At 45.8% G+C, this 72,089-nt stretch overlaps 1 long non-coding RNA gene across 17 annotated transcripts; it reads left to right on the forward strand.

The window, feature by feature from the left end:
- The first annotated feature begins 32,772 nt into the window (after nucleotides 1-32,772).
- Nucleotides 32,773-41,365, forward strand: LOC147984903 (uncharacterized). 17 transcript variants are annotated; one of them, XR_015616309.1, is made up of 9 exons: nucleotides 32,773-33,279; nucleotides 33,457-34,567; nucleotides 35,831-35,916; nucleotides 38,038-38,334; nucleotides 38,434-38,739; nucleotides 39,201-39,404; nucleotides 39,670-39,736; nucleotides 39,822-40,292; nucleotides 41,144-41,365. It is a non-coding gene; the product is annotated as an uncharacterized LOC147984903 (long non-coding RNA). The 17 variants fall into 17 exon arrangements; XR_015616315.1 differs by adding an exon at nucleotides 39,025-39,098 and having other exon boundaries at nucleotides 32,774-34,567; XR_015616308.1 differs by having other exon boundaries at nucleotides 32,775-34,567; nucleotides 39,822-40,118; nucleotides 40,200-40,292.
- The last annotated feature ends 30,724 nt before the right edge of the window (nucleotides 41,366-72,089 follow it).

Here is a 72,089-nt window from a genome sequence, read left to right on the forward strand (position 1 = left end):
GATGAGTGCACGTATGGGAGCTTACTTTAGTGTTATATAGGGTTGGTCAATCTTAAAAGAACACCGTATTGGTAGACGTAAACATTAGACAGAGGCAGTGCTTATACCATATTAGTTAGGACAACATCGGTACAGAATCCTGTGCAAGTGCGTGCACCGCGGGCGCGCAGTCGCTCGAACGGTGTGTCACGGTGTCGCACTCGAAGGACATCCACTAAACCTTTGTGTGTCTGTGAAAACAATCCACGAATATTACTCTACTTTTTTTCTACAAAATTTCTTCCCGATACAATATTTCCATATATTTGAATTTAGCTTCAGTTCGTGCTTATTTGGATTTTGGCATTTTAGGTGCCCCTAGAAATATTTTTTAATAGAGATTCTGTGTGTAACAGGGAGAGAATACTTTTTATGTGTCTATGTGTGTGTTGTGGCGGAAGGGAAATGTGGAGTCGTAGAGATGTGTGAATGTGCAAATGATCATGTATGAGTGAGCCATAGAGATATGACGAGATGTTGTGCATACATGAGAGAACGGTATTCTCTTTGTGTTTGCGTGTGTGTGAGAGAGACATATAGACAGAGATAGAGAGGAGCATCTGTAACACAACAACCATTTTTGTCGATTCGACCGTCCATCTCACAATTGCATGTAAAACATGCATCAAAGCACACATTTTTTCACCCCCACCCTGCCCCTGCCCGCCTCAAGGCCCCCCTACATCGCTCTCTATCTCGCACACACAATCTTTTCATGAAAACCCTATTTAGCATGTACCTCTCCGTCACCTACACACCATGTACCACGCACACAGATTTATCTCTTGTTATGTCTGTTTGCCTCGCAAACACGCTCCCCATAGTCCTCTCTTTGTATCTCGCACATGATCTCTCTATATTTCTTAGACGTTCACCCACACGATGTATCCGTCTCTCACTATTAGACTCTCTCGCCTACTCACTATGCACACACATTCTCTCCATAGGTTTCATTTCCCTCAATATTTGACACCCCCCCCTCCCGAGAACACAATCCATCCTCATCCAAGGTTATACAACGACCACTCCCGCTTGTGCTTCTCTGCACCCCGACATGCACACCACCTCGATATTCAAGGAGGGCATCAGGGAGAACGAAGACGGGAACCAGACCGCACTATAGAATGTGGGGCCATTTTGAAGCAGGATGACATGACGATGGCTCACTGACTCCTTTCCTCTCTCTCTCTCTCTCCCACCCTCCTGCACAAAATTATCAACCCCTCAGCACACAAGATCCTTCCCCTCTCATCCATTTTTAGCTCTCTCATCAAACCTTTTGTCTCTTCTCCTTCCACGTGTACAAAATCTCGATGCATGATAACCCACAAGTATGGGGTATCAATTGTAGCTTTTTCGACAAATAAGAGTGTCAAACATAACAAGGAGCCATAGGTAGGATTTATATTCCCTTCAAGTTCTATGGACAACCAATATAACTCTACGCACACTTAACATTCGCTTTACCTAGAACAAGTATGAAACAAGAACTACTTTGCGAGAATAAAACTACGAGTAATTTGCAAGATAATGTAAGTTAATTGTTTAGTAGATAGCTTTTGTGACATGAGAAATTTATTTTTCCCTAGGCAATTTATAACTAGACCGGTAATCATTATTGCAATTTTATATGAGGGACATCCATGAGCTAACATACTTACTATAATTGGATCATATACACTTTTGACTATATCTTTAGCAAGCATCCGCAAATACAAAAGATCATTAAGGGAAAACCCAACCATAGCATTAAGTATCAAGTCCTCTTTACACCCATACACAACACCCCCCCTTAGTCGGGTACAAACTTCTGTCACTCTAGCCACCCACAAAAAGAAAATTATGAACATATTGCAACACCCTACAGTGGAAATACCTCATGCTTGCATGGCATGGAGGGCACCATAGGACAACACTAAAATAAGACACACAACTCAAACCAATCACGACCATCAGTCAACCCATAGGACAAAATGGGTCTACTCAAACATCATAGGATGGCAAACATCATTGGATATAATATATATAGCATTAAGCACCATGTTTAAGTATAGATTACAATGGGGAGAAGAGTTGTAAGACCACAGCATAGAGGGGGAGAGAGTTGGAGATGATGCCAGCGAAGTTGTTGGTGTAGATCGCCGTCACAATGATTGCCCCGGCCGCATTCCGGCGCCACCAGCGAGACGGGAGAGACCCCCCACACCTCTTCTTCCTTGCCTCCCGCCTAGATGGGAGGAGAGCTACCCCTCTGGTCCATGGTCTCCATGGCCGCGAAGGGGCTGGACCCATCCTAGATTGGATCTCTCTCTCTCTCTATTCTCTTCTGTTTCGCATTATGTTTTCTTGCTGAAAATCGTTTCTTAAATTCCTGAAGATCCGTACATCCGATTGGGCTAAAAAATTTACATGATTTTTTCCAGATATTATATTTCTTGTGGCAAAACAAGGTTCGCTACCGCCTTACAAGGTCCTCACAAGCTACAAAGGCGCGACCACCCCTGGGTGCGCCCTGGTGCCTCGTTGCCACCTCGTGCATCGTCTTGCGTTGATTCTTCTTCCTGAAAGTCACATATATTCCAAAATAAATCTTCGTAACTTTTTCTCATGTTTGGAATTCATTTGGTATGGATATTCCATGAAAAAGACATGCAACAAACATGAACTATCAGGGAAATTACCCGCGGCTAGACCCAGCTCATAAGGTTAAGTCATCTCTAGACTTAAGCCATCTCTGAGGATAAGTCATCTCTAGACTTAAGCCATCTCTGAGGATAAGTCATCTCTAGACTTATGTCATCTATGAGGATAAGTCAACTCTGGTCATCTCTGAGGATAAGTCATCTCTTGTCATATTTGAGGATAAGTCATCTTTGGTCATCTCTGAGGAATAAGTCGCCCGGAAGATGAACCCCGAAGATAAGTAGCCAGAGATAAGTGGCCAAAAGATAAGTAACTAGTAATAAGTCACCCGGAAGATGAGTTCCAAAGATGAGTTGCCCGGAAGACGAGTCCTGGAGATGAGTCCCGGAGATAAGAAGCCCGCGATAAGAAGCCCGTAGTAAGTAGCCTGCGATAAGAAGCCCACGATGAGTCGCCCGCGATAAGAAGCCTGCGGTGAGTCGCCTGTAATAAGAAACCTGCAGTGAGTCGCATGCGATAAGAAGCCATAATAGACTAGTCCTAATCCTACTAGGACTCTACGTGTATGCCAGCCCCTTCAACTTATATAAGGAGGGGCAGGGCACCCTAAGAGGGACAGGTCAAGTTAGACAGAGAAATTTAGACAACATCAAAGTAGAAGCTCGCAAGATAGAGGTAGCGAAAGAGCACCCAGCTGGTAATCATGAGCATTATCATCATCAATACAATCAAGTAGGATGTAAGCTTTTACCTCCACCATGAGGGGCCGAACCTGGGTAAAAACTCACATCTCTCGATTCCGACTAACCCCGTTCAAGCAATCACGTAGCAGCGATGGCCTTTGGACTAAGTCCTTTTTTCGAGGACATCTCCCGTGACAAAACCACGACAGTTGGCGCCCACCATGCACGCCGCATGGTGGTATTGTGTTCTTGGAGGGAGATGCACAGGGATTGAGAGACTCCTGATTGACTGGTTGAAGAAGAGCCAGAGCGGAGGAATTCACCTCGTCAACGAGCAGTCGAAATTGAATATACAAGGTTATGTCTAAGAGAATCTAGGGTTTCGTCGTATGCACCACCGCACACGTCTGTGGCGATGCATCCGAGGATGGATCGATGTCTCCTATGGCTGAGACCGGCAGAAATCTGCAGCCACACACACCCAGGTGGAGACATGTTTTTTTTGAAAAGGACAACATCCCTCGGCCTCTGGATCGGAGAGATGCATGCGGCCACTTTATTAAAAAGTACGAAACAAACAAAGTCTGGTTTGCAAAGTACAGCTCGCAAAAAAGGAGCAAACAAAAGAAGAGTACAAAGCTCAAAGCCGCATCCGGCTGGATGGAGAAACACTAAGGACCTATCCTATGCAGCGACCGCCATCCAAACTGGTTGAAAAAAACCCGTGCTGCCATCTCCCATCGGTTGCACCCAATAGCCAGCTGCTCCCTGGAGGCCGTAGGAGTGAGTAGTGACCACGCACGGATCCATGCCGTAGCCCTGAATATAACCTGCAAGAAAGTAACCATGGGTTTCCTTTTAAAAATCATATCATCCCTGCAGTTCCATATAGCCCAAAGAAGTGTGCATATTCCAATCCGAATATTAGACACAATATGAGTATTCACCCCATTTAGCCACGTTCCAAACAACGTTTCAATGCTATTTGGAGGAATAATATTAAAGGCTACATGAACAGACCACCAAAGTAACTTCGCGAGAGGGCAATCAAGAAATAACCTTAATTCGCCAAATGTGAATTTATCGTTGGATTGGGCCAGAATTTATGAGATCTAAGTACATCGACTTAACCGTAAACATTCCGTTACTCATTAGCTTCCAGTTGAAAGAGTCTCCCTGATCTGACAGGTGAACTTCCATTAACCTCCTGAATAAGTGTAGCCAAGAGGTCCAATGGTGCCCTATGAGAGACCTCCTGAACTGGATATTAAAGGGTACCGTCTGCATCACCGTTGCTATGTAATCTTTCTTATGTTGAGCAATATGATACAGGGAAGGATACTAGAGAGCTAGTTGTGTGTCACCTAACCATGTATCCTCTCAAAACCTTGTTGTTGTTCCCTCCCCAACAATAAACTTCACCCTATGGAAGAAGGTTTCTTTCACTCTCATGAGTCCCTTCCAAAATGGTGAGTCATTAGGTCTTATGGTAACCTGGGCTAGTGTTTTGGAATGCAAATACTTATTGCACAGGATTTGAGCCCACATTCCTTCAGAATGCAGCGACAATCTACAAAGCCATTTGCTCAACAAGCATTTATTTTTCACCTTGAGATTTTCGATCCCAAGACCCCCCTGGTCTTTTGGTCCACAAATAATATGCCATCTTGCGAGGCGATATTTTGTATTAACCTCGTCAGACTGCCAAAAGAATCGAGATTGATAGAAGTCTAGTCTCTTGCGTACCCCTTTGGGCACCTCGAAAAAACACAGGAGAAACATCGGCATACTCGTTAGTACCGAATTAATCAATACAAGCCTTCCTCCATAAGACATAATCTTACCCTTCTAGTAGCTTAGTTTCTTCCCGAATCGATCCTCGATACACTTCCATTCTTTATTAGTCAATTTCCTATGGTGAATTGGAATACCAAGATAACTAAAAGGCAAAGATCCCAGTTCACAACCGAACAGGTTCTTGTAACTGTCTTGGTCTTCTTTGGCACTGGCAAAGCAGAACAATTCACTCTTGTTAAAATTGATCTTCAACCCCGACAATTGTCCAAATAGGCATAATACGAGTTTCATATTTCTGGCTCTCGCGAGGTCGTGCTCCATGAATATAATAGTGTCATCTGTATATTGTAGAATGGAGACTCCCCCATCCACCAAATGGGGAACCAGTCCACCTACCAAGCCCTTTTCCTTGGCCCGACCTATGAGAAGTGTCAACATGTCTGCCACAATATTGAACAATATCGGAGACATTGGGTCTCCTTGTCTCAAGCATTTATGCATTTGAAAGTAATGACCAATATCATCATTCACCTTTATCCCTACACTTCCTTTCTGGACAACGGAATCCACTTGATTCCTCCATGTCTCATGAAAACCTTTCATGCACATGGCTTGCTGCAGAAAGGGCAATTTGACCTAATCGTAGGCCTTTTCAAAGTCCACTTTGAATATAACTGCATCGAGTTTCTTCGAGTGGATTTCATGTAAGACAACCACCCCTTCTAGGATGTGTCTTCCAGGCATGAAGGCAGTCTGACTTGGTTGCACCACAGAATGGGCAACCTTTGTCAGCCTGTTGGTGGCCACTTTCGTAAAGATCTTGAAACTCACATTCAATAGACAAATGGGCCTGAATTGCTCTATCCGGATGGCTATTTCCTTTTTAGGAAGAAGAGTAATTGTACCGAAGTTTAAATGAAATAGTTGTAGATGCCCGTTAAATAGATCATGAAACGTAGGCATAAGATCATCTTTCACAATATGCCAACATTTCTTATAGAATTCAGCCGGGAAGCCATCTGGTCCCGGTGCCTTATTCGGTTTCATTTGAGCGATCGCCTCAAACACCTCCTTCTCAGTAAAAGGAGCAGAAAGGATCTCATTATCCCCTAACTACAACTGAGGAATATCCTCCACCGCGTTATCTGCCGATGGTCCAAACAACTGCTTGTAGTAGTTGGTTATGTAAAGCTTCAGATTCTCATGGCCTACAACTATTCCCTCGTCTTGCTCAAGCTGAATAATCTTCTTTCTCCTATGCTTGCCATTAGCAATCATATGGAAAAATTAGGTATTATCATCCCCTTGGATGACCTTAAGAACTTTAGCATGTAAGGCCCATTTCACTTCCTCTCCTCTAAGCAACATACACAATATGGCCTCGGCCTCTGACTTGCAAGTTCGGTCAGACTTGTCCAGCAGATTTGTTTTTGCCCGCAGATCGAGCATCTGAATCAGTTGGAGAAGTCTCTCCTTCTCTTTTTTATAAATCCCACTCTCATTTCTGGCCCAACCCCTCAAGAATTGTCTCGGGTGTCTAATCTTATTCTGCCAGTGTTCTATGCTAGATACGCCCACAACTGGCCTAGCCCACTCTCTTGCTATCATCTCCATAAAATTTTCATTTTCGAACCAACTGAGTTCAGACGAGCAAATGTTTTTATTGCCAATATAAGTTGCATCACCCGAGTCAACTAACAAGGGTGTTTGGTCGGAAACCTCCCTTTGCATCGTGTGCACCGGCACCAGGGGATATTTACGTTCCCATTCCACACTCGCAAGTGCCCTATCAAGCTTCTCATAAGTAGGAGTAGGAAGAGAGTTTGCCCAGGTAAACTGTCTACCCGAGAGTTCTATCTCCCTGAGATTAAGACTCTCAATGATCATATTGAACATAAATGACCATCGTCCATCAAAATGATCATTGTTCTTTTCTTCCTTCCTCCTAATAATGTTAAAATCGCTACCCACCGAAAGTGGCAACCTTTCATCCCCACAGATCCGAACTAGATCCGCCAAGAAATCCGGTTTAAATTCTGATTGGGCAGCACCATATACTACCACTAAGGCCCAACATAACCCATCCAATTTGGTCCTAACCCGAAACTTCACCGTATAGTCTCCTCGTACTACATTTACAACCTCAAGAGTCTCGCACTTTACTCCCAAGAGAATCCCACCAGATCGCCCTCTCAGCGGGAGACAGTGCCAATCAAAATAAACGCCCGCTATAAGCGATCCGAGGAAGTGGGACGTGAAGTTGTCTCTTCCAGTCTCAAGAAGTGCGATGAAGTGTAGTTTTTCTTCTACGTCCATTTCAATGAGGAATCTTTTCTTAGCCAAGTCTGCCAGACCTCTGCTATTCCAAAAGATCCCTTTCATATTTCATCATGGAATTTTTTCTTCAGTTTCACTCTCGCACTCCTACGGACAGCTGATGCTAGATAAATCTTCCTCTTCCAGGAACGTTTAGGTTTATCCAACACCAACACGTCCTCTCCATGCGTTATATTCTGCTATACCCCCTCAACTAAAGACGGGGGATCACTTGATTGTTCATTCTCTACCCCTTCTGCCTCTTCTTCGGCATGTGAAGATGGCATCATTTCATCACAAAAAGCCCCGAGTTATTAATGTCAGCATCTGACATAGGCTTAACCGCCGCTAACGCTCGAATCAAATCTGAAGCCCTCTTAGCCTCTAAGTCTAGAATATCATTAACTGATTTAACAATTTCTTCTCCATTAGACCCAAGAGATACTCCTACGTCGTGGACTCTACTGATAATCTCATCTTCAGAAAAATGCAGAATAGAGCATTGCTTATTAATCGACATACCTGTGTGAGACTCGACGTCCCGAAGCATGGCGGCCCGCATAGCACGACCAAGCTGAAAGACGTCGGCGTCTGGCTGGTCCTGAACCCGGCTACTAACATGCCTGCCCGAGAGCACCGGGTCCGGCTGGCCGCCAAACACAATCACCTCCTCCCTAGTCCATGCATGTGGTGAGAACATCTCCTCCTGGAGTCCGTCAGTCTTGACAAGACCCGACAAAGAGGAAGAAGGCAACCTGGCGCCTCCTGGGCCTCCTCCCGTATCTCCCACCACCTGTTGTGGTGGTCCATGAGTTGTCCGTGAAGATTGTGTCGGGGAAGACTTTGCAAATGAGTCGAGGCCCCCCTGCTCGTGACTCACCCGCGCCGATGATCCTCCAGCGGCACCATCGGGGCCCTAAGCCTGTCACAACCCTAGAGTTTGCTTGTAACTAGTGGCTTTACATCCATGCATCATGTTTAAACTTCATGAAACTTGAAATGGGGATTGTTGAAACCCTAGCACCAAATGAATTCAACTAGGTTCAATAAAAAAATATTTTCAATGATCCCAATTGCCCTTTAGAAAAGTTCATGATTTTTGTTAAAGGTGAAAACCTCTGCCAAAAGTCATGCACATATTTCTAGGCCATTCTGGATTTTTGAATTAAATCTTATTGTATTTGAATTTGGGCACTTAAATACTATAAAATATTTAAAATGCCCAAATAATCCCAAACCAAAATGTTCCATGTTTGATATATTATAAACATTGGGCATGCACAGTTTGGTGATTTTTGAAATTGCCTAGATATTTTTAGTAATGCCACAAACTTACAGAACAAAAGAAAAATAGAAATAAAAGAAAGAGAGAGAGAGAGAGAAGGACCTACATGGGCCACTTGCCTGGCCGGCCCAGCTCGCTGGCCCAGCCCACTAGCCTCCTCCCCGTCGTCTTCCTCCCCTGCCAGGAGGACGAAGGCGCGTGCTCGCCGCGCGCGTCCACGCGCGAGCCACCTCCTGCTTCCCCGAAGCGCCCTGAGCCTTCCGTAGCGCCACGCCACCCCCCAGACCCGTTCGGATCGAACTCTCCCCTCCTCTGCCCTCTCCCTCGTTCCTCTCCCGCTAGGCCGACGCGCTCATAAGCCGCCGCCGCCGTAGTCGACGCCACCGCCTCTCCCTCGCCCCCTAGAGCTACCCACGAGCTCCACCTAGTCCCTCTCCTCCTCCTCACCGAGCCGCCCGACGCTGGATGCCCAACATCACCCTCTGCCCCGCCATCTTCTCCGCCTCTGCTCCGAGATCGCCGGCGGCCGCCCGACCTCACCAGCCCCTCCCCGAGCTCGCCGCTCGCTCCCCTGCACTCGCAGTGAGCCACTAACCTCCCCCATCCTCTTCTTTTCTTTCCCCGTGCGTCGTAGCGACTGCACCGTGCTCACCCGCACGCGCCGCCGCCCGCGCTCGTCACCGGTGGTGCTCCGGTGACCATATGGTCCCGGGCTTGAGCCCATTGCACTCCCCACATCGCGTAGGAGCCGTAGGTGCTAGCGCCGCCCCGCCTAGGCCACTGCAGCAACGAGCCCGAGCTCAACCGAGCTTCGGCCGCCATCGAGCTCATCGCCGGCGCTTCTCCGGCCACTCCCCGGCCGTGCCACCACCACGGTTGGATGCGAACGAGCGTCCGCATCCCGTAGTTGTGCTCCGCGCGCCAAACGGCGCCCTGTAGGCGAATCTCGCACCGCTCCGCCGCATTTGGACTCGCCGGCGGCTAGACGCCGGCAAGTTTGACCACTGACCGTTGACCCGGTGGGCCCAGGTTGACCCCCTGGGTCACTGACGTGTGGGCCCCAGGGCACTAACTAAACCAAGATTAATATTAGTTAACGCTAACTAAATTTAGTTAGTTAACTAACCACTGACCAGTGGGTCCCACTGGTCAGGGTTGACCCGGACCGCGCCCGTTGACCGCTGACATCACAGTGACGTCATGCTGACGCAGTAACTCATTTTCTGGATTTATTCTTATATAGGAAATTCCAGAAAATGTTGCAAACTTCAAAAATTCATAGTAATTCAACCGTAACTCCAAATGAAATAAATTATATATGAAAAATTATCAGAAAAATTCAAGGAATCTGTTTATGGCATTTGCATGCATGTTTGAACAACCTAGGGTTGCTGTACAGGGCAATTTGCATAATTGACATTTAAATAAGCACATATGGAGTTCGAATTTGAACCCTTGGTTCAAACCAACTTCATTTAATATGGTTGCTAGTTGCATTAGCTCAATCAACAGCATATTGCCATGTAATTATCATGCATCATAATTGTTGCATTGCATTGATTGTGTTCCTCTTTGTTTGCCGGTATTTGTTCCCTCTCGATAGACGTGGTTCCAACGATGAGTTCGATGACACCGATGAAGAACTATATTATCTTCAGAAGTGCCAGCCAAGCAAAACCCCCTTGCTCATTCCGATACAAACCACTCTCTTGCTCCTGCTCTCTTTTACTGCATTAGGACAACAATGATTCAACTGTTACATACTGCAGTAGTTGAACCCCTTTCCTTTGCATGACCTGTCATTGCCACAGTAAATAGATGAAACCCACTAGCATGAGTAGGAGTTGTTTGAGCCCTGATGTGCCTACTCATTCATGTTTGCTTGTCATGCCTGCTATTGCTTAGAGTTGTGTCAGGTCTGATTCATCGGGGATGAATTAGAAAGTTGTGAACATGTCCTACTGTGTGTGAGCTAAGTGTGTGAACACGATTTGGTAAAGGTAGCGGTGAGAGGCCATGTAGGAGTACATGGTGGGTTGTCTCATTGAAACCGTTCTCAGGAACCGAGTTCTGTGTTTGTGATCCATGAAACAGCTACTACCACACATTGGGCCCTGAAATATGACCCTGCTCGACTTATTGACCCCTCTCGTCCTCTGTCCAGGAGTTGCAACTAGTTTCTGGTGTTTATAGGATATGTGTTGGCGGCCGTGCGTAGCGCTGACCCTAGGGGTGGGCTATGATGCGGTAGATACATCATGGCACGGTGTACCGGGCGCCCGTTTGGTGTCTCGGGAACCCTGCACACATCGTTTGGGGCTGTGAGCGAAACTCCGGCCGGATCTCCTCGCGGATGGAACCCGAATAGGCGATAAACCTGGACTAGAGACTTGTGCGGTTAGTCAGGTCGTGGTCTACACCCACGTCAGCTTTCGCTTGAAGTCTGCCGAGCACATGTCGTGTGCAGACGCTAAGTGGTGGAAACATGTGTGACGAAGTACACCCCTGCAGGGTATATAACTATTCAAATAGCCGCGTCCGCGGTAAAGGACTTCTGGGTTGCCTATAACAGTTCATAGACAAGTGAAAGTGGATACTCTAAAATGCGCAAGATAAGCGTGAGTGCTATGGATGGCGTTCTCGTAGGGAGACGGGAGCGGATCCATAGTGGTGTATTGAATGGTGAATATATGGACTCGTGTGCGCCACCTCAAAAAGTTACTTGCAGTCGTAGTTTAAGATAGCCATCGAGTCAAAGCTGGCTTGCCGCAGTTAAACTCCACCACCCCTCTTTGTTGATACCGATGCATATGTAGCTACTTCTGATGTAAGTCTTGCTGAGTACTTTTGTACTCACGTTTGCTTAATTTATGTTTTGCAGAGAGACTTCAGTCTCGCTAGTAGTTTCACGTGGACTTCGACGTTTAGCTTGATACCTCAGCTACGATCTTGTGCCCTCGGCAGGATATGGTAGTTAGTCATGCTTCTTAGCCTTTTTCATTTGTACATGTCTGTACTCAGACATTTTAAGCTTCCGCATGTGCTTTGATTTGTATGCTATGATTGTTGGGTCATGAGACTCGTGTTTGCATTTTCTCGCTCCTCGGAGCCTAATGAATAAATACTTGAGTTGTAGAGTTATGTTGTGATGCCATGTTGTATTTGCACATATCGAGCATATTGTGTGTATGATTGAAATGCTTGGTATGTGTGGGATCCGACAATCCAGTTGTTTATCCTTGGCAGCCTCTCTTATGGAGAAATGTAGTCTAGTGCTTCCATGAGCCATAGTAGTCTGCTACAACCCGGTTCACCGGAGTCCTGCTAGCCCAGCACTACTGCTCAGGACACTTGACTGGCCGGCATGTGTTTCACTTTGTTCCTGTGTCTGTCCCTTCGGGGAAATGTCACGCGGTGACATCCGAAGTCCTGCCTAGCCTGCTATAGCCCGGGTTCCCCGGAGTCCTGTTAGCCCAGTGCTACAGTCCGGATTCACACGCTGCTGACCGACATGCTCGATGTGATTCATGTATGCCTGTCCCCATAGGTTGGTGCCGCTTTGGGTTCACGACTAGCCATGTCGGCCCGGGTTCTCTGTCATATGGATGCTGGCGACATTATCATATACGTGAGCCAAAAGGCGCAAACGGTCCCAGGCCAGGTAAGGTGGCACCCGTGGGAATACCGTGCGTGAGGCCGCAAAGTGATATGAAGTGTTACATGCTAGATCGGTGTGACTTAGGATCGTGGTCCTGACAGCATTGGTATTAGAGCCTGACTGCCTGTAGGATTACCAAGCCAAGCTGGTCGAAGTTGAGTCTAGAAATGCTTTAGTTATGTAGGGGAATTGATTGTGGAAGGGAACGTAAGGCTCTTTTTACTACTTATCCTCATGACCTTCTGATCTGAGTCATCTTATCTTTTCTACGGGGTTAAGAACTAGGCTTCTCTTCTATCTCTCAGGATGACGTGTTACTAAACCGTAGTTGCCTAGGATTGTTGGATTTAAACCTCAGTCCAGTTTCTACTACCTCCGTGTGATGACAGTTGATCTCAGAATCATGATATTGTGATGTTGAGTTGTTATGCCACCATTTTGCAGGATGTCTCAAATCTTTTTGAGCTTTTACAGCCGTTATGCCGTCCGAGTCATCCCAGGTCTCTACATAGTCTGATGCATTTGCAAACCCTTTCTTTTCGTTCCCGATGTCCTTTTGGGCCAGATTAAGCACACTACACGGTCTGTGAGGTACTCCGTTGCCTCGGCATATATGTTGGAGTTATTATTATGACCCTAGGCGTCCTCGAGAATTTAGCAATGCTTTCGTATCCCCAGTGTGATGATTCTGGCCATTCTTCTCGAAAGCATCCCGTGATGTTATTAGTTAGTAGGCATTCTACTCCTGGGTTTTGAACCCGAGATTCACCTACTTCATGTTGTTAGTATTTGCTAGTTCCCTCAAGATATTAGTAACCCTGCGATAGTCCTCGAGGTCCGTGGTATTTCCTTCTTCCAAGTACCATGAACCATTAAGGCAGAAGTTCTTTGAACCAAAAGCTCACAATCAGAGTACTCTTGAGGAGTTCTGCATTCATAATTGTGAATTTGCCAGTCTTACCTTTCTGCATGGGTTATCCGGAAGAAACCTGTTGAACTTCGTTCGACGTGCTAAACCATGCATCCACAACTCAGAAAATCATATGTTCTTTTGGGTTGTCCCTCTTTAATTATTTCCTGTCCCTCATCTATCTATTGATAGTCAAGAGTATGTGTGCATTCGTTCATCGATGCCTAATTATTCTTGTGGTCTGTCAAGACATTGTAGGAAAGACAAACCGGACTTGGGGGCTGCTGTCGTATTGGAAAACAATTTAAAAGTTGCCAGCGATAACTTGCTGCCCCGATGCGCAATTCAAACATGGGTATCATGTCGTGTTGGCAAAAAAATTAAAGGTTGCCAAAGAGAGCTTGATGCCACGATGCCCAGTTCAAACATGGGTATCCTACCGTATTGGCGAAAAATTAAAGGTTGCCAAAGGGACTAGTTGCCACGATGCATAGTTCAAATATAGCTATCCTGCCTTATGGCGAAAAGTAAGGTTACCAAAGAAGACTAGTCGCCATGATGCACTTTCTAAACATGGGTATCCTACTCAATTTCGATCATTGGTCACTTGAGGGCTTCCAACTCATTGAGTTTAGCTATTAACATCCCTCTTGGCCCGACATATGCCATTAAACATCTTCGTTAAACCTGCCTGTTTACTTGATGCTCATCCGCCTAGATGACCCGGTGTACTCTTGACAATTAATCTATTATGACCTTGAACTCCTCAAGGTTAAAACACCGGCTTAGGCCATGTGAGAGCCGTCTTACAGAAAGCTAAGATAAACCAAAGGCTATCACGCCAGCTTCATTGAAGCAAGACTTGAGCCTCAAAGTCGGTCTTTTTGTCGTGCCTTGAAAGCCAGCATTTCTATACTTTGTTATCATACACATACATTGCATCCTCACACAATGCATCATATATGCATGTTTATATTTGTTTATGCTGCAATAGCTGGTTTTCAAACCGAGTTACATTGTAACTCTGCAGGAATAAAGCAATCGTTGATGGCCAACATGGATGGATTTGCATCATGGTTATCATAACTAGTGTTAAAATGATTGAGGTTTTCAAAGCCATATCAGGGAGATGGCTATTATTTCCTAATCCAAAAAATGCCGGCATATAGTGAGGAGCATGGTATGGTGTAATAAATTACCAATGGCAATTTGCAAATTGGAGTGTTATGATGCTACAAACAAGAACAAAGCACTCATCAACATCATCCACATAGCGGATCTGATTTTTACTCTATAATGGAAGGAATAGTCCCGAGTCGCTATAGGCACATGACCCGGCACTTGGGGGCTACATTATTCAAATCAAGATTACATCAAGTATGAAAGTCCCATGTCACTGCAAACCTGCACCACGACACTTGAGGGCTAATGTAAGTCTTTTTTCAAATCATCACATTATCAGCAGACCCGGCTATCTCAGTGAGATGAGCCGACCCTTAGGGGCTACCGTTTTACATCATTTTATAATGTCCCAGCCTAGTACTATCTTACCGAGCCAACACTTGGGGGCTACAACATTCACTTGTTTATCCAGATTATACAGTCCAAATAGAAGGCCCGACCCATCACACATTGATGAGCTGGCCCTTGGGGCTCCACATATGAAGTGCAAAACATTCAGTTCATGATTGAAGACTCAGACGAACAACCGAGATTTCTCCAAAGTTGCAACATCTATATTTAAGCAAGCCTTAAGCTATCACTTTGTTCTACTATTATGACTTGGAGGCTACATGTTATCTCCTCCGATCTATTCAGACAAGTTAGCTCAACATCGTATGGACTTTTCATAAAAGTCTGAAGCATTGAAAGTTGGCACAACATCAGACGAATTTTATTTTTATCAAGCCAAGGAATTTGAAGACAACTCAAAAATATAATAAGGGTTATTTTTCTACATGAAACCAGCGACAACATGTTGATATCACAGAGACTCGGACTTTTAAGGACCTGGTCAATCAACTAAAACTGGTCTTCTTGAGTGAGCCTGTCCCTTTTCATATTTCTTATTTCAGGAGCCTAGCATAAATAAATTCAAGATAATCTACGTGCTTATGTTGGGGAAATTACCCGTGGATAGACCCAGCTCATGAGGTTAAGTCATCCCTAAGGATAAGTCATCTCTAGACTTAAATTATATATGAGGATAAGTCATCTCTGGTCATCTATGAGGATAAGTCATCTCTCGTCATCTCTAAGGATAAGTCATCTCTGAGGAATAAGTCGCCTGGAAAATGAGCCCTGGAGATAAGTAGCCAGAGATAAGTAGCCAAAAGATAAGTAGCCAGGAATAAATCGCCTGGAAGATGAGTCCCAGAGATGAGTCACCTAGATGATAAGTCACCTGGAATATGAGTCACCTGGAAGATGTGTCCTAGATATGAGTCCCGGAGAGAAGAAGCCCAGGATCAGAAGCCCGCGGTAAGTAACCCGTGATAAGAAGCCCGCGGTGAGTCACCCACGATAAGAAGCCCGCGGTGAGTCGCCCGCGACAAGAAGCCAGAATAAACTAGTCCTAATCCTACTAGGACTCTACATGTAAGCCGACCCCTTCAACTTATATAAGGAGGAGCAGGTCAACCCAAGAGGGACAAGTCCAGGTAGAAAGAGAAATTTTAACCAACATCAAAGTAGAAGCTCTCAAGACAGAGGTAGCGAAAGAGCACCCTTGTAACTGTGAGCATCATCATCAATACAATGGAGAAGGATGTAGGCTTTTACCTCCACCGTGAGGGGCCGAACCTTGGTAAAAACTCGCATCCCTCCATTCCGACCAAGCCCGTTCAAGCAATCACCTAGCTGTGATGGCCTCATGACTATGTCCTTTTTTAGGACATCTGCCGTGCCATAACCATGACAGGAAGTGCCACTTGGCACTGGATCAATATGTTAGTCCCCAAAAATAATATAAAATGTTGCCAAAAGTCTGTGATACAATAAAAAATTGTAGAATATAGGCATGAAACAATCAAAAATTATAGATACGTCTCCAACGTATCTATATTTTTTTTATTATTCCACACTATTATATTATCGATCTTGGATATTTTATATACATTTACAGTAAACTTAATATCATTTTTTGGGACTAACCTACTAACTTAGTGCCACTGCCAGTTGTTGTTTTTTACTTGTTTTTGACTTCAGAGAATATCAGTACCAAACGAAGTCCAATTGCCATGAAACTTTTTGGAAAACAATTCTGGTAATAAGAAACCTTGGAAGCTTTCTAAAGGAACGAAAAGATGAAGGAGTGACCCACTAGGCACCAGGGCGCGCCCTGGTACATAGTGGGGCCTACAAGCCTCCTTTTGACCTAACTCTGCCTCTATAAATACTCTAAAATCAGGAAACCTACTAGGGAGTCCATGAAATCCTTCTTCTGCTCACGCAAGTTCCAGAACCACAAGATCCAATCTAGAGGCCTTTTCGACACTCTGCTGGAGGGGGATCTTCATCATCCTTACTGCCCTCCAATGATGCTTGTGTAGTTTAACACATACCTAGGGGTCCATAGTTAGTAGCTAGATGGCGTATTCTCCCTTTTTGATCTTCAATACAATATTCTCCTCGGTGTTCCTAGGAGATCTATTTGATGTAATGACTTTTTGTGATGTGTTTGCGGGATCCGATGAATTGTGAGTTTATGATTAGATCTATCCATGAATATTATTTGACTTTTCTCTGAACTCTTTTATACATGATTGTTATAGCCTCATATTTCCGCTCGGACTTATTAGTTTGGATTGGCCAAGTAAATTGATTTATCTTGCCATGGGAAGATGTGCTTTGTGATGGGTTCTAGCTTGAGATGTTCAATCCAAGTGACAGAAAGGGACATGACATGCATGTATCATTGCTATTAAGGGTAAGAAGATTGGATCTATTTCATACGTAAGTTTATCTTGTCTACATCATGCCATCTTGCTTAAGGCGTTACTCCATTCTTCCATGAACTTAATAAACTATATGCATGCTGGATAGCGGTCGATGTGTGGAGTAATAGTAGTAGATGCAGAATTGTTTCGGTCTACTTGTCTTGGATGTGATGTATGTATACATGATCACTGCCTTGGATATTGTCATAATTATTTTTTTCTATCAAGTCCCCAACAATAATTAGTCTACCCACCGTATGTTATTTTTATGAGAGAAGCCTCTAGTGAGAACTATGGCCACAGGTCTATTTTCTATCATATATTAAAACCAAAAATACCTTGTTGTAATTTTTTTATTTCTTTTATTTGTATTTTTGTTTGATCTATGTATCAAAAAATATATCGTTTAATCCTTCCTGTAACCATTGAAGGATTGACAACCCATCTACGTGTTGGGTTGGAAGTATTTGTTGTTTGTGTGCAGGTGATGTTTACATAGTGTTGCTTGGTTCACGTACTAGACTAATAACCTTGGTTTCATAACTGACGGAAATACTTATCTCTAATGAGTTGTGTCATCCTCTCCTCTTAAGGGAAATCCCAACGCGGCTCACAAGTAGGATGTATCAGCATCCCCAAGCTTAATTCCTACTCGTCCTCAAGTATGTAAATGTTTAAAAAGATAAATTTTGATGTGGAATGCTACCTAGCATAATCTTGATCATATAATCTAATGATGGCATGAACATTAAGAGCGGGGTTAGTACATATAACGTCAAATCCCATCATGTCCTACAGTAACATTATTGTATAATTATAATCAAACATTACCCACTATATCCTATCACAATTATATGGCTCCCAGGTCAACGAGGCTGAACAAGACCTCAAACATATGCAAATGATGAAACTATAACAACAATCTATGAAAATAGGACAATCTATAAAGATGCAAATTGTCCAAATTGTTTTGTAACTTAAAAAATTCTGAAAAATAAGAAGAAATAAAAAAATTGCATAGCAGTACTCTGTAAAAATTTCAAATTTTTTGCATGTTCCTATAAAAAAAATGTAAATTCAAGCACCACAGAAAAAGTTTCTATTTCACCACCGCACATACCAAACAAGTAACGTAAACATCCTAAAGGTAAATCTTCACATATTATTTTTGTAATACAATGGATTTGTACAAGGGGAAAATTATTTTTGTTGAAAATTTGATGTAATTAAGATTCACAAAGTTTTCATGGGCATGAACAAAGTTCAAGGACGTCCCTACTTCAACGGTGTCCGTCTTTCTCACTTTCACTTTTCTTTTTGAAAAGTATTAGGTGCCCCTCTATATTTTTTTTTGTTTTTAAACTTTTAAAAAGAACACAACAAAATAAAATGACTCTCTAAAACTTTCGATTTGTCTCCCTAGTAGTGCTTTCTTTAAAGCCATTAAGCAAGGCATAAAGTTCTCAAGTAAATTATCCACCCGGATCCCAAGGTATATAAAAGAGAATTTTAATTAACAATGATTTTTAATTTAGTATTGAGCACAAAGCAACATATATAATGCAATGACGAATTCTAACTTGCTTCCTATGCATCGACATGTCATAAAAAATCAATTCATGCCCAAAAAATAAAGGCTGATACATAGCATAAGCAGTTTCTTGTAATTTCATTGTGTTGGAAACATCGAGAGGCGGAGATGTAGTTCCACTCTCTTAATAATTGCAAGTAGGAACAGCAAGAACATGCATATTATATTCATCTAGATCATCACATGTAGTGGTAAAACGGAACCCATCAATATTTAGATATAATATAACCGAGCATCTTCCTAGCCGTCCCAGGCTATCAGTGTTTCAGTCGTCAGATCGTTATTTTTGGATATTTCAACCATCCGATTAGCTGTGAACCAAACCACCGAGCGCTAATCCACAGGGCCGCTACTCCCATAACAATATCGGAAGCCTGCCGTGAAACTGGGCCTAATGGGCTTTAATCTAGCGTGCGGTGAAGTACAGACACAGCAACGGTTCAGCAACAACCAGATTCACCCCTTCTACTTCTTCAACCTTCCCACGCCCATGATCTCGCAATTAGGGTTGTGTTTGCCGCCGCCACTGTTCTCCTCCTGCATCGTCGACAGCTGCAGCCACCCGGTCGCCTCCTCCTTCCCTCCCTTGGTCCCTTTCCAAGTTTGTCCGCGTTGCCTCCTATCCTCCTTGTTGAGTCTTTCCATCATCTTCTCCCCTCCTTGCCCCGTGGTTCCAACTTCACTTGACTACACAATGGCGAAACCCTTCTCATCTCATGGTGGCGCGAGGAAACCGTGACGAGCACTCCCCGTCTATCTTGGTGGCATGAGGATGAAGGCAGTTGCTAGATGCATACTGAAACAAACTCTTCCCCAGTGATCTTCTCGAGAGAAAACTATCTGATGTTCCGTCTCACCAATGGATCTCCTCTTGCATCATATCATGACATCCATCGAGCAGGTATAAACATTAGTTTCTACATTTTAGATAGGCCAGTGAGGTAAATTTTCACCATGGAGAAGACTGAATCATGGTTTCTCTTTGTTGTACACTATCCTTCAGTACAGTGCAAAATATTTCACCTGGCAGGCAGAATTGAGAGAACTAGAATGTGGCAAGGACCTTTATGCATCAGCTAACAAAACAACAGTGTCGAGTGACATTCACCAGACCAACGATTCCAACCTTCAAGTCCAAGTTCGTGCTTTCTTAGTATTTTGCGCTGCCTTTCATACATTACCAATAATGTGCTTTCTTTATGGCTGCATAACAGCCCTTTGTGGTCTGGACACTGGAATACGCATGCAACAATCGAGCTAAATGAATATTTACTGAAGTTTGCAGCATTTATGTAAACTGCAATTTTTGATCTTTAATACCACCATTGTTTTCAGATGTATGTATTAACATCTTTTTTCATTCTCCCATTTACAGCGCAAAGAAGTTGGAAATTGGTGTAGTCCCCAAGTAAATCATTAATCGTTTATATATTTCTCTTTGGTTTTACAAAAATTAAAACATACTCCCTCTTTGTGCTATATATATTGCTCAATATTCTTTACCATCAATAATAGAATTAATAGTGTGTGTGATTTCCCTCTTTGTGCACAAACACTTAACTTGCATTTTTGATATTGGCCACCCTTTGGTTGCTACATACTTATCTAGTTGACTGTAGCAAGTCTTATCTTTTGTGGGACTATAGGAAGTCTCTATTTCAAAGCATTCTATCATTGCTTTCCTTTCCTGTAGAACAAGAACACAAGGTATTTTATGAGATCTTTGGCTCTTCCTACATGAAATTTTCCATGTAACTATGGTTCCTGAAAGTAGAACATAAATTTGTTTATCAAGACTCGTATAATTTATTACTTGGACATATAGCATAAGCATATTGGCCTATGGCAATGTTGCTGCAGGTTCTAGTGTTTACATTTGCCACCATGATTTCCCTTTTAGACGGTTTTAATAATACCACCACATGAGTTAATTGGTCAGGAGGGGCCAACATCCTGCAAGATATGGTGCTGCAAAATGAATGTCACATTTGTCCAGCTAATCAGGTGAGTGCAGTACAATACCCTCGTCTGTTCATAGCTTAGTTGTAGTAGATTGCCATACTCCCGATACATGTGTTGTATCTAGAGCTTCAGAAACCTATGATGATACAGGTTGCTTGAATGGTCAAATCCATTGCTGGCTATCTTTTAATCTGACGATGCTTCTTGCATTATCTACTTCAGTGAGAAATTGTTATATGCAAAGAAACAAGCTTAAAGTTAATTTAGAAGAGACATAAATACATTCAGTCCAATAGTCAATTAGTATAACACCTGCAACATTTGACTTGCTACTTTTGATTTTCGAGTCATCCATTAGTGCTATGTCGCTGAACCAGTGCAATTGCTTCTTAGGATCCGACTGCATTTTGCCTATCATGCTATCAATTGTTTCAGATGTTGTCTCTAGATGTGTGCTTCATCTTATTAATGCATGAGACGTCTTGCCATATTTATCTGAACGAACTAAGTTACACCAAAGATGTCTTATGACAATCCATCTTAATAAGCGCTATATCTATCTTGCTCTACCTTGCTGTCTATTTCTGATTTGACTTTAATGGCCTCAGTGATCCAAAACCCTTCGATGATTCATCCATGTTTGATATTATTTACGGAGTAGGAAATTTTGATACAAACAAGTGTATTTATTTAGTACATGTATGTGTAATCAGTTTCCTTTCGTTCTAATACTCACATCACCTGTCAAAGGTGAAAAAGATATCTATCTTTAGTTCTTCGCGGACAGTCCATGGTTATCGGGAGTCTGTACTGAAACACCTTACAAAGAAGATAACAAAAAATTACAAAACTTCTCTGTAGTATGTATCTTTTCCTTTTATCATTGTGTATTTGTAGATGATCTTTTTATAAAATTGTGCGCTAGATGATGATTATGAGCATTTTCAGTACAAGATATACTGATGCGTTCAAGGTTGTACTCATAGCTGCAACATGATGATCCTTTCCCCCCAAAGTATATGATGATGGTTCATCTTGTTTCCCATCTGTGTCAAATGCAGTGGTTTATTCATGTTTCTTTTGGGTTGTTGCCTGGATTTTTTACCTCGATTGTTACCGAGCTAACGAAGGAATTCCTTGGAATCTCCTGGTACTTGTGCCCATAGTTATAGATTGTGCAGTTCAAGAAGGTCGAGATAATATCAACTTCAGACATATTTATTCTGTTGTTACTTGGTACGATTGTTGAGTATCAATGCATGTTCTTTCCAGAAGCATGTTTAACCTCTTTCCTGCTCGTGTGTAGTTTGGGGAGAGCTTGTAAGACTTGCAGGAACGACCAAACAAATCTTGAGATCTCAATAGTAAAGGATTTTGTTTTTACTGTGTTTGTGATAAAAACATGTTCTAATCATTTCAAGGGAGTGTGCGCCAGAGGACCTGTTTTTCAGAGGGATGCACCATGTATGCAGCGTCAACATAATATGAAGGTTTTACTTGCATCCTTGTAGTAACTATTGAATTTGTATTTTTTTTCTGTCCCTATGATTGGATACAGAACTGCAAGTGTGCCAGCTGCGGGTCAATGTTTAAGGTTATTGCTGCCATTGGTTCACTGAGTGAAATATTTGTCGCTCCGTTCCAACTTAGTACTCCATGCTCTGAACGGATATAATACAATATTATTTACTACTGTATTGGGTGTCTTGTTTCAAAATAAAATGAAAAAATTTCGTGGACTAACTCATTTGTGTCTATTGATCATAAATTCAAGATAGATGGGTGCAGCAACGCACGCCATCATTGATCGAGTAATCCTTAATAAGTGCAAACTTCTCTGATATTGTGTGGTTGGGAGAATTTATAAGATAATAGGACTATCATGTGTGGGTAAAATAGAAACAATTTCATGTTTGATATAAGGAACTATAGCAAGTTCATCTCCATAAGCATAATTCATATTTGCATCATGCTCACAAGCATAGCAAGCATCAAGTTCATCAAAAAAGGGATATTTCAAATGAATCCAAGGGATCGTAGCAATCATCACATGATTCATCCTTCTATAAGCACGAAGAGAAATTAAACAATGTATGAGGTTAAGAGTTACTCTAATTATAAGGTGGCTAATGCGCTCTTACTCCTTTTGTTCTTTACTCTCCTCCTCATCTTTTTAATCTAATGAGCTAACAGTTTCATCAATTTCTTCTTCTATAGATTCATGCAAAATATTAGTCTCTTCTTGGACAGTGGAGTCATCCTCAATATAATCTTTGACATAAGCATTAGAAGCATAGTTTTCATACCAACAGTTAAGTATGACATAATTTTTAGATTTGTAAAGAGCAATATCATACTTTTCAATCAAACAAGTGCATAAGCACCCTTAAAAGCAACAAATTCTTCCATTTGTTCAATATCGTAGTAATTATAAACACGTTTAGCATAAGAAAATACGATTCCATTATCACTAAACTTACATTGGTAGGGAAGGTGTTTCTTAAGGTCTTCAGAATAACAAGTAAAATCATATATTTCGCATAAATTTTTAGCACAACAATGCATAGTATTAATATGATGCCATAACACTAGTAGAAAACAGGGCTTTGGTCCAGGCCGAGGTGGCCCATTAGTCCCGGTTCAGTCCAGAACCGGGAACCATTGGGGCCATCTGTCCCGGTTCATGAGGCCAGGGGCTTGCCGGGCCTCGTGGAGGCATTGGTCCCGGTTCGTGCCCCTTTGGTCCCGGTTGGTGGGACGAACCGGGACCAATGGGCCTCGCTCCTGGCCCACCACCATTGGTCCCGGTTGGTGGATTGAACCGGGACCACAGGCTTACCTTTAGTCCCAGTTCATGCCACGAACCGGGACCAATGAGGTGGCTATATATCCCCCCCCCCCCCGCCGGCGAGCAGAGCACTCCACACTGCTCTGTTTTTTCTGGCCGGCGAGGGGAGAGCTTTGTGGTGCTCTAGCTCACCTCCTATGCACATGAGGTGTTCGATGAAATGCCCGAGCCACACTAGTTAACCTTTCTCCTCTCGAAGCTCGACCTCAAAGCTCCATTTTCCTCGAGATTTGTCTAGGTTTAGCGGCCCGTCACGTCCCACTCCCGTCTTCACTATCATGGATCGCCCGCACCGATCTCGCCGCCGGCACCACCGTGGTGAGCCTCTTGTTCTTATCTTATTTCTGAAAGAAAAAATTCTTACTTTAGCTAGATAGATACTTGTCTAATTTTCTTACTTTTATTATTGCGGTTTTGGTATCCGCCCCTGTCGGCCCTCGTCCTGGCTATGATTCGGATGTGGTATATATTATCTTTTTATAACTATTTGGTTCATTTATTGTTTATGACAATTATGTCGACCAACGTGACATAGATTTTATTTATCTAGGAGGTAGTTGAACCGGAAATTCCAACCGACCCTATTGTCGAGAGGTTAAATTTAGTTGAAGAAGAAAACAATTACTTGAAGGAAAAAATAAAAAAAATTGAGGAGGAGAAGATGATATTGGAGTTGCATGTTGCGGATGTTGTCGATGATCACAAGATCACGATGGATGCAATGCAGTTGAAGATAAGAAATATTAGAAAATATGCCATTCATAACGAGGCTTGGTATCATTATGCCGTTGGATCAATTGTTACCTTGGTTGCGATTATGATCGCATTTGTTTTCGCATTGAAATGTTTTACATAGTTTCAATGTATGGTTTAATTAATTAGATGCTCTGGAGAGCTATATGTTGTTAGATGAGAACTATGTATGTACTTTGGTTTTAATGTGATGATGAACTTCTATTAATTTGGTCACTTAATTATCTATTCATGATGTTCTGTAATGGTTTTTGACACACTTAATTATATATAATGCACGTAGATGAACAGGCAATGGATGTATGGTGACAGACACACCTCCGAGTACATTAAGGGCGTGCATGATTTTCTCGAAGTGGCTGAGGCAAACAAGCAGAATGGTTTTATGTGTTGTCCATGCCCTAAATGTGGGAATACGAAGTCTTACTCTGATCGGAAAATCCTTCACACCCACCTGCTTTACAATGGTTTCGTGCCACACTATAATGTTTGGACGAGGCACGGAGAAATATGATGGAAGACGGTGAAGAAGAAGAGGACGATGACAACTATGTGCCCCCTGAATACGGTGATGCTGCAACGGGGGAAGCTGCTGAAGATCAAGAGGAACCAGACGATGTGCCCAATGATGCTGCAACGGGGGAAGTTGCTGAAGATCATGAGGAACTAGACGATGTGCCCCATGATGATGATCTCCGCCGGGTCATTGTCGATGCAAGGATGCAATGCGAAAGTCAAAAGGAGAAGCTGAAGTTCGATCGCATGTTAGAGGATCACAAAAAAGGGCTATACCCCAATTGCGAAGATGGCAACACAAAGCTTGGTACCGTACTGGAATTGCTGCAGTGGAAGGCAGAGAATGTTGTGCCTGACAAAGGATTTGAGAAGCTACTGAAAATATTGAAGAAGAAGCTTCCAAAGGATAACGAATTTCCCGACAGTACCTACGCTGCAAAGAAGGTCGTATGCCCTCTAGGATTGGAGGTGCAGAAGATACATGCATGCCCTAATGACTGCATCCTCTACCGCGGTGCGTACAAGGATCTGAACGCATGCCCGGCATGCGGTGCATTGAGGTATAAGATCAGACGAGATGACCCTGGTGATGTTGACAATGAGCCCCCCTAGGAAGAGGGTTCCTGCGAAGGTGATGTGGCATGCTCCTATAATACCACGGTTGAAACGTCTGTTCAGAAACGAACAACATACCAAGTTGATGTGATGGCATAGTGAGGACCGTAAGAAAGACGTGAAGTTGAGAGCACCCGCTGACGGGTCGCAGTGGAGAAAAATAGAGAGAAAGTACTGGCATGAGTTTGCAAGTGACCCAAGGAACGTATGGTTTGGTTTAAGCGCAGATGGCATTAATCTTTTCGGGGAGCAGAGCAGCAATCACAGCACCTGGCCCGTGACTCTATGTATGTATAACCTTCCTCCTTGGATGTGCGTGAAGCGGAAGTTCATTATGATGCCAATTCTCATCCAAGGCCCTAAGAAACCCGGCAACGACATTGATGTGTTCCTAAGGCCATTAGTGGAAGAACTTTTACAGCTGTGGAATGGAAATGGTGTACGTACGTGGGATGAGCACAAACAGGAGAAATTTAACCTGCACGCGTTGCTGTTTGTAATCATCAATAATTGGCCCGCTCTCAGTAACCTTTCAGGACAGACAAAAAATGGATACCACGCATGCACGCACTGTTTAGAAGAAACTGAAAGTATATACCTGGACAAATGCAGGAAGAATGTGTACCTGGGCCATCGTCGATTTCTTCCGACCAACCATCAATGTCAAAAGAAAGGCAAGCATTTCAAAGGCGAGGCAGATCCCGGAAGAAGCCCGCCATGTGTACCGGTGATCACGTACTTGCTATGGTCAATGATTTACACGTAATCTTTGGAAAGGGTCCCGGCGGACTAGCTGTTCCGAATGACGCTGAGGGACACGCACCCATGTGGAAGAAGAAATCTATATTTTGGGACCTACCCTACTGGAAAGACCTAGACGTCCGCTCTTCAATCGACGTGATGCACGTGACGAAGAACCTTTGCGTGAACCTGCTAGGCTTCTTGGGCGTGTATGGGAAGACAAAAGATACACCGGAGGCACGGGAGGACCTGCAACGTTTGCACGAAAAAGACAGCATGCCTCCGAAGCAGTATAAAGGTCCTGCCAGCTACGCTCTTACGAAAGAAGAGAAAGAAATATTCTTTGAATGCCTTCTCAGTATGAAGGTCACGACTGGTTTCTCGTCGAATATAAAGGGAATAATAAATATTCCAGAGAAAAAGTTCCAGAACCTAAAGTCTCATGACTGCCACGTGATTATGATGCAATTGCTCCCGGTTGCATTGATGGGGCTTCTATCGGAAAACGTCCGATTAGCCATTGTGAAGCTATGTGCATTCCTCAATGCAATATCTCAGAAGGTGACCGATCCAGAAATCGTACCAAGGCTAAGGAGTGATGTGGCGCAATGTCTTGTCAGTTTCGAGCTGGTGTTCCCACCATCCTTCTTCAATATCATGACACACGTCCTAGTTCATCTAGTCAACTAGATTGTCATTCTGGGGCCCGTATTTCTACACAATATGTTCCCCTTTGAGAGGTTCATGGGAGTCCTAAAGAAATATGTCCGTAACCGCGCTAGGCCAGAAGGAAGCATCCCCATGGGCCATCAAACAAAGGATGTCATTGGGTTTTGTGTTGACTTCATTCCTGGCCTAAAGAAGATAGGTCTCCCTAAATCGCGGTATGAGGGGAGACTGACTGGAAAAGGCACACTGGGAGGGGCCTCAATAATATGCAGGGATGGATATTCTTGGTCTCAAGCACACTACAGAGTTCTACAGAACTCTACCTTGGTGACCCCGTATGTCGATGAACACAAGAACAGTCTACGCTTCAAACACCCGGAGCAGTGCGACGACTGGATTACATGTGAACACATCAGGACTTTCAGCAGTTGGTTGGAAACACGTCTCAGAGGTGACAACACTGTTTGTGATGAGCTGTACTTGTTGTCCAGGGGCCATCTTTGACTGTATTGACTTACAAAGGATACGAGATAAATGGGAATACATCTTACAGGATCGCCCAAGATCAAAAGAGCACCAACCAAAACAGCGGTGTCCGCTTTGATGCAGCAACCGAGACGGGAAAGGACACATATTATGGTTACATAGTGGACATATGGGAACTTGACTACGGACATGATTTTAAGGTCCCTTTGTTTAAGTGCAAATGGGTCAATCTGTCAGGATGCGGGGTACAGGTAGACCCACAGTACGGAATGACAACAGTGGATCTCAACAATCTTGCATATGCAGACGAACCGTTCGTCCTAGCCAATGATGTGGCACATGTTATCTATGTGAAGGACATGTCTACCAAATAGAGAAAAAGAAAAGATAAGTAAGCGAATACATCATACGATGAGCCAAAGCGCCACATAGTTCTTTCAGGAAAAAGGGACATCGTGGGAGTGGAGGACAAGACAGACATGTCTGAAGATTATGAAAAGTTTCATGAAATACCTCCCTTCAAAGTCAAGGCTGACCCAAGCATCCTGATAAACGATGAAGATTATCCATGGTTACGACGCAATAAGCAAATGACACAAGCGAAGAAAAAGTGAAGACTTTCTCCCGCAACTATTATGATGATACCATGCCAACTTTGTAACAGACGAGTATGATACCATTGTCCGTTCTGTACATGCACATGCTATGTGGATGAAATTATGATACCATGCCAACTTTCAACTTTTTCAGACTTCATTTGAAATGCTTTAATGTCTTATGGTTCGGCCCTCGTAATACCATTATTCAAATTTTAACTATTCAAATTTGAAAACTAATGGCACTAACAGAAAGTTTTTAATTTTTTCTAAAACTAATGGCACCAACAGAAAGTTTATAATTTTTCTGACCTAAAAGCAAAAAGAATTAAAAAATAAAGCAAAAAACAAAAGAAAATAAATAATGGAAAAAACAAAACAAAAAACTGGGAAAAAACTATTTTTATAGTAAAGTTAATCACAAACTTGTGATTCACACAAATTTCAAAGAATTCAAATTTTAACTATTCAAATTTGAAAAATAATGGCACTAACAGAAAGTTTATAATTTTTCTAAAACTAATGGCACTAACAGAAAGTTTATAATTTTGCTAACCTAAAAGCAAAAAGAATTAAAAAAGCAAAAAACAAAAGAAAATAAATAATGCAAAAAACAAAACAAAAAACTGGAAAAAGTAAAGTTAATCACCAACTTGTGATTCACACAAATTTCAAAGAATTCAAATTTTAACTATTAAAATTTGAAAACTAATGGCACTAACAGAAAGTTTATAATTTTTCTAAAACTAATGGCACTAACAGAAAGTTTATAATTTTGCTGACCTAAAAGCAAAAAAATTAAAAAAAAGCAAAAAACAAAAGAAAATAAATAATGCAAAAAACAAAACAAAAAATGGAAAAAGCTATTTTTATAGTAAAGTTAATCACAAACTTGTGATTCACACAAATTTCAAAGAATTCAAATTTTAACTATTCAAATTTGAAAACTAATGGCACTAACAGAAAGTTTACAATTTTTCTGACCTAAAAGCAAAAAGAATTAAAAAAATAAAGCAAGAAACAAAAGAAAATAAATAATGCAAAAAACAAAACAAAAAACTAGAAAAAAAATATAAAAACTGCCACCTATTAGGCCACCACGGCCTGAATACGACTAGAAACCCAACCTGGGCCAGGATTCAGGCCCGCAGAAGGCCCAATAGGCCCACAGACAGCATAGTGTGAGATTAGGCCCGTAAGCCTGCATTTGAGAGGAGCTCGAGAGGGCAGCCGTAGTGAGTCTTATAAACCACTCCGAGCCCCTCTAAACTAGCGAGGTGGGACTAAACTTTTGGCCGCGGGCAGCGCAAGACCTTTGGTCCCGGTTCGTGCCACCAACCGGTACTAAAGCGGGCAATGGTCCCGGTTCGTGGCACCAACCGGGACCAATGCTCCTCGCCCCTGGACCATGACCATTAGTCCCGGTTTGTGCCATAAACCGGGACTAAAGGGTTGGTCCTCGTTGCGGGCAGAGTTTAGTCCCACCTCGCCAACCGAAGGTGGCTCACACCGGTTTCTAAGCCCTTCCCTCTCTGCCTTGTTGAGCTACTCTCAGAGTGAAAATAGATGCCCTAATAGAGAAAAGTTTAACCTAAATTCAGAGTGAATTTCTCTCAAATTCATAGAAATTTACTATGAATTTAGGTTGAATTTTCTCTATAAGCGCATCTATTCTCATCTTTTAGTAAGTTAATCACAAACACACAAATTTCAAAGAATTCAAATTTTAAATATTCAAATTTGAAAACTAATGGCACTAACAGAAATTTTATAATTTTGCTGACATAAAAGCAAACAGAATTAAAAAATAAAGCAAAAAACAAAAGAAAATAAATAATGCAAAAAACAAAACAAAAAAACAAGAAAAAACTATTTTCTAGTAAAGTTAATCACAAACTTGTGATTCACATAAATTTCAAAGAATTCAAATTTTAACTATTCAAATTTGAAAACTAATGGCACTAACAGAAAGTTTATAATTTTGCTGACCTAAAAGCAAAAAGAATTAAAAAATAAAGCAAAAAAGAAAAGAAAATAAATAATGCAGAAAACAAACAAAAAAAACTAGAAAAAAACTATTTTTCTAGTAAAGTTAATCACAAACTTGTGATTCACATAAATTTCAAAGAATTCAAATTTTAATTATTCAAATTTGAAAACTAATGGCACTAACAGAAAGTTTATAATTTTGCTGACCTAAAAGCAAAAATAATTAAAAAAATAAAGCAAAAAACAAAAGAAAATAAATAATGCAGAAAACAAAACAAAAAAACTAGAAAAAAAACTATTTTTCTAGTATAATCACAAACTTGTGATTCACATAAATTTCAAAGAATTCAAATTTTAACTATTCAAATTTGAAAACTAATGTCACTAACAAAAAGTTTATAATTTTTCTAAAACTAAAAGCAAAAAGAATTAAAAAATAAAGCAAGAAACAAAAGAAAATAAATAATGCAAAAAACAAAACAAAAAAACTGGAAACAAATAAAAAAACTGCCACCTATTGGGCCACCACGGCCTGAATACGACTAGAAACCCAACCTGGGCCAGGATTCAGGACCGCAGAAGGCCCAATAGGCCCGTAAGCCTGCATTTGAGGGGAGCTCGAGAGGGCAGCCGCAGTGGGGCTTATAAACCACTCTCGAGCTCTCTCAGCTAGCGAGGTGGTACTAAACTTTTGACGCGGGGCAGCACAAGGCCTTTGGTCCCGGTTGGTACCACCAACCGGGACTAAAGGGGTGCATTGGTAACGGTTCGTGGCACCAGCCGGGACCAATGCCCCCCTTTAGTACCGGTTGGTGGCACCAATCGGGACCAAAGGCCTCCGCTTCCCGCCCTTTGGGCTGCTGAAAAGAGACCTTTGGTCCCGGTTGGTGGCACCACCGGGACTAAAGGGGGGCATTGGTCTCAGTTTGTGCCACGAACCGGGACCAATGCTCTTGGTATATAAGTGGCACTTAGAAATTTTGCATAGTTGATCACACCAGTCGCCCCCGACGACGCCGAGCACATCGACGCCACCAGGCTGCTCCACCTCGCCGTCTACGCCGCCGCCGCCAACGTCGTCTCCTCCCCGAGCCCGCGTCGTCCTCGTCGCCGGCATCCCCGGGCCCGCCGTCCTCGTCGTCCCCGTCGCCGCGTGCATCCCCGAGCCCACCCTCCCCGTCCCTGTCGCCCCATGCCGTCCCCTTCACCACGTGCCGCCCCGAGCCCGCCGTCCTCGTCGCCAGACTCCTACCATCGGTGCCCCCTCGAAGTGAGCCCCCCGTTCCCATGGTCCCGATCGAGCGCCGCTCTTGCGCCAGAGCGTCCTTGCTCTCTGCCCCTGCTCCATGGTCGCCGCCAGCCCCGACGCATTGAAGAGCAGAAGGAGAGGAGAAGGAGAGGAGAGGAGAAGGAGTGGAGCAGCAGCAGCAACACGCCCCTGCTCCATGCTCTGAAATTTATGATTTTTTTCAGATATGAACAGTGCATATAGAGGGTGTTTGATCAAATGCTAGATGGCTTTGGGCATTTTTAGAATTTAGGATATTTTTTGTGGTGAGGTACTGATGCAAGACAAAGGTGATGGCAAAATTTCAGAATTTTTGGATTGGTTTAGAATAGGTTTTCAGCAAGGAATTTGAATCTAGTTAAAATTTCATTTGAATGAAATTTAAAAATTTTGAACTATGGATAAGAAGGTTTTTGGTGAAATGGAGTGTGGGTACTGTCATGAAGTTGGAGTAATTTTTGTGGTTGTAAAAGAGTTAGGAAAATTTAGAATGTGCTAAATATGTAAAAGATGTTTTTTTTGTTCATAGAAAGTTTTTTGTTTATATAAAGTTTTTTGTTCATATACAGAAAGTTTTTATATATGACTATGGATATATGAGCAATGATGATTCATGGATGTGTGCATTGATATATATGTATTTTTGTTCATAGCATTTTTTCCATTTATATATGTATGTGGCTATAGATAGGGATGGCAATGGGTAGGGTATGGGCGGGTACAACCTCATTCTACCCAAACTCATACTCATAGAAACTTTTTATACCCACCCACTTCAATACCCATGGGTATAAACTGACACCCATGCCCATACCCATCGGGTATCCTATACCCAATGGGTATTCATTGGGTACAATATATAGTATTCAAATTCTTAAGAGGTAGAGAAATGAGTTCAAAATTCAAGTGATCATGGTAGAGTACTATAGCATGTATGTGCCCTCCTCCAGTGGGTGGCCTCTTGGAGGCATTGGGGGAGTATGAGCAGCGGTTGGTGGAAGGCCGACGTAGTGGAAGGTGGTGGTGGGAATTGGGGATTGATGGATCGAGTGTTCGACAAGAGTCTGGTAGCGAAGAGTCGATATTTCATATTTTTGAGGAGTCACATAGGACGTATAAGGAGTGGCAAGCAGGTGATTATGAGCCTATGAGCTATAACTTGTTTAAGGAATACGAGATTTAGGGTTAGACCATATGAGTTGGATGTTAACCCCACATGTTATAGGAATTATTTTCATTTTTTTTCTGGATATCGATTGGCTTACCCATGGGCACAATTTCTTACCCATGCCCTACCCATATATTTTGCGGATATGGGTACCCATTACCCGTGGGTAAAAAATCTCTTCAAGTCTTGCTCATTCCCATTGTTTTTGAGTAAGGTACCCACAGGTACTCATACCCATACCCATACGCAAAATTGCCATCCCTAGCCATATAGGCTCGATCCATTTTCCCGAAGTGCTGCCGCAGCCCAGAAGCCGCCCGGATGAAAAAAAGACCCCGGCTCGACCCCAGTTGTCCCGAACCTCCCCCGAACCGATCCTCCAGCTCCCCGCCGCCGCGCCGTGATGCAACCCCAGGCCCCGGTCGCCGCGCCCCCAGGGCCTCGCCACCGCGCCGCGATGCCACCTCTGTTGCGACCCTAGGGCCCGGCCGCCGCGCCGCCAGGCCACCTCCGCCGTGCCGCCAGGCCCCAGCCGCCGCACTACCAGGCCACCTCCGCCGCGCCGCCAACCTTCCTTGGCTGCGCTGTCAGGCCCTACGTCGCCGCCGCACTACTCCAGCCAGCGTCCCACCGTGCCACGCTGCTCCAGCCGGCCTTCCACCGCGCTGTGCTTCCCCAGCCCGCCTCGCAATGCGACGCTGCGCCAAGGCGTTCACGGCCGCTACCCCAGTCCGTTCACCACTGCCAACCAAGGCCGTTCAACGATGGGTCGGTCAGCAAAAGCAATGGTCAGAACTCAAAAGCTTTCCTCTCGTTTCCTTCCGCCTCTGTAGTTTTCTTTTTTGATTTTGGGGACTGAGTGAGTGCATTTTACCAAGGCATTCCATGTGCTGATGGGTATGCTTGCTTAGCACAAAATTCATGAACTATCAATTTATTTTGAATTGAACTGGTGCTGCTCTTAGATTCAGACCTGAGGGAAGAAGACGGAGCTAAAATGATTCAGTTCATCATTAGCACCCTATAACCCAAACAGTGAAGAACACACCCCTTGTACTTTTGCTCTTGTTCCTTCTGTCTCCTGAATTCCACTCTTGATGAGCATGCTTGGTACTAGATAGATACTGCTGTCGTAGTTCTAATACAATATATTACAACAATTCATTGACAAAAAATTGTCAATTCATATATGTATGCAGCGGCTGTTCTGATACTACTTCAGTAACCAGAAAAACACAAAAGTTCAACTATATTTATACAAAATAGTTTAATATTTTATTCTATGACACTCAAGAAAAACAGAAATAAAAGAGGTTCATCATGTGATGAACAATAGTCCCAACAAGTGTGCTAGAGATGCAAAAAAATTGATGGCATAGTCGATGCTATTTTTCATCCAATTTCTGAAGAAAACTAAAGTTGATCAGAGTAACTGAAGAATAATCTATTAGTTCTCGAGTATGTGTAATGATGCCATTTTACTGTGCATTTGTTTCCATTGCGATGGATGTATTCCAAGATATGGTTGTATCATTGTGTTGAATAAAAATACCATGTTGCTGCAACATTTTCTGTCAGCTCCTGTCAAGCAATACATGTATGTGAGCATCCTTCTATGTAGTAAGTTCATAGTCGAGAAGTCAGGAACTTCGGAAAAAGAACGTGAACATAAAAAACCATAAAAACCTGAACCTTATCTTAAGGGAGTTCAAGAAGTCCGTGTCTAGCCGTCTGTGGTGTGTATTCTTATCAGTTCATAGTCGAGAAGACATGTATTCTTATCAGTTTATTTTTCTAGCTGGCAGTTTTGTGTATTTGGTTAGTTTGTGTGTGTATATGTTGCCATCGTGGTATACGAGAGACCACCCCACGAGAAAGTCGCCGATCTGGTCGAGGCATGCTCCTGTTCTCTGTTTTCAGTTGCACAAACATTTAAAAGTTCAAACACCAAACCCTGGTAAGTTCTCCTTACAAAAACTCATCTCTCATATTTGTTCCTATTTTTGTAGGTTCCAGTTAAAACAAGATGCATAAGTTCATCATTTGTATGCTTTTTAGTTCATCTACTTCCCGATGGTGAGTCTGATTTCCTTCGTGTTTCCATTTTCTTCATATAGCACAAACAAGTACTTGTGGTTATGCTTGAGAATGAGCACCATACCGTTCACCGCCGCCACACCGGGTCGTTCAACGACACAACCCGAAGTAGTTCGACGTCGCAGCTCGGGAGGCACACACTTCACCCCTCCATCCCAGGAGAGCAGTACATCTTGTGCGCGAGCAGTCCGTTGCTGATGTACACTGCTGCTCTAAGCTCCTTGGCCACTACTCCAGTATGTCCAGCATCGTCCCCAGTCCAGCCCCATGGCATTCGGACGGTCGAGTTCATGCCGAGCAGCAGTCCACGCCCATCAGCTCCTATTTCCACTATAGTGGTTGGGTTGCCGTTTTCCTCATCCTTCTCCGTGCGCGACAACCCAGCCCACATGTTGCTGCCGTCCGCCACCCCAAATAGCTTTGGCTGTTCCTCAAGCAACCATTTGGAGAACCTTTTGGTGTTTTTCTACTGGTGATTGATTTTAGCAATTTGTAGCTATCTGCGTATGGAATCTGAAAGTTCAAGATTGCTGCAGATTCAATTCTTGTAGTACAAATGTCCCAGAGTTTAGTGACATCTGTAATTGAGGTACTATGGTCTTGCATCTCCAATGTATGTTGCTGAGCATCCTCCCAATCCGCTCGATCAACTTCTTATTCCACCTCCAAAAAAAATTCTTTTTGAGTTCTATCCTTCGTCACAGGTTCACCGCTATTACCTCAGTGCAAACGTGCCAAAGAGTTTAGTTCAGACTATACTAAATGTCCATATTATAGATAATATTTGCATTGTCTTAAATTTCTGGAAACAAGCTTCAGTACAAGAAAAATGGGCCAGTTAGTTCATCCATATCCAAACCCCCGTCGACGTGCGGCGGCAGGAAACATTTTCAGGTTGTTTTCTTTCTCTCTTTGCTTAGCACAAAATTGCGCAAATGCCTAGCAGAAAAAGAACTTGTTCGTATACATAGGTAGATTCACGAAATATTGTAGTAGTACTTCGGTGAAAGGATTCACATCAGTTCAAACATTTTTGAATGTTCAGTAAAAGTTCAAATAGAGCAGAGGCTTTCACCTCATTCGAAAAAGCCTAAAAAGCAACAGTACAATGATAGAAAAAAATCAGTTGAAAAAAATATGCTGGAGGTTTGTCGGAATGGCAGAAAAACATCAGTTCAATTTTTCTGTACCATCGCTTCTATTGCTAAATGTTTTAGTCACTTGTTTTCTTGATGCCATCAGGTATTTCCTTAAATACTTCGGTCTTGTGCAGCTGGTACTAGTGTGAATGGGTAGCAAGTTCAACTACCAATCCACACCAAGTTCAGGTATGTTGCCTGTTTCCCACACGTTCCTAGAAGTTGTTCTAGGATTGGAAAGCTAGCAGCAGCACACTCTTGTTTTCACTGTTTAAGTTCACCTCAATTTCTAATTTAAGTTATGTTCATAGGAGTGCTTGTAATCAATTAGTTTGGTTTTACTTATGTTTCATGAATTTCTAGTACCCTAATAGATTTGGTAGTGACATGAGCTCCCTTTCCAGCACTCCAGGATATGCAGCGTTACCCTAGTCCAGCCCCATGGACTAGTAACAGAATATTATTTCGTTACCCCTCAGCCTTATAAGGGCCCGATGTGTAGTTTCCACTATCCGAAAACGAAGGCCTACCGATCCTGTCTGTGAAAAGAAAAAACCATGACCCTCTCCAGCTTCAGACGCCCCACCTCCACCTCATCTCTCCGGCTCGGACGCAGCTTCAGTGCCTTAAAGGCACCTGCCTTTGGGTCATTGACATGTGGGCCAGTCACCTGTTGGGCCCACATGTCATAGACACAAAGGTAGGTGCCTTAAGGCACCAAAGCATCGTCCCTCCGGCTCCCGTCGGTGCCCAACTCCCACCTTCTCCACCGTCTCAGCTGACACCCAATGCCACCTTCTAACCCGTCTCCGGCCGCCGCCCAACCCCCACCTTCTCCCCCGTCTCAGGCCACCGCCCAACCCCCACCTTATCCACCATCTCCAGCCTCCGCCCCACCCCCACCTTCTTCCCCGAATCCTCCCGCCGCCCCCGCCTCCACCATCTTCGGGCCTCAGGAAGCCGCATGTGCCCGACCTCGCCCATGGTTGCAGGGGCCCGGCGCTGCGGGGAAGTGTGGAGGCGCAAGTTGCTCCACGACTAAGGAAGGCGCACCCTGGTGCTCGCCATGGCTGAAGACGAACTCCAACCGCCGGGCCGAGAGTATCCAGCCTTTGTTCGCATGTGCGTCTCCTTCCTACTTCACCTAGGTATGCGCCACCACCGCCGCGCTCGATGCTCCCTACTCTCATAGCCGTCCTCAGTTCGACCCCATGGTGTCAAGATGGACGAGTTAGTCACGAGCAGCAGTCCGCCGCCGCGCGCCGCCCCCTAGCACCACACTGCTCGGGCACCTGCTCAATTGAAGAAAGCAGACACTTTCAATCAACGTGTCCCGTTTTCCTTTGCTCCTGTAGTCCACCGTACCTAGAAACTAGATTTTTATTTGCAAAATCAGCTCACCGTACCTAGAACAATCAGTTCGGTCCATCTCCTGATTTTGAAAATATGAATTGTGTTTACTGCCAAAATTGATGCTCTGTAGTTCACCATGTATATATGTCATCAGTTCAAAAAAACGTACAGAAAAGTTCAATTGTATGTGTTAAAACCCAGTTTGGTTTTATACTATATGTCAGATTATTAAAAAATATAACAAAAGATTTTGCTCATGTGGCTGTAAGCTCTAACTATATGGCAACAAAGAGAGAACAAGTAGGAAGTATTGTTGTTTCCGTATTGTTAAGTTCAGTATGTATTCCGTTTTCAGTACGTAAACAAACACACATGATATTTATAAGAGCAAAAATTACAAATGGAAATCTATAAGTTCAACTACATATATTACAACAATTGAAATACAAATGGCCGTTTGTGTGCAGTGCTAATGGCAGTACATTTTGGGTTGGGGTAATGGATGTTTGACCAAAGAAATTATTATTGTACTAATGTCAGTACTAATGGCGGTTTGTGTGCAGTGCTAATGGCAGTACGATGGATGATATACTACATAAATTATTGTTGTGTGTGTGACGGATGATACCACTTGCTTTTCATAACATAAAAGATATACATGCAATGTTTGGATTGACGAGGCCATGTCCGCCTCGGCTTTCTGGGATCTTGAACAATGGAATGATGATACACACTAAAATGGCATACAGAAATCTAAATGCTCACTTGCTATTTGCTAGAGCTGATACTAGGCTTATTTTCATTATGCCACTTGCTACTTGTAGTTATCATGGGTGCCCGCTGGACAGGTTGTTTTTGTTAACATGATATTGGTCAATTAATTTTACAGACCTCTTATTGGAATTGGGGCTGCAACTAAAGTAGCAAAAAAATGATATTAGTCAATTAATTTTACAGACCTCTTTTTGGAATTGGGCCTGCCCCATGATCCGGCGTCGCCCTCCGCTGCCTCAGCACGCAGGCCGTTCACCTTCACCACCCCTGGCCGTTCACCACCACCACCAACGCCCGTTCAATGCCGCCCCAACAACCCAGTGCGACTTTGTCTCTCTCAACTTAAAAAGCGGTTCAGCTCAGTGCATGTCAGACATTAAAGCAATATTCTGTAGTAGCTTCAAAAAATGCAAATGGTCATGTTTCCACAAGACTGACGGAACACTGCCAATTGAACTGAGCACTAGCGGAACTGTGAAGGTTCGTTCTATAAAATTGCATCAGTTCGCTAGCAAAATCAAATTCAGTTCATCTGCCCTTTGTTAGCTTCAGAAAATGCAAATGTGTATGTTTTTGCAGCACTGACGAAACACTACCAATTGAATTGAACGTTGACCACGTCTCCACCCTCCCCACGCCCGCCAATGCTGCGACCACCCCTCCCCCTCACGATTTCTCGTTGATATCGCTGTATTCATGCTTGTTACGTGAGTTGCCTGATGGAAGTTCTGCAACTGTCAGTCCAGATGGAAGAAGGAGATCGGTCCAAAGTGTGAGTTTTGCGACGTCGACGTGCAAGTTCTACAATTTATCTGTCCATATGGGAGAAGGAGATCAATCCAACCGACGCATCTGAAGCGACATATGCAGAGCCATTCGCCTGAGGTATCGGAATAATTCTATGTTTTTTGTGTTCACTGGATTTCCGGATTTTTAGCGCAAGTGATGCGTACTGTTTTTGCCTGTTTAGTCCAAGTGGGAGAGCAAAAGTAAGCACTATCTTCTTAGAAGTTGTGTTTGAAACCCATTTTTAATAGTGAAACAAGTAAATCAGTGTGGTAAATGCTTTACTGTTATAGTTCTTAAGTGACTGAAATTTTGACCATGTGTTTAGAGTTAAGCAACTACATAAAAGTTGCATGCTGTATTGATCTACTTGTCATGCTGAAGTTCATAGGCTTCTTAAAATTTCTAATATAAACAAGCTGGTGGCCGCCCATCTCTGCATGTATTTTATTTCGGATGTAAGTCTCTCTATAGATCATGTTATGAGTAATGCAATTGGACAAGGTTGCTAGGAAGATTTTTAGTTCACCTTTAATGTGATTTGCACTTCATATTTACAGAGCCAAATCCTGGCGCGCCCAGCCGCTGCTCGTGAACCCCGCCTCCATCAGCTCCACTTCACTGGAGCCGTCAGTCCACAGGAATAGGGGTAGCGGATCCCCTATAGCGGCCAAATCCCGGTGCGCCCAACCGCTGCTTGTGAACCTCGCCTCCATCAGCTCCACTTCACCAGAGCCGTCAGTCCGCAGGAGTAGGGGTAGCAGGTTCACCCAACGTCCGACGCCTTCTTCCATCTCCAAAAATCTTGTTTTTTGAGTTCAGTTCTTCGTCACATGTTTCACTAGCTGAAAAATGCATGGTGTTCTGAAATTGCTTGCGGACCACTAGCTGAAATTGCTTGACGAACAAAAGCAAAGGTTTTATCTTCATGTACTATTTTTTCAGATATTCGTCATATGCACGAGCATGACTATATTTGCTTGTTATGATCTAGTGGGCAACATTAACATTTGGGTAGTCCTTCTGCAGGGCCCAAACCCGCTGTCGTGCAAGAAAAAGAAAGCAAAGCCCCAACCATCAGCTGCTCAATCATCAGGTAATTAATCAACACTAAAACATACGTGTCTAATCCAATGTTGCGAAAGCAAGTTTGGAGTTGCCTGACTTATCTTTTGGTGTAGAACTAATAGTAAGATGGAGAAGAGATAATGCAACAAAAATCTTAGATGGGGCAGTGAAGTCCATTGCGCATTCTGATTTTTTGTAGCTCCGGACATCAGTTGTATTGAGACATGGATGGCTCTACACCTGAAGTACATATATCTGACAAGCATGATCACATGTTCCCTTTAGAGTCTGATGGTCGATGGAGAGGCGAAGCGAAAGACGGTTAGGAAGCGCAAGAGAAGTGGCAAAGACAGTAGGTCCATGTGTATTTAACAGCAAGTCCATGTATTACTACATGAGAAGTACTGCTAGTGAGACTTCACTGCCCCATTTCAACAAACTTGTATACGCAATCCTAGTTTGACAAAGTACTCTACTGCTGCTGGTTTCAGTTCCCTCACTGGATTTGCAGGCTCACGACCATCCTCCAACACCCCGTCAGTGCCACTGATTTGAAGGACCTCGGTGAGCGTGTACTTCTCCTGGTATACAATTTCATTCCTCCCTGTACTGCAGTCATTTTGGTTAGTAAACTTGTATCGACGAAGAATAATTGCACCAGGAAGTTCATATCTTAAAACTAGATAAGTTCGAAAAACAAACCATGACCAGTTGAAAAAGAACCACCCTCACCCTATTTTGTAGCTCACCTCTAATTCGTTTCTCTCTACTGCTCTTTTCTCTCACTATTTTGTTTCTCCCTGTACTCCAACACGAGAGAGGTTTGGACAGACGCTGATCACTAGCTCTCTATGACGCCGCTGATCACTAGAACGAAGAACACCAGCAGGATGAGAATGAAGTACATGACATAGACAATGAGGACGACCAAAACATGGAATCCGTACACATAGCACCAACTGCAAATTCGAACTTTCTGTCTATGATGATTTGATTGCTACTTCTTAAAGAAAGTGTACATAACAGTTAGATGTTTGTGCTAGAAAGGAAAACTTGTTTGAATTAAAAACATTGACCAGTATGAATCAAAAACATTGATCAGTTCGATAGTGCTCTCTCCTACCTATTTTGGTTGATGCCACGAATAGTGAAAAAATTGTATGGGAATGTTTAATTATTACTAGCATGTAAGTTCAAAAAAATAAAACAGAGTCAGTTTGTCTATGAAATTTGAGGAAGCCCGTCAATAGACCCGAGGAAAATAACATGCTCTTTAGGTGTTGTCACTATTCCTGTGAGCACAAGTTTAAAAAAATGTTTACATTCTGCTCTTGCGTATGTTTTTGGGCAGTACAAACACATCGCCATAGTGAGTACAGATGCAACACCTTGGGAAGTACTACTAACATTGCTGCGCTGGGCTTTCCGTTTGCAGGGTCCACTAGGTTCCGTCCTGAGAGAAGCATCGCCGGCTGGGAGAGTTCAATGATCTGAACTAGGAAAGTTCAACGTGAAAATTTGCTACAGATTGCATTACTTGAGAATTTTTTTCTAACTGGGTGCAGATGAGCCTGGGCACTGAAACGCCCTACTCACTCTTTATTGACTTCTCTGTATTTTGTGAATAAATGTTTATATAATAAATGTTCACATAGTATACTCCCATGGTTGTACAAGTAAACATACACTAAGTGTAGACGTTCACTACGTGCTTTATAATCAGTTAAAAAAATGTCGGGTGAGTTCAAACTAGAAAGACAGATAAGTCCAAAACCCGCACAACAAAAAAGTTTCACCTGCGAAAGAAAATGTGGCACTTCCACATGAAGTTAATAAACAAGGGTTAGAAAAAAAAGAATGTTTATATAAAAAAAGTGCTCAAAAGTTCAATTACTCTCCGTGTGAACGTTCATACACTTTGTTTCCAAAAGAGAGTGCACATTTTACTAGGAAAAAACTTGGGTAAGTTCAAGCACAAAAAAAACTAGAACTTCAAAATCGACAAAATAGCAGTGAGGAATACAAAGTAAAGTCCTGCTTGTGAAAGCAATGAGCAGCGCGATGCAGAGGAAGGCCTGGACATAAACGGAGAGGACAGTCTAAGCTGTTGTGCCTGAACTAGGCCTTGAGAAGAATAGCTAAATTCAATAGCACATACACACCTTGTAGCCACACAGGCCTCTCATGCTGCTGGCAGACGCCTTGGCTGAGCAGGGGCCCGCTGTCCATCGGCAATTTCTCCTCTTTCCTTTTCTTCGTTCTTCCAGAGAAACAGAGAGAGCTGATGAGAGAAAGGGCAGCATGCCACCGTCGATCCATCCCTCGCTAGTCGCTACCCGCACCCACCAGTCATCGTCGTAACCTGCCTCTGGCTGTCGCCGATGCACTCTCGGCTCTGATTTCATCCCCACCCACTGTCTCTTGGTCGCATTCGTCCGCACAGCACTGCGGTGTGCCGCCACTTTCTTGCAAGGGGTTCGGCCGACAGCCGTGAGAAGCCACGTCTGCTGCATCCTCTATCCTATCCCTAACTCTCTGCTGCCCCTCCCCTTTCCAAGCGTCTCTCCTTCCCACAAGATCGACATCCCTGATGGGATGGCCACTGAGTCACGGAGGGGCAGTCAATGGCGGTGGATGAGGAGATAGACGCCACAATCACTGCACTCCATCACTTCCTCCTCAACGGCAGGTTTCCTACCCGCATCCCTCCTTCCTTGCAAGTCGACGGTGCCATCATGTTGGAGACGGCTGTTGGTCTTGCGTTTCTCCGAGCTCTTCTCCTCCCTACTACGCGCTGGATCCACGGGGATTTAATTTGACCATGGCGCCCTTGATGCCTCGCAATTCAGCACGTTACCTTGCCCGTGCCTGCTACTGATGCGACCATGTTGATTTGAGCCGATGCGCGAGCAGCGCGCCGGAGACGTTGAGCGTGGGGATGAGCCCGTGGTGAGGCTAAGCTTCATGGCGATCGTTGTGTACACCACGCTGATGAGCAGCGCCGCCACCATCCCGCGGACTATCACCTGCTCGCGCCACGGCGGCTCCGCCGCCGCAGGCTCCGACTCCATGTCCGGCGAGGCGGCCTCGCGCGACGTCTTGTCGATCTCGCCGGACGCGCCCAGGTCATGGCGGTTCATTTCGGCGCCCACGAAAGCCCTCAGGGCGAGCATCTCGAGCTACTCGACGGCGACAGGGGCTGTGGCGACTACGCTGCGGGGATGAAAACACCATTAGCCCAATAACACAGGTCCAAACTGATAGCATCAATTCATAAAGAAGACGATCAGTTCGACAAAAATGAGAGCATCAGTTCAACCCCTCGAATTCGTCAGTTCAAGAAGGGTAACAGAATAATATTCTGTTACGCGTAACAGAATAGCCCAGATGTGTGTATATATATATATATATATGAGAAATGATGATCCATGGAAAAGTTTTATATATGCAAAAGTTACATTTTTAGAAAAGTTTTATATATCTAGCTAGGAAAGGAAGAATAAGAAAAAGAATGAGAGGAAAAAGGAAAATAAGAAGAGCAAGAAAGAAGAAGAAGAGGAGAGGGAGAAGAGGAGAAATAAATAAGAAGAAGAAAAAAGAAGAAAAAGAAGAGGAGAAGAAGAAATGAATAGAGGAGAAGAAGAGAAAATAGAATATTCTATTTTCTCTTCTTCTCCTCTATTTCTTTCTTCTTCTCCTCTTTTTTTTTTCTTTCGTCCTCTCCTCTTTTTATTTCTTCTTCGTCTTTTTATTTCTTCTTTTTTCATCTTCTTTGTCTATTCCTTTCTTCTTCTCCTCTTTTTTTTTCTTCTTTTTTCTTCTTCGATCTTCTCCTCTATTAATATCTTCTTCTCCTATTTTTATTTCTTCTTCGTCTTCTTATTTTTTATCGGATATGTCGTTGTCGATATACTCCGTGTCCCGATAACTTCAACACGAGGGGGGGGGGGGTTCGACCTACCCCCTCCCCGATAACTTATACCACGGGAGCAACCCCCGGCCCTCTCGCTCGACAAAAACTCTCAAGGACACCCAAACCCTAGAAAAAAACGATGTCGGTCTCCTACCCCCTCCCGCCGCGCTCCTACCCTTGAAGCGTTGCCGAGGCCACCCCAAACCCGGAATAAGCTAGGTCTACGTTTGCCACTAATATATCCACATGCTGTCATGTTTGTGTAATAATTGCCATGTTGTAATATTTGCAGAAACAATGGAGTTCGGACGAGACGAGGAACAAGAACAGGTGTTGGGGGACATAATCTTAGCCGGAGGTGATGTCATGTCATATCTTAACGACAATGATGGTCTGGAAGCACAACAGGGTGAAGAAGAAGCAGGCTACGGTGATCGAAGAATGGAGGAGGAAACACATGATTATGATGGCTCCGGTGACCCAATGTTGGTGCAAGAAGGAGCCCGTGATGACGGCTCCAGTGACCGAACAGAGTCCGGCCAGGTAAATATATTAGTTAAGCCTGTGATGACTAGCTAATTGATGCATTCATTGTTTTGGTATGTACACATATTAATTAACTCTCGTCTAATTCTTCTTTTTTCTAGCCCTCCGGATCAAGCATGTAACGCCCCGAGACCGATGTGCCAGGTGTCGTTCAGTTATTCGCTGTTGTTGCCTTGTCTTTGCTTGCGTGTCATGCATTGCATATCATGTCATCATGTGCATTTCATTTACATACGTGTTCGTCTCATGCATCCGAGCATTTTCCCCGTTGTCCGTTTTGCATTCCGGCGCTTCGTTCTCCTCCGGTGGTCATTTCTACCTTTCTTTCTTGTGTGGGGGTTAAACATTTCCGGATTGGACCGAGACTTGCCAAGCGGCCTTGGTTTACTACCGGTAGACCGCCTGTCAAGTTTCGTACCATTTGGACTTCGTTTGATACTCCAACGGTTAACCGAGGGACCGAGAAGGCCTCGTGTGTGTTGCAGCCCAACACCCTTCCATTTTGGCCCAAAACCCACCAAAACCCTCTCCATCATCTCGGTCGTTCGATCACGATCGTGTGGCCGCAAACCACACCTCATTTGGACTCTCCTAGCTCCCTCTATGCCTATTTAAACACCCCCCCCGAAATTCGGATCTCCTTCCTCCCCGAAACCCTAACTTCGTCCTCCTCGCGCCACCGGATGCATCCACCCCGCGCCCGGACAATGTCCGCCGCCCGCTGCCACGTCCCTCTGACCAATGGGGGCACGCCACGTCAGCTCTGCCGCCCCTCTCCTCCACACAGACGCCGCCACTTGTCACTGCCTCCCTCTCTCCCCACCGGCGCCGCCGTGGCGCGCGGGAGGCCCGCCCGAGCCGTCCTGGGCCCGAGCGCCTCGCACCCCGACCGAGTCTCCCGCCGCGCCTCTCCTTCGTCCCCGCCGCCGCAGAACGCGCCGGACTTGGCTCCGGTCACCACCGACCCTCGCCGGAGTCCGCCCCCGTCGCCCCTTCGCTTCCCAGCCGCCGTCCAGGGGCGCCTCTGCCTCGATCCGCCCAAGGGAGGAGCCCAAGTGTGTCCGGTTCCAGATCCGGTGATGGCCGCCGTGGTTCCGGCCATCCCCGTCGCCGGAGCCGAGCTCCACCATCTCCGGAGCCCATCCCCGCGCCAGATCCGAGGAGCCGCCGCCTAGTTCTACCCATTCCCGTCCTCCTCCGACGTTTTCCCTCGCCTCCTCGTCGCCGGTACGCCGCTCGCCGGAGTCCTTCTCCACCGGTGACCCCTGCCCCGTCCCTGCTCGAGGAGGACGACGAGCGCCTCCGCCTCCTTCCGCGTGGGCCACCTGCTCCGCCCCAGGCCCAGCGCGCCGCCCTCGCCTTCGGCCTAGCTCCAGCCGGCCTCGTTCGGCCTGCCTCCTCCTCCAACCTGGGCCGAAACCCACTGGGTGAGGCCACACACTCCCCAGCGCCTCCTATTTTTTTCCTGCCGTTGGGCTTGCCCAGATTCGGCCCGCATCGTTTTTTTCCAGTTCTGGGCGATTTTATCTAATTTCCAAGAGTTTGTCAGTTTTACAGAATAGTCCTCCTAGTTCATGCATCTAATAACTCACTAACCGTGCATCGATTTAAAATGTTTTATATATGAAACTTGCTCAGAATTTTGTGTAAATTAATAATATCCAACTTTCATCTATGTTTGAAATGCTTAAAATGTTGTTTGCATTAATTTGCTCCTATGGCATGTTAAAATGATTTAATTCATAACTAAATAACCGTAACTCCGATTTTAATAAACTTTATATGTAAATGGGGTAGAATTTTGCCTAGTTTATCATGGTGACCTTTATTTGCATGTTAAACAACTCTAAAATTGTGTTTTGGGCAGAACAGTACCAAATCTATAATATGCTCATGAGGAGTCTCCGGAATTGTTGTTCGTTGTTTCCGGCCTCATTTAACCTTGACTAGATAGGTAGTTTTCATTTGCTTCACTCTCTTGCCATGCTAACAACATTTAATATTGTTGGGGTACATAGACGAGATCAAACTAAATAACTTATCGTGGTGTTTCGTCAATATGCAACTCGTTGCATATTGAGCTCCACTTAATTTGTAGGGTTGCTTGTGCACTTTACCATGCCATGCCTCATTAAACCGGACATGCATCATACTTGATTGTGCATCATGCCATGTTCATGTCGTGGTTGTTTACTATGTTGTGTGCTTCTTTTCCGGTGTTTTCTTCTTCGGGTTGGTTCCGGTAACGTCGTGATTGTGAGGAACCGTTCATCTACGTCCGTTTATCTTCTTCATGGACTCGTTCTTCTTCCTTGCGGGATTTCAGGCAAGATGATCATACCCTCGAAATCACTACTATCTTTGCTATGCTAGTTTGCTCGCTCTTTTGCTATGCCAATGCTACGATGCCTACCATTTGCTTGTCAGCCTCCCAATTGCCATGTCAAACCTCTAACCCACCTTGTCCTAGAAAACCGTTGATTGGCTATGTTACCGCTTTGCTCAGCCCCTCTTATAGCATTGCTAGTTGCAGGTGAAGATTGGAGGCCGTTCCTTGTTGGAACATTTATTTACTTGTTGGGATATCACAATATATCTTATTTAATTAATGCATCTATATACTTGGTAAAGGGTGGAAGGCTCGGCCTTATGCCTGGTGTTTTGTTCCACTCTTGCTGCCCTAGTTTCCGTCATATCGGTGTTATGTTCCCGGATTTTGCGTTCCTCACGCGGTTGGGTTATAATGGGAACCCCTTGATAGTTCGCTTTGAATAAAACTCCTCCAGCAAGGCCCAACCTTGGTTTTACCATTCGCCCCCTAGCCTTTTTTCCCTTGGGAGTCGCGCATCCCGAGGGTCATCTTATTTTAACCCCCCCGGGCCAGTGCTTGTCTAAGTGTTGGTCCAAACTAGAGCCACTTGCGGTGCCACCTCGGGGAAACTTGAGGGCTGGTTTTAGCTGTACGTAGTGTTCATCCGGTGTTGCCCTGAGAACGAGATATGTGCAGCTCCTATCAGGATGTCGGCGCATCGGGCGCTCTTGCTGGACTTGTTTTACCATTGTCGAGGATGTCTTGGAGTACCGGGATACCGAGTCTGATCGGAATGTCTCGGGAGGAGGTCTATTCCTTCGTTGACCGTGAGAGCTTGTGATGGGCTAAGTTGGGACACCCCTGCAGGGATTTGAACTTTCGAAAGCCGTGCCCGCGGTTATGGGCAGATGGGAATTTGTTAATATCCGGTTGTAGATAACTTGAATCTTAACTTAATTAAAATGAGTCAACAACGTGTGTAACCGTGATGGTCTCTTTCCAGCGGAGTCCGGGAAGTGAACACGGTTGTTGGAGTTATGCTTGACGTAGGTTGCTATAGGATCACTTCTTGATCATACTTTTATCGACCGTGCTTTGCCTTCTCTTCTCGCTCTCATTTGCGTATGTTAGCCACCATATATGCTAGTCGCTTGCTGCAGCTCCACCTCATACCTTTTACCTTACCCATAAGCTTAAATAGTCTTGATCGCGAGGGTGCGAGATTGCTGAGTCCCTGTGGCTCACAGATACTTCCAAAACCAGCTTGCAGGTGCCGATGAGTTCGTGCAGATGACGCAACCAAGCTCAGGAGGAGCTCGATGAAGATCTTGTCCTTTGTGTTGCTCCATTCTAGTTGATCAGTAGTGGAGCCCAGTTGGGGTCGATCGGGGACCTTTGTCGCATTTGGGGTTCTTCTTTTATTTTGGTTCCGTAGTCGGACCATGAGTGTATTTGATTGATGTAATGTTTATTCATGTAATTGTGTGAAGTGGCGATTGTAAGCCAACTATGTATCTCTTTCCCTTATTAAATTACATGGGTTGTGTGAAGATTACCTCACTTGCGACATATGCCTTCAATGCGATTATGCCTCTAAGTCGTGCCTCGACACGTGGGAGCTATAGTCGCATCGAGGGTGTTACAGAGCACAACTTCGGTAAAGAGACGAGGCCCGAAGAAAAAGTTGCGCTCGGATGAAAGGTTTGCGATCACAGAAATCACGCACGATGGCATGCCGATTGAACCCATCCGGACAAAGGATGCATTTTCTGCTCAGTGCGGGGTTCTTGTTAGGGAAAAGATCCCTGTCGGTGTCAAAACCGGTGGATCTCGGGTAGGGGGTCCCGAACTGTGCGTCTAGGATCGATGGTAACAGGAGGCAGGGGACACGAAGTTTTACCCAGGTTCGGGCCCTCTTGATGGAGGTAAAACCCTACGTCCTACTTGATTAATATTGATGATATGGGTAGTACAAGAGTTGATCTACCACGAGATCGTAGAGGCTAAACCCTAGAAGCTAGCCTATGGTATGATTGTATGTATATATGATCTATCGACTAGCCTGGCCCTGGTTTATATAATGCACCAGAGGCCCAGGTTAACAAGAGTCCTAGCCGAATACGCCGGTGGGGAGAAGTCCTTGTCTTAATCGCCAAGTCTTGTGGAATCTTCCTTGTATGCGGCAGTTGTCCTAACTGGCCCATGAGTATACGGCCACGGGGGTCCTCGGCCCAATCTATCAGATCGGGAGATGACGTGTTGAGTACCCCCTAGTCCAGGACACCGCCAGTAGCCCCCTGAACCGGTCTTCAAGTTAGGGACGCTCCTCGATTCTTCCGAACTGTTCTTCATCTTCGGTCGTCGGTCTTGAAAACTGGTTCAACAAATCTTCTCATCTTCGATCTTGAGGATCGCCGAAATGAATTCGACAAGTTTATACATCGGGTATCCGAGGAGCCCCTTTAAGTTTCCGGCCTTTATTAATGCCTTGTTATTTTTATGCCACACCTCGGGTTTGAAATTGTTCCCGGGCGGCAGCGTCCTCTTGCGTCCGAGCTCCAACGTCGGACTGCATTCAAGGTATCTTTTGCAGCCGAGCACCAATGCCAGACCGCTTCCTAGCTCTAATGCCGGAATGTATCCGAGCTCCAACGCCGGACTATGTATCCGAGCTCCAACGCCGGACTGTATCCGAGCTCCAATGCCGGACTATGTATCCGAGCTCCAACGCCGGACTGTATCCGAGGTGTCGTAAATCACCTTGGTTCAAAGAAGTTTGAAGGAGTTTAGCCGAGCTTAATGCTGGAAATGCCCTCTATGGAGCCAGCCACTAACGCCCGAGCTTTATGCCGGACTGCTTCCGAGGTGGTGCACCACCCCGAATGTGGGCCGATTTTTGTTGATATTTTTTATTGGTGCAATTTATTCTCTGCCGAGATATATAGCCAGTAGCCCTCAAGGTGTGTATCGGTCTAAAACCCGAGATGCACCTGAAGGATGACGTAAGACCGCTGATCCCAGTAGCCGCGGAGACTCAGGTTGATTTGCAAAATCGGCCTAAGGATCAAGTCCAAGCTCGGCAGAATACTTCGGGATACTAAAAGCGGCGTGCTCAGTCCTCGAGACTCAGGTTGGGTGCGGCCGACCAACCTGAGGATCAAAATCTCCTCGGAAACTATATTGCACATAAATTTTTTTGCATTGGACAAGCAATGCAGTAGCCCCCGAGACACTGGTCGGGTGGTAACACCAGATCAGGGGATCAATGTGCCCCTTTAATATTTGTAAATAATAAGCCCGAAGCCCAGTAGCCCCCGAGCCTTAATGCGGGCACGGGTGGCCGAATTAAGGATCAATATCCATAGTAAAATCACAAATTATGTGTAATGACTCTTATGTATCCAAGTACTTTACGTCATTAATGCTCGGATCCACATTGTACAAAACTTTGTTGACCGACCATCGGCTTCCACCTCCTCGGCTAGTAGCCGAGGAGTGTTTGTCCTACTTTATAAAGCCTTTATGAGGGCAAAGATTTACAGCAAACAAGGCAATCTGGCCATACGATTTTATAAACAAAGGTACGCAGAGAGTTATATTACTGTTTAACAGAAGAAATGTCTTCCAAAGAAAATAGTCCCGCTATCGGTTCCTTTCTTTGGGTTGTCATGCTAAGCATGATCATTAAACCTCAGGTCTAATGTAAGAGCAAAATATTGAGGATTTAGTTTGGGAGGCCAGTTAATAGCCCTCGGTAATGTTCGGCGACAGTCGGGGTTAAGCCGTAAACACTTCGGCCAATGTTATGAATGGCCCATCATTTAACATAGTCATCGGATCGCTGACCAGTTTACGCTTATTGTGAAAGTCAGTTTTCGGCTTTCTCCACTGAGGTGCTTAACCATGTGAGCTGGAAGCACACTCGCAGTGGTTCTCCCTTTGCACGCCTAGCCGAACAAAACGGAACATAGGAAGCAAGTGCAGGAGCCGGGCAACCCAACTATTGACCGAAGACAAAATTCGAAACCGATGCATATATAGCAATATCTGAGAATGTTTTTGCCGAATCCCTAAGGGTGTCCGGCGTTGCACTGCGAGACTAATGCTGGAAAAGCACAAATAGTTTAAAAGTGCCAAAAAGCTTGGAAAACCAAGAAACATTAGTAAAAACATGACGTCCGAACAATATCAAGTGTTCGGTGCCAATCCGAAAGTTGGTCTTAGAAAAAAGAAGTGCTTCTGTCGTGCTTTAACATGATACATCCTATCTCAAGACTTCGAGTGGGTCAGCCTACGGCTTCAACCTCCTATCCCGAGGGCGGAGTACTTCTCATCAGGCCAGTTTAGCAAACTAAACTCTAGCGGCTTTGAGAGAGAAATTAGGCTCCCTGGCTAGTGACCGCACACTCGTGTCGAAAAAAGGAGTGATAAATAATAATAATAAAACTTTGCAACGACTAAGAAGAAGAACACTTATTATAAAACGGCTCAAGTAAACTTACGAGCCCCCAAATGACTTGGGTAGAAGAATGATTGCATGTACCGAAGTACTTATATCATATCTATGTTCAACCGAACTTTAAACGCGTCTTAACCGACCGTCAGCTTCTCCCTCTTCGGTCAAGGACCGAAAAGTGTTATGTACTCCATCGGTCGAGAATATCGACGGTGTTTCCAATAACCAGGCAATCAGGCCATAAGGCTGTAACAGACAAAGCGCGCTCAGGGAACTTATGCTATATTACCGTGAAGTGTAAGAAGCATCTTCGAAGAAAATAGTACCCCCACCGATACCTTTCTTCGGTGCTCATTGTTATTATGAGACTTGTGCAATAGATTTTTTGTACTCATGAGTTCCGTTGTGTGCCGACCATCATTGAAAACTATAAGAGCGCTAGCTTTCGGCTTCACCCAGTCTGAGGTCCGGCTCGGGCGACCCGATCGTGACAATCGCAGAGGTGCTCCCTTTACTCCCTAGCCGAACAATCAGGAATGTAGGGGTAAACACAGGAGCGAGGCAACCCAGCTTGCAAATCTCTTAAGTCAACATGGTGCATATTGTGGCATAATACACGAACAAGGAACGAAGCCGTACAAGTATAATCACATGCAAGAGGAAAAGCTTCATAAAGGAAACCCCCAAGTGAATTGGGTCCTTGAATTTGTGTGTCACAAACAAAGTTTGGACAACGAAGAATTTTTACAAGAAACTTTTTCCAAAAAGGTATAATGCTTGGTCGAACCGAACACAAGTTAGAAATTAAAGCTTTGAGCATGAAAGCGACTTAGCTGGTTAATGTGTTCGGTATTGATGACGCGGTCCGAGCTTGATGCGGGGCAAGGTTACATCCCCCAAGCCAGTCCCGAGGTGGCGGAGCGGAGAGCTCGACACGACGAAGTGGTGACATAGCACGGTCAATGCAGACCGGCAGAGTGACGCCGAAGTCCCCAGATCGTTTTCCTGTGCACAAAAAATAGTGCAAACCGGAGATAATAGTAATAATGATAATTAAAAAAATGTTGCATAATAAATAATTTATGCAAAGTGAGTAATAAAATAAATATGGCCCGGCGTCGAAGTCAATGTCGATGCAGGGCGTCGGCGTGATGCGGTAAAGGCGTGGCAAAGCCTGAATTCACAGGTCGGTCCGAGTTCCGGATGCGGCATTCGCCGGACTATGTACGGAGACTGACCGGACCACCATGCGACCGTCGTTAATGCGGCCACCATTTGATAGACCTGTGTACATATGATGGACAAATCAAAGTAATAATTCCTTGGGAAAAATTGAACCCAAACAAGCAAAAAATACTAGGATTAATAGCACCTGGTTTATTTGTTGTAGCAATCCAAAGGAAGGTGATTCCCAAAATTGGGACTCGATCCGCACACCCATTACCGGAGTAGGTTGATGAAGAGATGGCGAAGCCTCGATGTCAGCCGATGAGTCGAAGTAGGTCGGCGTGATGGACACCAGCTTGAAGAAGCAATAGTGCGGCCCTGCCGATGCAGGTCGTGACGTGGTCGATGCCGGCTTGATGAAGCGACCGTGCGGTGATGCCGGTATGCCCGCTCCGTGTAATCTGTGGGGCGGCGATGTTGGTGATGATTTATCCTTCGCGATGCCGGACTTTTGTTCGGCTTGCCGAGATGATGATCCGAAGAAGTTGAGCTCGGCTCAACAAAGTGACGACGTGTCTAGCGCAGGTCGGCAGCCGTGGAGCAATATTGCCGGACTGGTTTGACACCAGCATGATGTTGAAGATCATGTTCAAAAGATCTTAAAGTTAGTGGGATGTGTTCGGGAACAAAACACAATACCCCATACAAAACTTCCTTCAAAAGGGATGTCCAAAATCCTGTTCATAAAAAAGACGAACTCGGGTCGGATTCGTTTTCACGCAGAAAACAGATCCGAAAAGTGATGCACTAATCGGAAGGTTCCTGGAGTTTGGACAGTCGGATCGAGCTGAAATTTTGAGAGGTGCTAGATATAGGAATTCCGCAGCCGATCAAAGGTTGGATCTTTCAAAGGACGTCCGAGCTAGAAGCTGGACACCACGCCCTAAATTCATCCAGATTCCCGTCCAGATTTGACAGGGCTCCGGTATATCATAGATTGCCAGAGATTCCTCCATCGGAACTCGACAAAATTTTCCAGGGTTGTTTTAGACTCGATTCTTCACAATTCCACCAAAGCGATCGTTAAAGCGACGCTCGAGGAGGCGGTGGCGGAGGATACACGTTCGCTGTCCGGAAAAACAGCACAGTCGCCCAAGGGCAATGTTGACGTTGAGCCCCCGAGCTCCATGGACGATTCCTCCATGATCTTGATAGAGATCGGAGTTGGTGTTGATGAAGGCCCTCATCCGAACATGGTGATCCGAACACGGGGCGCAGTTCTTGGTCGAACCAAGGTGACCAGTCGAGCTGGTGACGAGGATGCCGAAGTCGTAGTTGATCTGCAGGCGAGCCATCGATCCTTTTGTCGATCACACAGCGGAACTCTCAATGAAAGCACCAATGTCGGTGTCAAAACCGGCGGATCTCGAATAGGGGGTCCCGAACTGTGCGTCTAGTATTGATGGTAACAGGAGGCAGGGGACACGAAGTTTTACCCAGGTTCGGGCCCTTTTGATGGAGGTAAAACCCTACGCCCTGCTTGATTAATATTGATGATATGGGTAGTACAAGAGTTGATCTACCACGAGATCATAGAGGCTAAACCCTAGAAGCTAGCCTATGGTATGATTGTATGTATATATGATCTATCGACTAGCCTGGCCCTGGTTTATATAATGCACCAGAGGCCCAGGTTAACAAGAGTCCTAGCCGAATACGCCGGTGGGGAGAAGTCCTTGTCTTGATCGCCAAGTCTTGTGGAATCTTCCTTGTATGCGGCAGTTGTCCAAACTGGCCCATGAGTATACGGCCACGGGGGTCCTCGGCCCAATCTATCAGATCGGGAGATGATGTGTTGAGTACCCCTAGTCCAGGACACCGTCAATCCCGATCAGCATCCAGCAATGGTATAAGCCTAAGAACGAAGACCCTGAGGTGTCTTATGTCAATGATATGCAGAAAGATGATCTTTGGACTGAGCTGAAGGTAAATTTCACCATACCGGCAGAGGAGTATCCGGAGAAGCCAGTTAAAAAGCAATTAATCAAGTCTCATGCTCTTAAGAAGATGGCAGAGCTATTTAGGAGGTGGAAGAAATGAGCTGAAAACGTTTGTCGACAACGAAGAGACACCCAAATTCATCGGCAGATATGAGAAGATCAGAGATCACTGGCCCGCACTTGTGGCCTACAAGACATTGGAAAAGAGTAAGAAGAAGTCGGCGACAAATAAGAAAAATGCTGCAAAGAAGAAGCTTGACCATCGCACGGGGTCAGGTGGCTACCTCAAAGCCCGGCCTAAGTGGGCCAAGGCTGAGAATGATCTGCTTGATAAAGGGATCGAACCAAAGATAATGAACTGGCCAGACCGTTGCCGGACTTGGTTCTTCGGGGCTGGCTGTCAGGACCCCGATTCCAAGTCACATCGATCGAGCCGGTAACACCTCATATCACATTGCGGCCTCACGCACGGTATCCCCACGAGTGTCACCTTACCATGGCCGGGAACTGTTTGCGCCTTTTGGCTCACGTATATGATAGTGTCGCTAGCATCCATATGACAGAGAACCCGGGCCGACATGGCTAGTCGTGAACCCAAAGCGGCACAGACCTATGGAGACAGGCTTACATGAATCACATCGAGCATGTCGGTCAGCAGCGTGTGAATCCGAGCTGTAGCACTGGGCTAACAGGACTCCGGGTAACCCGGGCTGTAGCAGGCTAGGCGGGACTCCGGATGTCATCGCGTGACATTTCCCCGAAGGGACAGACATAGGAACAAAGTGAAACACATGCCGACCAGTCTAGTGTCCTGAGCAGTAGTGCCGGGCTAGCAGGACTTCGGTGAACCGGGCTGTAGCGGACTAGTATGGCTCGAGGAGCACTAGACTACATTTCCCCATAAGAGAGGCTGCCAAGGATAAACAACTAGATTGTCGGATCCCACACATACCAGGCATTTCAATCATACACACAATATGCTCGATATGCGCAAATACAACATGGCATCACAACAAAACTCTACAACTCAAGTACTTTATTTAAAAGGTTCCAGAGAGCCATACATAACATATTCATACAGGTAGGGGTCACATGACCCGACACTCAAGTCATACAAGCATACAAGTACATGCGGAAGCAAATAGTCTGAGTACAGACGCTAGAAAGAAAGAAGGCTTGTCGAAGCCTGTCTATCTACATAGGGCCCTCCATGGCCAGGATCACAACCTGGGTGGCAAGTTACTCATCAACGTCGAGGTCTACATAAAACCCATCGGAGGGGGCGGTGTTGTCGTCTGAAAACAGTAATTAAAGCAACATGAGTACAAAGGTACTCAGCAAGTCTTACAACAGAACCTACTATACATGCTCATTCTCAAGAAGGTGGTGGAGTTATTGCAGCAAGCCAGCTTTGACTCTTGGCTAAGCTATCCTACGAGACACCACTAGTAAAATAGTTTTCGCACACGAGTCCACTAATCACCAACACAATACTCCACCGGGGATCCTCCCTCGTCATCCTACGAGAGGGCCATCCTCAGTACTCACACGTATCTTGAGTCTTTTAGTAGTAACCATTAACTTGTCTATGAACTGTATAGGCAACCAAGTAGTCCTTTACCGCGGACGCGGCTATTCGAATAGTTTTATACCCTCCAGGGGTGTACTTCGTCACACATGTTTCCACCACTTAGCGTCTGCACACGACATGTGCTCGGCAGACTTCAAGCGAAAGCCGACGTGGGTGTAGACCACAACCTGACTAACCGCACAAGTCTCTAGTCCAGGTTTATCGCCTATTCGGGCTCCATCCGCAAGGAAATCCGGCCGGGGTGTCCTCAACGGCACCAAACTATGTGTGCAGGGTTCTCCAGACACCAAACGGGCGACTCGGTACACTGTGCCACGGTGTATCTACCGCATCATAGCCCACCCCTAGGGTCAGCGCTACGCACGGCCGCCAACACATAACCTACAAACACCAGAAACTAGTTGCAACTCCTGGACAGTGGACGAGAGGGGTCAGCAAGTCGAGCGGGGTCATATTTCAGGGCCCAATGTGTGGTAGTAGCTGAATCTTAAATGACGCATACAGATCTCAGTTCTTATGGACAGCCTCAATGAAACAACCCACCATGTACTCCTACACGGCCTCTCATCGATACCTTTACCAAAACATGTTCAACACATACCTCACATTACCGACATAATCATTTCATTCTAGCCCATCACCCAGATGAACCAGACCTGACCCAACTCTAAGCATAGCAGGCATAGCAAGGTAGGAAACACATACATGGCTCGACCAACTCCTACACATGCTAGTGGGCTTCATATAGTTACTGTGGCAATGACAGGTCATGCAGAGGATAAGGGTTCAACTACCGTAGCACACAGCAGTTGAAATGTTGTTGTCTTAATGCAGTAAACGAGAGCAGAGGCGAGAACATGGGATTGTATCGATATGATCAATGGGGCTGCTTGCCTGATGGAGTAGTAGTAGGGTAATGCCCTTCAGCTGGATACTCGGAAATATCCTCGGAGGCAGAAGCTACCACGAAAGACACCACAGAATATAATCAACACATGGCAATATGCAACAATATGATGCATTCTATGACATGGCAAAATGAGGTGTCCTGCCTAATGCAATGTGAAACAAGTTGAAATGGGTCCATTTGAATCAAAGATTCAAATGGAAGCTTAAGTTCTTATGCATTATAAGTGTATTAGCTTGTTTCACCTAAACAGCAAGGTTAAAGTGTTTTGTCATGCATGAAACCATTACAGATGGAAAGATTGAATTTTTCTGATCATTTTTCATATATATAATTTGTTTAATTTGGAGCTATGGTTGATTTTCTATGATTTTTAGAAGTTTTGGCTATTTTCTGGAATTTCCTACATAAGAATAAATCCAGAAAATAAATAACTGCGTCAGCACTGCGTCACTGTGACGTCAGCGGGTCAAAGGCGCCAGCCCAAGTCAAACTTGACTGGTGGGCCCCACGTGTCAGTGTCATAGTCTAACTAATTTTTAGTTAGTCCTAATCCTAACTTAATTAGCAGGTGGGTCCCATCTATCATAGACTAGGGGGTCAAACTAGGCCCACCCGGGTTAACTAAGTCAATGGGGGTCAAACCCCTGGTCAGCAGGGTCAATCCCGCCGGCGAGGCCGAGACGGCGGAGAGCGTCGGAAACGCTGCTCCGGCCACGGTTCGATGCGCGGGTGGGTGCTACGGGTAGCTGGCGATGTGGCGCATCCAACGGTGGCGTTGGTTGGTGCTGGGGTGGCCGGGAATGACGACGGCGTCGAGCCAGGCGGCGGCCGGAGCTCGGTCGTAGGTGGTTCTGCTGCTGCAGCGAGCTAGCGGGGAAACGGACGCACTAGTGAGGCGCTACGCGGTGCGGTGAGTGCGTTAGGCACCTGCGCCTGACCAAATGGTCACCGGAGTGACGCCGGCGACGAGTTCTGCGGCGGACGGAGCTCGGGTGAGCTCGGACTCGTTGCTAGGAGGCACGGAGAGGCGCGTGGGTTAGCGCGTTGGGTTCCTGGGGGTGCGGTAGGGCTAGTGGTCAAGTTGGCGCGGCCGTTGGGTGGCCGGAGCCTCGTCGGCGACGAGCTCCACAGCGGCGCGTGCGGGTGAGCTACGTGCAGTCGCTACGGGGCTCGAGAGAGGGAACAGAGAGGGTGGGGTGTCCTCAACGGCCCCAAACGATGTGTGCAGGGTTCCCGAAACACCAAACGGGCGACTCTAAGCATAGCAGGCATAGCAAGGTAGGAAACACATACATGGCTCAATCAACTCCTACACATGCTAGTGGGTTTCATCTAGTTACTATGGCAATGACAGGTCATGCAGAGGATAAGGGTTCAACTACCGTAGCACACAGCAGTTGAAACGCTGTTGTCTTAATGAAGTAAACGAGAGCAGAGGCGAGAACATGGGATTGTATCGATATGATCAATGGGGCTGCTTGCCTGATGGAGTAGTAGTAGGGTACTGCCCTTCAGCTGGATACTCGGAAATATCCTCGGAGGCAGAACCTACCACGAAAGACACCACAGAATATAATCAACACATGGCAATATGCAACAATATGATGCATGCTATGACATGGCAAAATGAGGTGTCCTGCCTAATGCAATGTGAAACAAGTTGAAATGGGTCCATTTGAATCAAAGATTCAAATGGAAGCTTAAGTTCTTATGCATTATAAGTGTATTAGCTTGTTTCACCTAAACAGCAAGGTTAAAGTGTTTTGTCATGCATGAAACCATTACAGATGGAAAGATTGAATTTTTCTGATCATTTTTCATATATAATTTGTTTGATTTGGAGCTATGGTTGATTTTCTATGATTTTTAGAAGTTTTGGCTATTTTCTGGAATTTCCTATATAAGAATAAATCTAGAAAATAAATAACTACGTCACTGTGACGTCAGCGGGTCAAAGGCGCCAGCCCAGGACAAACCTGATTGGTGGGCCCCACGTGTCAGTGTCATAGTCTAACTAATTTTTAGTTAGTCATAATCCTAACTTAATTAGCAGGCGGGTCCCATCTGTCATAGACTAGGGGGTCAAACTAGGCCCACCCGGGTTAACTCAGTCAGCGGGGGTCAAACCCCTGGTCAGCAGGGTCAATCCCGCCGGTGTTGAGTCGCCGGCGAGGCCGAGACGGCGGAGAGCGTCGGAAACGCTGCTCCGGCCATGGTTCGATGCGCGGGTGGGTGCTATGGGTAGCTGGCGATGTGGCGCATCCAACGGTGGCGTTGGTTGGTGCTGGGGTGGCCGGGAACGACGACGGCGTCGAGCCGGGCGGCGGCCGGAGCTCGGCCGTAGGTGGTTTTGCTGCTGCAGCGAGCTAGCGGGGAAACAGACGCACTAGCGAGGCGCTACGAGGTGCGGTGAGTGCGTTAGGCACCCGCGCCTGACCAAATGGTCACCGGAGTGATGCCGGCGACGAGTTTGGCGGTGGCCGGAGCTCGGGTGAGCTCGGACTCATCGCTAGGGGGCACGGAGAGGCGCATGGGTTAGTGCATTGGGTTCCTGGGGGTGCGGTAGGGCTAGTGGTCCAGGTGGCGTGGCCGTTGGGTGGCCGGAGCCTCGTCGGCGACGAGCTCCACGGCGGCGCGTGCGAGTGAGCTACGTGCAGTCGCTACGAGGCTTGAGAGAGGGAACAGAGTGGGTGGGGAGGTAGCTAGGCTCACGGCGGTTGCGACGGAGCTGACGGCGAGGTCGGGGATGGCCTGCTGCGACGGTGACGGCGAAGGGGATCTCCGGCAGTGGCGGAGTCGGGCGAGGTCGAGGCGGTGGCTTCGGGGCACGCGAGCACTCGGGGCTCGGCCTGCTCGACGGAGAGGAGGGTGGCGGAGCTCGTGGACAAGGTAGGGCGGCGCAGAGACGACGGTGGCTACGGCTACGGCGGCGGGACGGCGGCGGCTGCGTCGGCCATGGCGTTGAGGGAGCGAGGCAGAGAGCAGGGGGGAGTGTGAGGTGTCCAGGGGGTCGGGGGCGCGACGTGGAGGTCGTCCAGCCCGTCCAGCGGCGAAGCGGCAAGCAGGAGGTGGCGCACGGCGTTGCGCGCGCGTCGGGCACACGCCCGTCCTCCTGGCAAAGGGGGAAGACGACAGGGGAGGAGGCGGTGGTGGGCTGGGCTGCCAGCTGGGCTGGCCAGGTGGCTGCACAGGTGAGGTAAGCCCATGTAAGTTCTAACCCTTTCTTTTTCTGTTTTTATTTATTTTCTATTATTTCTGTAACTTTAGGGCTTTATTAAAAATGCCAGGGCATTTCCAAAAATCATAAAGTTAATCATGGCTACTGCTTAGAATATATCCAACAGTAAACATTTTAGTTTATGATTATTTGAGCATTCAAAATATTTTATAGCATTTAAATGCCCAAATGCAAATACTATATGGATTAAGCCAATGACCTTAAGATGTCCTAGACAAATGTGCACCATTTTTGTCAAAGGTTTTAACCCAAACCAAAAAGGGTGGACTTTTTAGAAGGGCATTTCAGGTTCATTGAAAAAGTTTTTAGTAAACCCTAGTTGTTCTAGGGGGGTGGGGGTTCTATCATCCCCATTTCATCTTTCTAGGAAAATTAAACATGATGCAATCACTCTAATGCATGAACTAGCTAGGGTGTGACAACTCACCCCCACTTAAAAGAATCTCGTCCCAAGATTTAGGATCTGTTGGGAAGAAGGTGGGGTACTCGAGTCAGAGACGATCCTCCCTTTCCCAAGTGGCTTCCTTTTCGGAATGGTGTGACCATTGAAACTTGAGAAACTTGATGTTATGGCGTCGAGTGGTATGCTTGGCTTGATCAAGGATACGAACGGGATATTCCCGATATGAGAGATTATCTAATAGATCAAGCATTTCGTGGTCCACTGCACGGATAGGATCCGCGAAGCAACGCCTGAGTTGAGAAACGTGGAAGACATCGTGGACTCTGGAAAGATGCGGAGGTAGTTCCAATTGGTAGGCAACTTCTCCTCGTTTGGCAAGAATGCGAAAGGGTCCAATGTAACGAGGAGCCAATTTTCCTTTGATACTGAAACGATGGGTTCCCTTTAACGGAGTAACCCGAAGGTAAGCCTTCTCGCCGACTTCATAAGTCATGAGCTTATGTTTATGATCATATTGGCTCTTTTGACGATATTGGGCTGTTTTCAATTTCTCACGAATAACGCGAACCTGCTCTTCTGCTTCCTGGATCATATCCGGGCCAAAGAGTTGTCTTTCCCTGGTTTTTGACCAGTTAAGAGGCGTTCGAAATTTTTGTCCGTAGAGAACTTCGAAAGGAGCTTTGCCCAAGCTAGCTTGGTAACTATTGTTATAAGCAAACTCCGCGAATGGAAGGCATTTCTCCCAATCCATTCCGAATGAGATAACAGAAGCTCGGAGCATATCTTCCAGAATTTGATTTACTCGCTCTACTTGACTACTGGATTGAGGGTGGAAGGCGGTGCTAAAAGAGAGATGAGTTCCCATAGCATTTTGGAAACTTTCCCAAAATCGAGAGGTGAAGAGACTCCCACGGCCTGAGTTAATTTCCAATGGGACACCATGAAGAGACACTATTCAGGAGATGTATAAATCAGCTAGCTGGCTAGCGGTGATACTCTCACGAACAAGTAGAAAGTGGGCCACCTTGGAAAGACGATCGATCACGACGAAGATGGCATTATTCCCTCTCTTGGTCCTGGGAAACCCAGTAACAAAATCCATACTGATCTTATCCCATTTCCATTCAGGAATAGCCAAAGGTTGAAGGGTGCCAACAGGCCGTTGATGCTCTGCTTTAACACGACGACAGACGTCATAACTAGCAATATATTGAGCAATTTCTCTCTTCATCCTAGTCCCCAAAACCTCTGGCGTAGGTCTTGATACATTTTAGTACTACCGGGATGAATGGTGAGAGGGGATTCATGAGCTTCCTTAAGAATCAACTGGCGTAGATGTTGTTTCTTGGGAACCACCAAGCGGTTCTCGAAGAAGACAACACCTCGATCATCCATGGGAAACATTTAGCAACTCCGCTAGCAATGTTTTCCTTAATCCGGGATATGCCCTTATCACGCTTCTGGGCAGCTATGATTTGATCCGTAAGGTTAGGCTTCGCCACCAGGGTGGATAGGAATCCTCGAGGAACAATGTGAAGATTAAGCTTACGAAATTCCTCATGGAGAAGTGGTTGACTTTGTTGTAACATCAGGTTGTTACAATAGGATTTACGACTTAGCGCATCAGCCATGCCATTGGCTTTCCCCGGGGTGTAAGTTATTCCTAAGTCGTAATCCGAGATCAACTCGACCCAACATCTTTGCCTGAGATTCAAATCCGGTTGGGTGAAGATATATTTCAAACTTTGGTGATCGGTGAAGATCTCGCAACGATTACCAAGAAGGTAATGTCGCCAAGTTTTAAGTGCATGGACTACAGCTGCAAGCTCTAGATCATGTGTGGGATAATTTTCCTCATGTGGGTGTAATTGTCGTGAAGCATAGGCAATTACCTGACGATCTTGCATGAGTATGCAACCTAGTCCTTGTCGCGAGGCGTCGCAATAGATAATAAAGTCCTTGGAGAAATCTGGTGGTACCAGTACGGGAGCAGATGTCAGGTGTCTTTTCAGTTACTGAAAGCTGAACTCGCACTGTGGGGTCCACTTGAACTTTTTATCTTTCTTGAGGAGTTCAGTTAGAGGTTTAGCAACCTTGGAGAAATTCTCGACGAAACGGCGGCAATAGCTCGCTAAGCCAAGGAAGCTCCGAACTTGCTTGACCGTTTCAGGTGGAGTCCAATCAAGAACGGCTTGAACTCGCTCGGGATTGACAGCAATACCCTTACCAGAGATTACATGGCCTAGATAGGTCACTTCTGGCAACCAAAATTCACACTTGGAGAATTTTGCATAAAGACGATGCTCTCGAAGTTTCGTCAATACCAGCCTTAGATGTTCGGCATGTTCCTCTTTATTCTTGGAGTAGATGAGTATATCATCGAGGTATACTACGACGAATTTATCCAAATACTCCATGAAGACCGAGTTCATTAATCGAGAGAAGGTGGCTGGGGCATTGGTTAAACCGAAGGACATAACGGTGTACTCGTATTGGCCATAATGAGTAACAAAGGCTGTTTTGGGAATGTCCCCATTTCTAATTTTGATTTGATGGTAGCCCAACCTCAAATCCATCTTGGAAAAGACTGAGGATCCAGCGAGCTGATCATACAGATCGTTGATCCTGGGAAGCGGATACTTGTTCTTGATAGTGACCAATTTGACAGCTCGGTAATCTACAACCATCCGATCCGTTCCATCCTTCTTCTTGACAAAGAGGACGGGGCAAGCCCAAGGGGAGGAACTAGGACGGATGAAACCCTTTTTCAAGGACTCATCGAGTTGGTTCTTAAGCTCGGCTAGTTCTAAGGGTGCCATCTTATAGGGTCTTCAAGAAATTGGAACGGTTCCTGGAACAAGGTTTATCACAAACTCGACATCCCTGTCAGGTGGAACATCTGGCAGTTCTTCTGGAAAGACATCCGGAAAGTCCCGGACTACCGGAATATCTTCAAGGTCTGGAAGGGGGTTGGCATTTAGGGAGTAAAGTTGGCGCTTGGCCACTCGAGTTAAGACATTGACTGTCTTGCCCGATGGGTGAGTAAGTTGAACAGTTCTAGTGGCACAATCAATTTTAGCATAATGAGCTGACATCCAGTCCATACCCAAGATGATGTTTATGTCCGAGGACTTGAGAGCTATTAAAGATGCAAGGAAGACAGGTCTATCGACAAGAATTTCATTCCCATGGCTTACTCTAGAAGTTTGCCATTTGGAACCCGGAGTTTGAACTACCATGGAAGTGGGCATGTCACAGAATGTCGTGTTATGCAATCGAGCATAGCTCTCAGATATGAATGAATGGGATGCTCCAGTATCGAAAAGAACATATGCCGGATGGCAATTAACATGGAGCATGCCAAGGACGACGTTAGGATCATCATGAGCCTCCTCAGCTGAGACATAATTGACATGGCCACGTGAAGTGGTGGCTGGCTTGGCGTAGAATGTCTTTCCCGCTGGCTTACCATGGCCAATGGACTTTCTAGACTGATTGGGGTTGTTGTTCTGGGGACACTCTCGACTGTAGTGACCCGGCTCTCCACACTTGAAACATGTCACAACATTGGGGCGTGGAGCAGCATTAGCAGCGGGGCCACCATTGGGCTTAGACGGTGCAAACTACTGGTTGGGGCGAGGCGCCTCAAAGGATGGCCTCGGAATGAACCTGGGTGGCAGTGCCGTGCTTGGAATCCACACCCGGCACTTCTGAGATCCAGAGCCGGATGAAGAACCAAAATCACGAGAGTGCTTGCGTGAAGCGTCATAATCAGACTGGCCTGTCTCAGCACTGATGGCTTTATTGCCAACTTCTGAAAGGAGGTGCACTCGTGCAGACGAAGATCGCGACGAAGCTCGGGGCTAAGTCCCTTGCGGAACCTTGCCTGCTTCTTAGCATCGGTGGATACCTCTTCAGGAGCATATCGTGCCAGATTCCCAAATTCACGACTATATGCATCCACAGTCAGTCTTCCTTGGGTGAAATTGCAGAACTCTTCCCTCTTGCGATCTATGAGACCTTCCGGGATGTGATGCTCACGGAAAGCCTCACTGAATTCAGCCCAAGTAGTGATTTGGCCGACTGGGCGCATAGCCTCAAAGTTTTCCCACCAAAGGCTAACAGGGCCTTCGAGGTGATAGGCAGCATGGGTAACCTTATCCGCTTCGGCTACGTTGGCAGAACGTAGCTTGTGTGTGATGCTGCGGAGCCAGTCATCCGCGTCGAGGGGCTCGACGGAATGATTAAACTTTGGTGGGTACAACTTGATGAAGTCATTGATTGACACCAAGTCATTTCGCTGATGGCGTGCAATGTTCTGCTCAATCCGCTCCAGCAAGCGGTTAGTCTCACGCTTGTTTCTTTCCGCCTCTAGCATAACTTCGGCCAGAGAAGGCAGGTGAGGCAGATTTTCACCCCTAGCTGCACTGGCTTCCCCCTGCTCCGGGGCAGCAGGGTTGCTGCGGGTGTTGACCATCCTAGGAAAAACAAGACAACAATTTAGACAAGGATGGCACAAACTTAGCAAGGAAGTGCAAAATGTAATGGATAACATGGAATGCTAAGATGTTCATTGCACGACATGGTAATATAGAAACTGCCATATATATACCATTGGTCATACACACCATACATAATTTAGTACAAGCCCATGCTAGAGTACAACTACGGTGAAATACATTACATCTCATCGGAGGCATTCCAAGCTCCTATACATTATTTTTCTACACCTCTGGAGCGTGATACACACCAAGTCGTATCCCACGGTCACGTAGGACTGTGGAGATTACAACTATTACAGTACTAGTGAAACTACTACTAGCTCAGACGGCTCCTTAGTAATCCTCATAAAAGTCACCACCAAAGCCTGGAAGTGGAACATGATCATCTGGGAACAGACGGTCCTACGAAGCCTTGGTCCCACAGACGGTGGCAGGCGGGGACCACGAGGAGGGGTGATGCCTCCTACATCACGCCACTTCATACAATCTGGCAATCCAGACCGCACAGGGTACAGGTCCCTCAGGTCCATGTATCATGCCTGTATCGCAGGTGCAAACCGAGTCAAAGTGGCCCAGTGATCAGCACGAGAGTTGAAAAGCTCCATACGCAAGGCCCGATTTTCGCGGTCCTTATCCTCGAGCATCTCGGCAGTGGTGCGGAGTAGTGACTCCTCATGTGTAGAGTCATAGTACAAAGCCTGATAGTACCCCTATGCTCCAGGAAGTGAGGCTGGCATGTAAAGGAAATCGGTGTTCTGAAGCAAGGCAGTCCTGGCTCGAATGATAGTCATCATTGAGTAAGCTGCATCCTGCACAGACATCTCAATAGTGACCCCAAGTCCATAGGAACAGTGAAGGGGCTCAGTGGCTCCGGGATAAGACGGATATACCCTGACTGGCTTTGGTTGAAGTCTCTGAACTGCTCCTCGACGGTATATTCCGGATACCACCGATAGCCTGACTCGACCATCACTCGAACCAACATGGCCGTGTGGCCGGGCACATCGAGGCACCTGGTCAGACGAACCACTTGGTTCTAGGAACAGGTGGCCATCTGAAAGTACAGAATAATGCAAAGGCATTAGAATTTTCTAGGGGAAATCGGACAGCATAACGACTGTAAATGTTCAGAAAAAGATTTGAGACATCCACAACAGTTTGCAATTCCACTCAACAACATCATATCAAGGTTCTGATTCAACTGACAACATACTAAAAATAGTAGAAACTGTACTGAGGCTTGTAACAACAATCCTATAAGCTACTACGGATTAGTAACACGTGAACCTGATAGAAAGAAGAGAGCCTAGTTCTTAACCCACGTAGAATGAGAAGAGAATGACTCAGATCAAAGGGCATAAGGTAAAGAAGTAAAAGAGCCTTACGTTCCCTCCCACAATCAATTCCCCTACATATAACTAAAGCATTTCTAGAGTCGACATCGACCAGTTTAGCTCAACGAACCTACAGGCAGTCCGGCTCTGATGCCAACGTTGTCAGAACCCCGGTTCCAAGTCACATCAATCTAGCCGGTAACACCTCATATCACATTGCGGCCTCACGCACGGTATCCCCACGGGTGTCGCCATACCATGGCCCAGGACCGTTTGCGCCTTTTGGCTCACGTATATGATAGTGTCGCTAGCATCCATATGACAGAGAACCCGGGACGACATGGCTAGTCGTGAACCCAAAGCGGCACAGACCTATGGAGACAGGCATACATGAATCACATCGAGCATGTCGGTCAACAGCGTGTAAATCTGGGCTGTAGCACTGGGCTAACAGGACTCCGGGTAACCCGGGCTGTAGCAGGCTAGGCAGGACTCCGGATGTCATCGCGTGACATTTCCCCGAAGGGACAAACATAGGAACGAAGTGAAACACATGCCGGCCAGTCAAGTGTCCTGAGCAGTAGTGCTGGGCTAGCAGGACTCCGGTGAACCGGGCTGTAGCGGACTACTATGGCTCAAGGAGCACTAGACTACATTTCCCCATAAGAGAGGCTGCCAAGGATAAACAACTAGATTGTCGGATCCCACACATACCAAGCATTTCAATCATACACAAAATATGCTCGATATGCGCAAATACAACATGGCATCACAACAAAACTCTACAACTCAAGTACTTTATTTAAAAGGCTCCAGAGAGCCATACATAATGTATTCATACATGTAGGGGTCACATGACCCGACACTCAAGTCATACAAGCATACAAGCACATGCGGAAGCAAATAGTCTGAGTACAGACGCTAGAAAGAAAGAAGGCTTGTCGAAGCCTGTCTATCTACATAGGGCCCTCCATGGCCAGGATCACCACCTGGGTGGCAAGTTACTCTTCGACGTCGAGGTCTACATAAAACCCATCGGAGGGGGCGGTGTTGTCATCTGAAAACAGTAATTAAAGCAACATGAGTACAAAGGTACTCAGCAAGTCTTACAACAGAACCTACTATACATGCTCATTCTCAAGAAGGTGGTGGAGTTATTGCAGCAAGCCAGCCTTAACTCTTGGCTAAGCTATCCTACGAGACACCACTAGTAAAATAGTTTTCGCACACGAGTCCACTAATCACCAACACAATACTCCATCGGGGATCCTCCCTCGTCATCCTATGAGAGGGCCATCCTCGGTACTCACACTTATCTTGAGTCTTTTATGAGTAACCATTAACTTGTCTATGAACTGTATAGGCAACCAAGTAGTCCTTTACCGCGGACGCGGCTATTCGAATAGTTTTATACTCTGCAGGGGTGTACTTCGTCACACATGTTTCCACCACTTAGCGTCTGCACACGACATGTGCTCGTCAGACTTCAAGCGAAAGCCGGCATGGGTGTAGACCACGACCTGACTAACCGCACAAGTCTCTAGTCCAGGTTTATCGCCTATTCGGGTTCCATCTGCAAGGAAATCCGGCCGGGGTGTCCTCAACGGCCCCAAACGATGTGTGCAGGGTTCCCGAAACACCAAACGGGCGACTCTAAGCATAGCAGGCATAGCAAGGTAGGAAACACATACATGGCTCAATCAACTCCTACACATGCTAGTGGGTTTCATCTAGTTACTATGGCAATGACAGGTCATGCAGAGGATAAGGGTTCAACTACCGTAGCACACAGCAGTTGAAACGCTGTTGTCTTAATGAAGTAAACGAGAGCAGAGGCGAGAACATGGGATTGTATCGATATGATCAATGGGGCTGCTTGCCTGATGGAGTAGTAGTAGGGTACTGCCCTTCAGCTGGATACTCGGAAATATCCTCGGAGGCAGAACCTACCACGAAAGACACCACAGAATATAATCAACACATGGCAATATGCAACAATATGATGCATGCTATGACATGGCAAAATGAGGTGTCCTGCCTAATGCAATGTGAAACAAGTTGAAATGGGTCCATTTGAATCTTTGAATCAAAGATTCAAATGGAAGCTTAAGTTCTTATGCATTATAAGTGTATTAGCTTGTTTCACCTAAACAGCAAGGTTAAAGTGTTTTGTCATGCATGAAACCATTACAGATGGAAAGATTGAATTTTTTTGATCATTTTTCATATATATAATTTGTTTGATTTGGAGCTATGGTTGATTTTCTATGATTTTTAGAAGTTTTGGCTATTTTCTGGAATTTCCTACATAAGAATAAATCCAGAAAATAAATAACCGCGTCAGACTAGGGGGTCAAACTAGGCCCACCCGGGTTAACTAAGTCAACGGGGGTCAAACCCCTGGTCAGCAGGGTCAATCCCGCCGGCGAGGCCGACACGGCGGAGAGCGTCAGAAACGCTGCTCCGGCCACGGTTCGATGCGCGGGTGGGTTCTACGGGTAGCTGGCGATGTGGCGCATCCAACGGTGGCGTTGGTTGGTGCTGGGGTGGCCGGGAATGATGACGGCGTCGAGCCGGGCGGCGGCCGGAGCTCGGTCGTAGGTGGTTCTGCTGCTGCAGCGAGCTAGCGGGGAAACGGACGCACTAGTGAGGCACTACGCGGTGCGGTGAGTGCGTTAGGCACCCGCGCCTACCAAATGGTCACCGGAGTGACGCCGGCGACGAGTTCTGCGGCAGACGGAGCTCGGGTGAGCTCGGACTCGTTGCTAGGGGGCACGGAGAGGCGCGTGGGTTAGCGCGTTGGGTTCCTGGGGGTGCGGTAGGGCTAGTGGTCAAGTTGGCGCGGCCGTTGGGTGGCCGGAGCCTCGTCGGCGACGAGCTCCACAGCGGCGCGTGCGGGTGAGCTACGTGCAGTCGCTACGGGGCTCGAGAGAGGGAACAGAGAGGGTGGGGTGGTAGCTAGGCTCACGGCGGTTGTGACGGAGCTGTCGGCGAGGTTGGGGACGGCCTGCTGCGACGGTGACGACGAAGGGGATCTCCGGCGGTGGTGGAGTCGGGCGAGGTCGAGGCGGTGGCTTCGGGGCACGCGAGCGCTCGGGGCTCGGCCTGCTCGACGGAGAGGAGGGTGGCGGAGCTTGTGGACACGGTAGGGCGGCGCAGAGACGACGGTGGCTACGGCTACGGTGGCGGGACGGCGTCGGCTGCGTCGGCCATGGCGTCGGGGGAGCGAGGGAGAGAGCAGGGGGGAGTGTGAGGTGTCCAGGGGGTCGGGGGCGCGACGTGGAGGTCGTCCAGCCCGTCCAGCGGTGAAGCGGCAAGCAGGAGGTGGCGCACGGCGTTGCGCGCGTGTCGGGCACGCGCCCGTCCTCCTGGCAAAGGGGGAAGACGACAGGGGAGGAGGCGGTGTTGGGCTGGGCTGCCAGCTAGGCCAGCCAGGTGGCTGCACAGGTGAGGTATGCCCAGGTAAGTTCTAACCCTTTCTTTTTCTGTTTTTATTTATTTTCTATTATTTCTATAACTTTAGGGCTTTATTAAAAATGCCAGGGCATTTCCAAAAAATTCATAAAGTTAATCATGGCTGCTGCTTAGAATATATCCAACAGTAAACATTTTAGTTTATGATTATTTGAGCATTCAAAATATTTTATAGCATTTAAATGCCCAAATGCAAATACTATATGGATTAAGCCAATGACCTTAAGATGTCCTAGAAAAATGTGCACCATTTTTGTCAAAGGTTTTAACCCAAAACAAAAAGGGTGGACTTTTTAGAAGGGCATTTCAGGTCCGTTGAAAAAGTTTTTAGTAAACCCTAGTTGTTCCAGGGGGCTGGTGGTTCTATCATCCCCATTTCATCTTTCTGGGAAAATTAAACATGATGCAATCACTCTAATGCATGAACTAGCTAGGGTGTGACACTGGCAGAACCGTGGACCCTGTATCAGGGAAATGCGTTTGGACGGACGAGCAAATGAACATACCAGTCAAGAAGTTAAAGCACTATATCGATGCAGCGCAGCAAGGGACGTTCGTTCCAGACAGAGAGAACGACGAGCTCACAATGGCCCTCGGGAATCCTGAGCACCCTGGACGGACACGAGGCACGCCAGGCTCCATTCCGTGGAGGGCTGGTTTTCCGGACGTAGGCGGTTACAAATGCCAGGAGAGGAGAAAAAAAGTGCAGCAGACCCAAATGCAGGCGCTGCACGCAAGGGTACAAGCGATAGAGGAACGAGAAGCAAATCACAGCAAATGAACTGCCGAAGCTTCCCCGCCATCTCAGCGGAGATGCAGCGTGGCTTCCACCGAGCTGCTTCAGCCGGAGCATGTCTTGACGGCTCCTGCCAGCTATCCCGTGGATGCTATCACGGACTCTCAAAATTGCCACCTTATGACGCAATGGATGAATTTGAAGGTCAAGGCGGCTGTTGGCTCTATTTTTCCTACTAAACTCGGTGCAACTTTTCACTGCCGGCCGATTCCAGAAGGATATGCTAGGGTGATGGTGGATGAAATAATGGAGGGATTTGAGGACCTCCAGCTTGACAACCCTACCGGTGAAGGGGAGACTCGGCAGGGTTCTGCTCTGAAGACTCCATGCCTATGGCGGAAGGAGCTCATCAACCTTCCGAACTGGACGCCTCCGCCTCCTCCTCCTCCTCCGGCGAGTCAGGGCACTCCGCCTCCTCCACCGCCTCCTCCTCCGGCGAGTGACGATTAGGGCACTTGACCTCCTTCTCCGGCGCGTGGCGGCACTCCGCCTCCTTCTCTGCCTGCGCCGGCGCGCCCGAGCAGCCAGCCTCCTCCTTCTCCGCCTCGTCAGCAAGGGCGGAAGAGACCCACCACCGCTCTGGCTGCTCTGGCGCGTCGTAGTCCTTCTCCTCCTCCTCATAAGCAAGGAAAGAATACAACCGCAGGTGCTCCGGCTGCTCTGCTGGCGTCTAGCAGTACAGCCAGAGGCGGGAGGCAATACAGATTCGGTCCTTCTCTGAAGACTCCAGAGAAGTTACCATATGAGAGGACCCCGGAGGAGAACGCCGAGATCGCGCGAGAAGAAGTGAGGAACTTCTTTGAAGGGGTGAAAGCAAAGAAACATCCACCTCCGGAGGAGAAGGTAGATCCGATGAAAGCGAATCTCACTCTGGCTGCCCTGAAGAAACCAGCAAAGTCTCCGCCGGAAGGCAACTATGAGCACATTATTGAAAAGTCATTTGTCGAAGCGGAGCGGTCGGGAAGTACTGTCAGTGATCAAAGGTTAAAAGAACGACGAGCTGGGAAAAAGATTCCCCAGCTCGGCGAACAAGCGAACCAATCGTGCCCCCCTCAAGGTGCCTACTAATGATCCGAGGATGGTGCCCGGTTATAGCAATCTTGGAGATTACCTACCTGTCGATGTACATTATGAGTTCTTAGAGGTGGAGGAACACAAATACGAGTATGGGAAGCCTCTCGTCAAAGATGAAAGATCTCTAACAGCGATGATGGGAAGATTCCATGATTGGTACATGAAAACCTGCAGAGAGTCTGGGGGGAGGAATACTTTGACGCTGAGAGTTAGAGAGGAGCATGACCTCATTGGAATTGAACTGTTCAATGTTCCATTTGAGGAGTTCTTCTAGTTTTTCAATCAAAAGGCCCTCGATAAAGCAACGGTCACTTGCTACTGTCTGTCAGTAGTACTACTTCTGTCATTAAGTCTCTCTATATAGGCCAGCTCTTTCATTGCATGTATTTATAATTATCCTCACTATATTATGCAGATTGAAAATCACCGAATTGAAGAGAAGACAAATCGGTGATATTGGGTTCATTAACACAAATCTCATAGATGCAACTAAGGTTAAATGTCGTGCCGATGATACCGAGGCAAACTTGCTACGATCGTTGGTATTAAATGAAAACAAAGATATAATACTCTTTCCTTACAACTTCAAGTGAGTGTTACTGTCTTGTGCATATTTGGTTTCCCTTATTAGTCTAGGTTATAGTAATGTAGTTGATGAGTTATGCA

Source organism: Triticum urartu, chromosome 2A (genome assembly GCF_056163025.1).
Source record: "Triticum urartu cultivar PI428250 chromosome 2A, HENAU_Tu73, whole genome shotgun sequence".
Taxonomy (NCBI): Eukaryota; Viridiplantae; Streptophyta; class Magnoliopsida; order Poales; family Poaceae; genus Triticum; species Triticum urartu.